The sequence below is a fragment of the Oncorhynchus tshawytscha genome, linkage group LG08 (genome assembly GCF_018296145.1).
Source record: "Oncorhynchus tshawytscha isolate Ot180627B linkage group LG08, Otsh_v2.0, whole genome shotgun sequence".
NCBI lineage: Eukaryota > Metazoa > Chordata > Actinopteri > Salmoniformes > Salmonidae > Oncorhynchus > Oncorhynchus tshawytscha.
In genome coordinates, this window is record NC_056436.1 from 15,978,451 (window position 1) to 16,050,539 (window position 72,089).

Genomic DNA, 72,089 nt, shown 5'->3' on the forward strand with positions numbered 1-72,089 from the left:
CTCTCTAAATGTGATCAAGACGAAGGACATGATTGTGTACTACAGGAAAAAGAGGACTGTGCACACCCACATGCTCATCGGCAGGGCTGCAGTGGAGAAGGTTGAGAGCTTCAAGTTCCTTGGTGTCCACATCACCAACAAACTAACATTGTCCAAGCACACCAAGACAGTGATGAAGAGGGCACAACAAAACCTTTTCCCCTCAGGAGACTTCAAAGATTTGGCATCGGTCCTCAAATCCTCAAAAAGGTTCTTCAGCTGCACCAACGAGATTATCCTGACTAGTTGCATCACAGCCTGGTATGCCAACTGCTCCGCCTCTGACCGCAAGGCACTCCACAGAGTTGCGCGAACAGCCCAGTACATCACATTGGCCAAGCTTCCTGCCATCCAGGACCTCTATACCAGGCGTTGTCAGAGGAAGGCCCTCAAAATTGTCAAAGACTCCAGCCACCCTAGTCATAGACTGTTCTCTCTACTACCGCATGGCAAGCGGTACCGGAGCGCCAAGTCTTGGTCCAAGAGGCTTCTAAACAGCTTCTATCCCCAAGCCATAAGACTCCAAAACATCTTGTCAAATGGTTACCCATACTATTTGCAGTGCCCCCCCTCACCTCCTCTTTACACCACTGCAACTCTCTGTTATTATCTATGCATAGTTACTTTAATAACTCTACCTACATGTACATATTACCTCAATTACCTCGACACCGGTACATTGACTCTGTACCGGTAGCCCCTGTATATATTGCCCCGAAATTGTTATTTACTGCTTCTCTTGAATTATTTGTTATTCCTATCTCATACTTTTTGGGGGGATATTTTCTTAGAACTGCATTGTTGGTTAAGGGCTTGTAAGTAAGCATTTCACTGGAAGGTAACATTTGATTTGATTTGGTGGCAACAGAAGAACTTAGACCCTAAATCTTAGCCCTATTGTGTTGTGCATTTGCTGAGCACCTATACTGACAATGCAATATATATTGTTGAAACAGAAAAGGCATATTTATGAGAACATTGAGGAGACAAATTCAATTGTAGGCTTCTGTGTTGCAAAAAACAGGATGTTTAGTCTCTTACCAATTGTCCTTCTAGCTAAGAAGACATATTGGCTCATACATGAAGGACACAGGTATACAGTAATAATTTATCATCAGGTATTACAGGTGCTGAAATAATCAACTCCAAGAGACAAGATGTCTTTCAATAACCTTTGGATGATAGATTTCACCAAGCTTGGGACTTGAGGCTCAGAGCTATCACGTATAGCTCACCACTGTGTGTGTGTGTGTGTGTGTGTGTGTGTGTGTGTGTGTGTGTGTGTGTGTGTGTGTGTGTGTGTGTGTGTGTGTGTGTGTGTGTGTGTGTGTGTGTGTGTGTGTGTGTGTGTATGTGTGTCAGTGTGTCTGTGTGTGTGTGCATGGTTTATCAAGTACAGCTCATCACTCTGCGTCTCCATAGCGCCAGGGACACAGTCGTCACACCTACCATGGAGTTATTTCCCATAACCCGTACCACCCTGAGGGAATAGACTATCAGCCGACAACACACTGCCTGCCACCTCCCACGGGCCCTGTCACACACAATCCTACACACACCCCTCATCCGCTATCAGATACTGTCATTCCTTCAATCAGCTAGCCCAAATGCTACTGAAGCTACTTATGCCAGAGGAGGCTTGTGAAGGGAGCACGGCTCACAATAATGGCTGAAATGGATTTAATGGAATGGTTTCATTCCGAGCCTGTCCTCCGACTTAAACTGCCACCAGTCACCACTGGAAGTTTAGTTACCTGTATACAGGCAAAACAAAGCAGAGCTGTATCTTGTCTGAGAACCATACAATGGTATTCCCTGAATATCACACTCTATTCTTCAGCAGTCGATATCGAAGCTACTGTATGCTGGCCAAACAATGCAGTTCCAGACACTACTCAGTCACAATGGTATTCCTCTGCTGTTTATGAGACCCTACATGAATTCACTGGTATTCCCCACAGTATAGCGAGATGGCAGTGGAAGGGAGCAGTAGTTGTACACATCAGGGTTTCAACATCTGGTTGAATGCAACAGACCATGTCGTGAGCACTGTGACTGATTTGCTGCCCTCATAGATGACTTAGGAAGTAAAGAATAAACAATGTGACTCACAGAAAGGACTGCACATCATCTGAGAAAGATTAATAATATGTATCATTTTGATCTACAACACAAAACACTGTAAAATCTAATAAAATTGTAATTGTCACATGCTTTGTAAAGAACAGGTGTGGACTATCAGTGAAATGCTTTATGGGCCTTTCCCAACAATGCAGAGAGAAAGAACATGTTTAAATATAAAAAAAAAAAACTAAAACACCTAATAATAAAAGTAATAATAGATACAGTACATAGTGAGTAATGATAACTTGGCTATATACAGTACAAAGGCGTACCAGTACCGAGTCAAATCGATGTGCAGGGGTATGAGTAAATTGAGGTAGATACAGTGCCTTCAGAAAGTATTCACACCCGTGTTAAATTTGAGCCAGATCCTGTACCTCTCAGTGTCAGTTCTCATTCTAATTCTAATTAAAGCGATCAAAGTTTATTCGAGTTGCCTCTTCTTTAATTCTCTTTTTATGATCTCTCTCCCTTTCTCTGCTCTGATAGAAATGAGCCTGCAACTCTCATCTCTCCAGCATTACACTTCATAATTTATTTCCTTATAGAGCCAGCCACGCAAAGGGTTCTGGAGGAGCTGCAGCACGCCTGATGATTTGAAATACATTTTCCAAAGTTATAGAGACTATCAGCCTGTTCATAAAGACATGAAATAATTCAGAATAGCCTACTGCACCATGAGAAAGACAAAACTTTGCCACAGAGTACAAAGAGCTTTTTTTTAAAATAGCCTCGCTGTGGAGTGTAAGCCAATAACAAGGCATAGCCTACAGTCGGGAACACAAGGCAAACCTGTCAGTGAAGAAACAGCATGCAGACAAAACTGGCCTTCCACAATATTTCAAAAAGTCTACAATCGCGGGAAAACACAGGTTGGAAAGCAAATGGCTCCTACTGAAAAGAGAAGACTCTAATCTGTCAGCTGTAGGATACCAAAATACTTGATCAACTTGTCTTCCAAATATTGTTTTACAAAGTGAAACAAGAGAGAGAGAGAGGCTTTTGGCACTGGCGCATATGGCATCACTAGCAAGTGAGCTGCGTATCTTTGGGTGAGTCAGTGAAACTGGAAAGCTTTTTTATATTATAGCATACAATATGTCTCCACACACCTAGGCATAGTCTATTGATGGATTCAAGACAAGGTCGTTTTCATTGATCTCAGATTCTCAGTTTGTCAGTGTCAAAGTAGCCTGTCATTTCGGTCATTTGTGTGGTATTATGGTGTTTTCAAGACTGGGGATTTAGAAGAAAAAAAAATAGGTTGAATCATGACGTTGTGGTCTTCAGGTCGGAAAGTCAGAGCTCTTGAAAGAGGCCAGAGTTTCCCATTTGGAATTCCGAGTTGAATGACTTTTTAAAACTAATTTTCCTAGCTCGTTTTTTTCCGACTTCCCAGTTGTCTTGAACACACTGAAGTCGGAAGTATTTTTTCCAGAACCCTAGGCCACAATATTGTTTCCCATATGTGCAACTTCTGTAAGTGCCTTTACTCTACTGCTCTAAGCCACTATGTAAATGTGATGATATGCATGCAATGATTTATTATAAAAGTGTTTATTTATTTATTTATGTAAATGTGATGATATGCATGCAATGATTTATTATAAAAGTGATTTTTTTAATTCCAATGTATTTTCTCCCCAGGTCACCCTCTAATGCTCACTTTTTCTTCCAGCACATCCCGAATTACAAATTAAGCACTGATTCACACCCCTTGTAACAGCCTGAATTTAACATTGATTAAATTGAGATGTTTTGTCACCTGGTCTACACACAATACCCCATAATGTCAAATTGGAATTATGTTTTGATTATTTTTTACTAATTAATTAAAAAAATTGAAGCTGAAATGTTTTGAGTCAGTAAGTATTCAACCCCTTTGTTATAGCAAGCCTAAATAAGTTCAGGTGTAAACATTTGCTTAACAAGTAACAATAAGTTGCATGGACTCACTCTGTGTGCAATAATAGTGTTTTTATGATTATGTCCTCTTTGTACCCCAAACATCTGTAAGGTCCATCAGTCGAGCAGTCAATTTCAACCACAGATTTAACCACAAAGACCAGGGAGGTTCTGCAATGCCATGCAAGGAAGGGCATCTATTGGTAAATGGGTAAAAATAATGAAAAAAGCAGACAATGAATATCCCTTTGAGCATGGTGATGTAATTAATTACACTTTGGATGATGTATAAATGCAAACAGTCACTACAAAGATACAGGTGTCCATCCTAACTCAATTGCCGGAGAGGATGGAAACCACTCAGGGATTTCACCATGAGGTCAATGGTGACTTTAAAACAGTTACAGAGTTTAATGGCTGTGATAGGAGAAAACTGAAGATGGATCTACAACATTGTTCCACAATACTAACCTAATTGACAGAGTGAAAAGAAGGAAGCCTGTACAGAATACAAATATTCAGTCTGCTTTCCTTAAACACAAGGCCAAATATACACTGGAGTTGCTTACCAAGAAGACAGGAACATTCACTGAGTTGGGAAGTTACAGTTTTGATTACGGTTTTGAATTAAATCTATGGCAATGTTGAAAATGTTTAATCCATTTTGAAAATGTTTAATCCATTTTGAATTCAGCCTGTAACACAACAAAATGTGGTCAAGGAGTATGAATATTTTCTGAAGGCACTGTATGTACTAGGAATAAAGTGACAGATCGTAAACAGTAGCAGCAGCGTATGACAATGAGTAAAACATTTTTAGCAAAAAGGGTCAATGCAGTAGTTGAATAGTTAACCAGATAGCTACCCAAACAAACTATTTAGCAGTCTTATGGCTTGGGGGTAGAAGCTGTTCAGGATCCTGATGGTTCCAGATTTGTTGCATCGGTACCACTTGCCTTGCAGTAGCAGAGAAACAGTCTATGACTTGGGTGACTGGTATAGAGATCCTAGATGACAGGGAGCTCGGCCCAGGTGATATACTGGGCCGTCCGCACTACCCTCTGTAGCACTTTGCGGTCGAATGACAAGCAGTTGCCATACTAAACAGTGATGAAGCCAGTCAAGATGCTCTAAATAGTGCAGCTGTATAACTTTTTGAGGATCTGAGGGCCCATGCCGAATCTTTTCAGCCTCCTGAGGGGGAAGAGAGGTTGTCGTGCCCTCTTCACGGCTGTGTTGGTGTGTTTGGACCATGATAGACACTTAGTGATGTGGACAACAAGGAACTTGGAGCTCTCAACCAGCCCCGCCAAAGCGCCGTTGATGTGAATGTGAGCGTGCTTGGCCCTTTGTTTCCTGTAGTCTTGCTGACGTTGAGGGAGAGGTTGTTGTCCTGGCACCGCACTGAAAGGTCTCTGATCTCCTCCAAATAGTCTGTCTGATCGTGGCCGGTGATCAGGCCTACCACTGTCGTGCCGCTGGCATACTTAATGATGGTGTTGGAGTAGTGAGCGGCCACACAGTTGTGGATGAACATTGAGAACAGGAGGGACTAAGCATGCACCCCTGAGGGGCCCCTATGTTGAGGGAAAGCGTGGCAGGCGTGTTCTTACCTACCCTTACCACCTGGGGGCGGCCTGTCAGGAAGTTCAGGATCCAGTTACAGAGGGAGGTCTTTCATCCCAGGGTCCTTAGCTTAGTGATGAGTTTGGAGGGCACTATGGTGTTGAACGCTGAGCTGTAGTCAATGAACAGCATTCTCACGTAGGTTGTCTTTTGTCCAAGTGGGAAAGGAAAGTGTGGAGTGTAATAGAGATTGTGTCATCTATGGATCTGTTGGGGCTGTTGACCTGCCTTTCAATGCATTTCATAGCTACAGATGTGAGTGCTACAGACCAGTCATTTAGACAGGTTACCTTGGCGTTCTTGGGCACTATGGTGGTCTGCTTGAAACAAGTAGATATTACAGACTGGGTAAGGGACAGGTTGAAAATGTCAGTGGAGACACTTGCCAGCTGGTTAACGTAGCTGTTGACCTGTTTAAAGGGCTTACTCAAATCTGCTACGGAGAGCATGATCACACAGTTGTCTGGAACAGCTGGTGCTCTCATGCGTAGTTCAGTGTCACTGGCCTCGAATTGAGCATATAAGGCATTCAGCTTGTCTAGTAGGCTCGCATCACTAGGCAACTTTCGGCTGGGTTTCCCTTTGTAATCTGTGAGCCCTGCAAGCCCTGCCACATCTGACGAGCATCAGAACAGTTGTAATAGGATTCGATCTTAGTCCTGTATTGACTTTGCCTGCTTGATGGATCGTCAGAAGGATTCCTTATAAGCATCCGGGTTAGTGTCCCGTTCCTTGAAAGTGTCAGCTCTAACCTTTAGCTCAATGTGGATGTTGTCTGTAATCCCTGGCTTCTGACTGGGAAATACAGTGCATCCGGAAAGCATTCAGACCCCTTCAATTTTTTCACATTTAGTTACGTTACGGCCGTATTCTAAAATTGATTAAATTGTTGTTTTCCCTTATCAATCTACACACAATAGCCCATAATGTCAAAGCCAACACATGTCAAAATACAAATAAAATCAAAAAACGGAAATATCACATTTACATAAGTATTCAGACCCTTTACTCAGTACTTTGTTGAAGCACCTTTTGTCAGCGATTACAGCCTTGAGTCTTCTTGGGTATGACGCTACAAGCTTGACACACCTGTATTTGGGGAGTTTCTCCCATTCTTCTCTGCTAATCCTCTCAAGCTCTGTCAGGTTAGATGGGGAGTGTCGCTAAACAGCTTTTTTCAGGTCCCTCCAGAGATGTTAGACCGGGTTCAATTCCAGGATCTGGCTGGGCCACTCAAGGACATTCAGAGACTTGTCCTGAAGCCACTCCTACGTTGTCTTGGCTGCGTGCTTAGGGTCATTGTCCTGTTTGGAGGTGAACCTTCACCCCAGTCTGAGGTCCTGAGTGCTCTGGGGCAGGTTTTCATTAAGGATCTCTCTGTAATTTGCTCTGTTCATCTTTGCCTCGATCCTGACTAGTCTCCCAGTCCCTGCCACCGAAAAACATCCCCACAGCATGATGCTGCCACCACCATGCTTCAACGTAGGGATGGTGCCAGGTTTCCTCCAGACGTGAAGCTTGGTATTCAGGCCAAAGAGTTCAATCTTGGTTTCATCAGACCAGAGAATCTTGTTTCACATGGTCTGAGAGTCCTTTAGATGCCTTTTCGCAAACTCCAAGCGGGCTGTCATGTGCATTTTACTGAGGAATGGCTTCTGTCTGGCCACTCTACCATAAAGTCCTGATTGGTAGAGTGCTGCAGAGATGGTTGTCCTTCTGGAAGGTTCTCTCATCTCCACAGAGGAACTCTGGTGCTCTGTCAGAGTGACCATCAGGTTCTTGGTCACCTCCCTGACCAAGGCCCTTCTCTCCCGATTGCTCAGTTTGGCAGGGCGGCCAGCTCTAGGAAGAGTCTTGGTGGTTCTAAACTTCTTACTTTTAATGGAGTCCACTGTGTTCTTGGGGACCTTCAATGCTGCAGAAAGGTTTTTGTACCCTTCCCCAGATCTGTGCCTTGACACAATCCTGTCTTGGAGCTCTACGGACAAATCCTTCGAACTCATGGCTTGGTTTTTGCTCTGACATGCACTGTCAAATGTGGGACCTTATATAGATAGGTGTGTGCCTTTCCAAATCATGTCCAATCAATTGAATTTACCACAGGTGGACTCCAGTCAAGTTGTAGAAACATCTCAAGGATTATCAATGGAAACAGGATGCGCCTGAGCTCAATTTTGAGTCTCATAGCAAACAGTCTGTACATTTATGTAAATTAGCTATTTCTGTTTTTAAATGTGCAAAAAATTATGAAAACTTGTTTTCACTTTGTCATTATGGGGTATTGTGTGTAGATTGATGAGGAAATTGTTTTATTTAATCAATTTTATAATAAGGCTGTAAAGTAACAACATTTGAAAAAAGTCAAGGGGTCTGAATACCTTCCGAATGCGTTGTATACATATGGTCACCATGGAGATGACATCATCGATGCACTTATTAATGAAGCCGGTGACTTCATAATGAGTCCAGGAACATATTCCAGTCTGTGCTAGCGAATCTGTCCTGTAGCGTAGCATCCGCTTCATTGCACCACTTCTGTATTGAGCGCGTCACTGGTACTTCCAGTTGGACTTTTTGCTTGTAAGCTGGAATCAGGAGGATATGGTCAGATTTTCCAAATGGAGGGCGAGGGAGAGCTTTGTATGCTTGTCTGTGTGTGTAGTAAAGGACAGGGCGAGGGAGAGCTTTGTATGCTTGTCTGTGTGTGTAGTAAAGGACAGGGCGAGTGAGAGCTTTGTGTAGTAAAGGTGATCTAGCATTTTATTTCTGCCTCTAGTTGCACAGGTGATACGCCGGTAGAAATGAGGTAAGACACTTTTCAGTTTTCCTGCATTAAAATCACTGGTCACTAGGAAAAGGGTTCATCCTTGGCAGAGTCTTCCATAAGACTGAGTGAAGTGTTCATATTTATACTTCAAATGTTCCTATTTCCCCTCCAGCACCTCACCATCTTGTTTGGTCTTGGGAGGGAGGACGCGAGGAGTCAGGGAAATGTAATTGACAATCTACCTTGGCCTCTGTTGGTTTTCTTTGAAATTTCTTTCTGTTATGAAAAGTGCTATAGAAGTTAAATAAATAATTATTAATTATTATAAATCTCCTGTGAGATAAGATGAAGGTATTTCCCTAAGATGATTTCATATAGATTGGAGGGAAATAAATATTTGATGCACCACAACACTGGAGAAAACATACGGTACATGATACCATTACTGTGGAATATCTTTTGATGCCTATGAATCTGGTATCACAACTCCCTTACCAATCTTGAATTAATGACACATACCTGCCTACTATTCATGATGTGTTGGTTGTTGTGCAGTTACAGTATATAAATAGCACATGTGCACCCAACATTGTGACACTGAGGTGTGAAAATACAGAAAAATTGAAGTAATCAAATCCCTTCCCTTTTGGCTGTCTAAAGTATGTAATATACAGCATATATCTGACAGTTGTATACAAACACTGCAAACTTCTACTTGATCATTTGCCTCTTTCTATACCTGCCATTTAGAAAATGTCACAGTATGCAAATGTTTCACAAATGATTTAGCTCACTGGTGTTAAACCTTTCCGGCTGCATTTAAAGAGGTTGCTTGTGTATATGACGAGGAGGCTTGTATAGTTCAATTCATTCTAACTTTACAACATAGCATGCAGTTTTTAAGCTACGTTCTTACAAGCAGCGTAATTTGAATTCTGGTCGTGCTCTTGGCAGTCCAATAGAGGACAGTTTAAATCTAAATCTTCTGTCTGGCAGCTTCCCTAATAAGTGACAGGCAATGGAGCAAAGCGCCGCCCAAATTAAATTCCTTTTAAGTGGCTGCCACTTTGTGATTGGGCTTAATATGCACATTTAAAAAGTAAATAGTTCCACAATCAAAGCCTCTGAAATTAATTTTGTCCCCAGATAGTAGGTGTAAGAACATTAGGCACCCCAAGTATAAGAACAAAAATATATATATTTTTTGTGTTTCAGATGATAAAATAGAAAGTGATACAATTTGAAAAGATAATCCTTATTAATAACACTGGGTATGTTGACAAGCATTGAACTTAACCCTGAAAATATTACTGTAGGTTCTACTTGAAGTGTGTGTGTGTGTGCGTGCGTGTGTGTGAGTGTGTGTGGGTGTGTGCATGCGTGAATCCAACTTGTGCTAAATTAAAATGTATCCATAGTAGCCAAGAGGATGACACTGATGAGAGAATCAAGGCACAAAACAACAATTCAAGTTTTGTATTATCATTGGACAACACTGACATCAAGTGACAGCTTGCTACCATTGCATAAGACTGACTGACAACAAGACTGTAATGCAGAAAGACGTGAGTCAAGTTAACATGTTTAGTGGGTAGATAATATGGTAAAGATACAGGTCATACATCCGGGTATTGATATTGACCAAAATAGTATAACCCTTTACAGGACAGCAACCTCTTATACGGGGAAGTAGTGGGATGTCTTGCATCCTATTTACACACACATACCATGCTCGGTTGCTGTTTCCTCAAACAACTCTAAGCAACCAATCATACTTGTCACCAGAGCTATCCCACTGGGTAGACACTGGTTGAGATAACGTTGTTTCTATGTCATTTCAATGAAATTGAGTTGAACCAACGTGAAATAGACATAGTTGAATTGACTGGGACGGGATGGAGCACGTGTTGTTACCACTATCATATAATTAAGCAATAATGCACGAGGGGGTGTGGTATAACCACCCAGTTTATAATCCTTTTTATAAATTGGGTGGTCGAGCCCTGAATGCTGATTGGCTGACAGCCGTGGTATATCAGACCGTATACAACTGGTATGATACAACATGTCTTTTTACCGCTCTAATTACTTTGGTAACCAGTTTATAATGGTAATAAGGCACCTCAGAGGTTTGTGGTATATGGCCAATATGCCCCGGCTAAGGGCTGTTCGCCCCGGCTAAAGGCTGTGTCCAGGCACTCCTCTTTTCGTTGTGCGTAAGAACAGCTCTTAGCCGTGGTATATTGGCCATAAACCACACCCCCTTGGGCCTTATTGCTTAATTGTTCTTTACAGTTCAACTCTGAGTGCAGTAAATATGTGGGTATGATGTTCCCTTCTGAGGGGGATCAAAACAATAGCGATGTTGTCACGCCCTGACATTAGAGAGACTTTTTATTCTCTATTTTGGTTAGGTTGGGGTGTGACTGGGGCGGGTGTTCCTATCTAAGTGTTTTATTTCTATGTTGGCCTGGTATGGTTCCCAATCAGAGGCAGCTGTTTATTGTGGTCTCTGATTGGGGATATATATTTAGGCATCCATTTCCCCACTGTGTTTTGTGGGATCTTGTTTTGAGTTAGTGCATGTGGCACCTCTGATGTCACGGTTCGTTGTTTGTTTATTTTTGTTTTGAAGTATCGCGTAAATAAATATGTGGAACTTTAATCACGCTGTGCCTTGGTCCGTCTCTCCACAAAACCATGACACAAGATCCCACCACAACAGGACCAAGCAGCATGCCCCGGAGGAGAAGGTATCCCGGACTTGGGAGGAAATCATGTCAGGACACGAAAGCCTTCCTTGGATGACGTTGGCCACAGAGAAAGCCCAAAAGACAGCCCAAAAACAAATCAGGAGGGGGCACACTGGGTGGGCGCCGGAGCTAGTGGTCGAGCAGCGGAGAGGGCCAGAGCCTGTGTGGGAGTCGATAGAGGAAGGTAATGAGAGATGCCGGAGAGAGGTTTTGGCAAGGAGAATGCTGCAGCGCAGGTGCGCTGAAGAGCGCCTTCTCAGCACGGCACCATCTGTGCCAGCTCTACACACCAAGACTCCAGTATGCCTTCACAGCCCAGTATATCGTGTGCCAGCTCCCCGCACTCGCCGTGCGAAGTGTGTCATGGTTCCGGTACAATTTGTGCCGGCTCTATGCACCAGGTCTCCAGTGCGCCTCCACAGTCCAGTACATCCTGCGCCAGCTCCCTGCACTCGCCGTGCGAATTGTGTCACCGTTCCGGTACAATTTGTGCCGGCTCTACGCATCAGGCCTCCAGTGCGCCTCCCCAGTCCGGTACGTCCTGTGCCTGTTCCCCGCACTCGCCCTGAAGTGCGTGTCACCAGTCCGGTGCCACCTGTGCCAGCTCCACGCACCAGGCTTCCAGTGTGCTTCTCCAGTTCGGTACATCCTGTGCCTGCTCTTCGCACTCGCCCTGACGTGCGTGTTACCATTCCGGTGCCACCTGTGCCCGTGCCACGCTCTAGGCCTCCAGTGCGCCTTCCCAGTCCGGTGCATCCTGTGCCTGTTCCTCGCACTCGCCCTGTGCCGGCTCCACGCACCAGGCTTCCGGCGACGGTCCCCAGTCCAGAGCTTCCGGCAACGGTCCCCGGTCCGGAACCTCTGGCAACGGTCCCCGGTCCGGAACCTCCGGCGACGGTCCCTGGTCCGGAACCTCCTGCGACGATTCAAGGTCCGGAATCTCCTACGACGGTCCACGGTCCGGAACCTCCTGCGACGGTCAGCGTTCCGGAACCTCCTGCGACAGTCAACGTTCCGGAACCTCCAGCGAGGGTCAGTAGTCCTGAGCTTCCAGGCAAGGCGTCCAGTCCCGCTCCATGGCAGGAGCCTTCCTCTGCACCGGTGCCTAGTCCAGGCACGGCGTCCAGTCCCGCTCCAAGGCCGGAGCCTTCCTCTGTGCCGATGCCCAGTCCAGGCACGGTGGCCAACTCAGCTCCATGGCCGGGGCCCTCCTCTGACACGATGCCCAGTCCGGGCACGGCATCCAACCCGGCTCCATGGCCCGACTCATGGTCTGTACAGGGGGCAAAGACCCTCACCGGAGCTGCCACTGACACTAGTCACCCCCCCTACCTACCCTCCCCAGCTGGTTTCAGGTTTTGCGGCCGGAGTCCGCACCTTTGGGGGGGTGTACTGTCACACCCTGATCATAGAGAGCATTTTTATTGTCTATTTTGGTTAGGTCGGGGTGTGACTAGGGGAGGTGTTCCTATCTTTATTTCTATGTTGGCCTGGTATGGTTCCCAATCAGAGGCAGTGTCACAAATCCCGTGGAAGATGGTGCCTCCTCCTGTTCGTCGCCGGCGTACTAGCTGCCACCAATTCCCTTTTCTGTTTCATTTAGTGTTGTCTGATTAGTTGCACCTGTTTCTTGTTTAGGTTTTGGTTTTGGTCTAGGCCCGCCGGCTTTTGTGCAGGCTTGTTTTTCTGTTATTGGTGTGTGTGATATTTGTGGATTTTATTTCCCGAACCGTTTCGTCCTGTTTGTTTTGGACTGGGTCTTTTAGCGCCTGTGTGTGTGGCATTGACCGATACTCTGTTGCTTTGGTAATAAATATATCCACGTATCTAACTACCCTGCTCAATGCGCCTGACTCCTCCACCCACTACTTCTAGAAGTCCTGACAGAAGCCCGCACCATACCATGGAGTCAGCAAGAGCAGCGACCACCCCTCTTCCATCGATGGAGGAGCTCGTCCTCCACTACCACTACCGGTGAAGCCTCTGGGAGGACGTCCGCAGGGAGCTAGCTTGTCGGGACACCACACTCTCCCTCGACGAACTCATAGACTTGTCGATCCGGCTGGACAACCTGCTAGCTGTCCGCGGGCGTTCAGAGGGGGTCCTGTCAGTTCCCCCTCCCAGCCCTCCCGTTCCAACTCTGATGGAGTTGGGAGGAGCTGCATCAAGGAGGATAGGAGGAGGAGGCTCCTCCTGCACCTACTGCGGGCGGAGAGGACACACTTCGGTCCGGTGCTGGAGGAGTCCGTCTGGAAGTCGAGATGGCAGGCGGAACACTTTTCGCCCACCCCAGGTGAGTAGGCACCAAACTCACCCAGAGCACCCTGTTGGTCACATGTTTTTTTGTTTTTTTCCTGCGTTTTTTCCCTCTCTCCAGCATAAGGCGCTAGTAGATTCAGGCGCAGCTGGGAGTTTTATGGAACCCACCCTTCCCCGTGCACTCCTTAGATAGCCGACTGTTAGGGTCAGGGCTGGTCAGGGAGGCCACGGTTCCGCTGGACGCAGGGGGATCATAGGGAGCAGACCAGTTTCTACCTTATCGATTCACCTGCATTTCCAGTGGTGTTGGGGATTCCCTGGCTGGCTATTCACAATCCCCTCATTTCCTGGAGACAGGGGGCTCTTCAGGGGTGGTCAGAGGAGTGTTCAGGTAGGTGTATAGGAGTTTCCATCGGTGCCACATCGGTGGAGAGTCCAGACCAGGTTTCCACTGTGCTCATTCCCCCAGAATATGCCGATTTGGCTATCGCTTTTTATTATAAAAAAGGCGACCAAATTACCACCCCATCGACGGGGGGATTGCGTGATAAACCTCCAGGAGAACGCTGCACTTCCCAGGAGTCACATGTACCCATTGTCACAGGAGGAGACGTTGGCTATGGAGACATATGTCACGGTTTCTCTGAGACAGGGGTACATTCGGCCCTCCATGTCACCCGTCTCCTCAAGTTTCTTTTTTGTGAAAAAAAGGAGGGAGGACTACCTCTCATCACTATGGCGGTGGAATCATTCCAAGGAGCGCGTTTTTTCACGAAACTGGACCTCAGGTACGTGTATAATCTGGTGCGTATTCGGGATGGAGACGAGTGGAAAACCGTGTTTAGAACCACATCAGGCCACTATGAGTACCTTGTCATGCCGTATGGGTTAAAGAATGCTCCAAAGAATGCTCCAATCTTTCAATCCTTTGTAGATGAGATTCTCAGGGACCTGCACGGGCAGGGTGTGGTGGTATACATTGATGACATCTTGATCTATTCTGCCACACGCGCTGCGCATGTCTCCCTGGTGTGCAAGGTAATTGGGCGACTGCTGGAGCATGACCTATACGTCAAGGCTGAGAAATGTGTGTTATCGCATTTCCACCTCCGGGGTGGTGATGGAGTGTGACCGCGTTAACACCATGCGTAATTGTCCGACTCCGACCACGGTAAAGGAGGTGCAGCGTTTTTTAGGGTTTGCCAATTACTACCGTAGGATTATCCTGGGTTTTGGCCAAGTGGCAACTCCTATTACCTCACTGCTGAAGGGGGGTCCGGTGCATTTATGGTGGTCGGCCGAGGCGGACGGAGCTTTCAACCGGTTGAAGGCGCTGTTACTGACGCGCCCGTGTTGGCGCATCCGGACCTCTCGTTAGTGTTCATAGTGGAGGTGGATGCGTCCGAGGCTGGGGTTGGAGCCGTGCTGTCACAACGCTCGGGCACGCCACCGAAGCTCCGCCCCTGCGCTTTCTTTTCGAAGAAGCTGGGTCCGGCAGAGCGGAACTATGATGTTGGGGACCAGGAGTTGTTAGCTATGGTAAAAGCCCTGAAGGTGTGGATACACTGGCTTGAGGGGGCTAAGCACCCTTTCTTCATCTGGACTGACCACTGCAATCTGGAGTATATCTGCGCGGCGAGGAAACTGAATCCTCGTCAGGCTAGGTGGGCCATATTCTTTACCCGATTTAGATTTACGATCTCTTATAGACCAGCTTCCCTCAACATGAAGACCGACACGCTGTCCCATCTCTATGACACTGAGGACCGGTCCAACGATCCTACTCCCATCCTTCCAGCTTCTAGGCTGCTGGTGCCGGTGGTATGGGAGGTGGACGCGGACATCGAGCGGTCATTGTGGTTGGAACCTGCGCCTTCACAGTGTCCTACCGGTCTCAGGCAAGTGCCGCTTGGTGTCCGTGATCAATTGATTTGGTGGGCTCACACACTACCTTCTTCAGGTCATTCGGTGATTGCGAGGACAGTGCGGGGTCTTAGGGGTAAATACTGGTGGCCCACCCTAGCCAAGGACGTGAGGCTCTATGTCTCCTCCTGTTCGGTGTGCGCCCAGAGTAAGGCTCCTAGGCACCTGCCTAGAGGGAAACTACAGCCCCTCCCGGTTCCACAACGGCCATGGTCTCATCTGTCGGTGGACTTTCTTACTGATCTTCCCCCGTTTCAGGGGAACACTACCATTCTGGTTGTTGTGGATCGGTTCTCTAAGTCCTGCCATCTCCTCCCATTGCCTGGTCTCCTTACGGCCCTACAGACTGCGGAGGCTCTATTTACCCACATCTTCCAGCACTACGGGGTGCCGGAGGACATCGTATCTGATCGAGGTCCACAGTTCATGTCCCGTGTTTGGAGGGCGTTTATGGAATGTCTGGGGGGTCTCGGTCAGCCTGACCTCTGGTTATCACCCGGAGAGTAATGGGCAGGTGGAGAGAGTGAACCAGGAAGTGGGTAGGTTTCTGCGGTTGTATTGCCAGGACCGGCCAGGAGAATGGGCGAGGTACGTCCCATGGGCGGAGTTGGCCCAGAACTCACTCCTTCACTCCTCCACGAACATGTCGCCATTCCAATGCGTGCTGGGCTACCAGCCGGTCCTGGCTCCGTGGCATCAGAGTCAGACCGAAGATCCTGCGGTGGAGGAGTGGGTACAGCGCTCTAGGGAGACCTGGAGGGCAGTCCAGGACCGCCACCGCAGTGAGCTCCCTGTGTTCGCACCAGGGGACACGGTCTGGCTCTCAACCCCGAAACCTGCCCCTCCGCCTGCCATGCCGAAAGCTGGGGCTGCAGTGTGTGGGGCCATTTAAAGTCCTGAGGAGGATAAACAAGGTGTGTTATAGATTACAACTTCCCTCTTACTATCGCATTAACCCCTCGTTTCATGTGACTCTCCTCAGGCCGGTGGTAGCTGGTCCCCTAAAAGAAGGTGAGGTGCCGGAGGTCCCTCCAACCCCCTCTGGACATCGAGGGGTCCCCGGCGTACACGGTACGAGCTATTCTGGACTCGAGACGCCGGGTGAGGGGCCTGCAGTACCTCGTGGACTGGGAGGGGTACGGTCCGGAGGAGGGGTGCTGGGTACCGGTGGGGGACATTTTGGATCTTTCCCTCCTGAAGGACTTCCACCGCCTCCACCTGGATTGCCCTGCGCCTCGCCCTCCGGGTCGCCCTCGAGGCCGGGGTCGGCGCACTGTGGGAGCCGCGCGTCAGGGAGAGGGGGCTACTGTCACGAATCGCATCGAAGATGGTGCCTCTTCCTGTTCAGGCGGCGCTCGGTGGTCGTCGTCGCCGACCTACTAGCTGCCACCAATCCCCTTTTCTGTTTAATTTAGTGTTGTCTGATTAGTTGCACCTGTTTCTTGTTTAGGTTTGGTTTTGGGCTATTTAAACCCGGTAGGCCCGCCGGCTTTTGTGCGGGCTTGTTTTTCTGTTATTGGTGTGTGTGATTTTTGTGGAATTTATTTCCCGAACCGTTTCGTCCTGTTTGTTTTGGACTGGGTCTTTTAGCGCCGTGTGTGTGGCATTGACCGATACTCTGTTGCTTTGGGAATAAATATATCCACGAATCTAACTACCCTGCTCTCTGCGCCTGACTCCTCCATCCACTATTTCTAGAAGTCCTGACAGGCAGCTGTTTATCGTTGTCTCTGATTGGGGATCATATTCAAGCAGCCATTTCCCCACTGTGTTTTGTGGGATCTTGTTTTGAGTTAGTGCATGTGGTACCTCTGGTGTCACGGTTCGTTGTTTGTTTCTTTTTGTTTGGAAGTATCGCGTAAATAAATATGTGGAACTTTAATCACGCTGCGCCTTGGTCCGTCTCTACACACAACCATGACAGATGTTGACAAGAACACGTTCCCGATGAACCAGAAATATCACATGGAGTACTGCAACAGCTTAAGGTGATCATGAACTAATGAATTAATTAGATATAACTGAGAGATGATTGATTGTTTACAAATGTACAGACATCTATAGAAAATCTGATTTAAAATGTAGGGCTCTATTTCAACAACCTAACTCAATGGTAAATCTTAGAGCTGGCGATAGTGTTATAGGTTCAGGGGTGTGTCAGAAATATTTTTGCTATTTTCACAACCATAATTATGGGCACAATACTGTAGCTGGTGGTGGCTTGTGGGTGTGTCGACGCTTGGCCCCTCACTGGACAATCAGAACGTGCTCCCTGGTTAAACATGTGGTTGCTTGTCTATTTACAGTCTTTTTAAGTATTGCGTTTGTAGCCTAGTTCGTTAATAAACCTGCCCTCATATTTGCTAAATATGTTGAACATTTTCAGTCCACTTTGTTCTAATTGCATTTCTTCAATATGGAAATAGATTGTTAAACATAGGCTATAGCCTTCACACTGATATAGGGGCTGGGCCTAATGGAAATTGTCATCTGGACATGCCAAACATAGTCAATAAGCAAGATTAAATTCACTAGGCTATTGATGAGAACTAAAAGATAGTGTATAATTCTAATCAAATTCTAAATAAAACGAAACAACAATAGGAGGGAGGTTCCTAAATACAGTTAACGGCACCATAATTGCTCCATGTGGGCATATAATAAAGCCAGTTTAGACCATGAAAGTTTTACACACATCCAAACTTTTCACAGGAGCTGGATAAATATCCAATATAAAGATAAATGGGGAATGTTCACTCGCTGTTATATTGCTTGCAAATGTAATATTGTAAGATCATATTTGCACTTCTCCAAAAATAGGCCTAGCAGATGAAATTGCATTCGAGACATGTACATGTAACAGTACTCTTCTTGCGTTGTGTACAATCAATCATCGACACAAACTCCAACGTGTAGCTCCAGTCCTGGAGATTTATTCTGATAGAAACAGCACAAAATTGCACGTCATGCAATGCACGGCTCACCATCCAATTCTGCACTCACGCACTGTACAAAATATACGAACCCCCCCACCAGACACAGTAAGTTGCTAGCTAGTATTAGCTAGAATTCTCTACAACAAAATGCGTAACAAATATGCACCAAAAACGGCTAAATCTTATGTGTGGTGTTCTAATAACATTTGCAAACAAATTAATATAAATTGTACATTTAAATCATCACTTGGGAGTATAAAATCACCTTTGACATACAGTGCTTTGCAACCAACATCTTACCGCTGGTTTGGCGCTTGTTCACTGGGACGATTCTAACTGAAACATCCTCCCTTGTAAGCAAGCTACGCAAACCAGCCAATAAGATGCCATGTTGAGTAGGTGAAGGCAAGACAAAACTAAAACCAAAAACGCATTGGCTTAACAATAAAGTGGCAAGTGGAATCACCAATATAACCCTGTTACATACATTCTCACCATAAACCCATGAACAGTGAATCGTTCTAATAATTGTATTTTAATTTAATTTAAATTATTTTTTTAACCAGGCAAGTCAGTTAAGAACAAATTCTTATTTTCAAAGACGGCCTAGGAACGGTGGGTTAACTGCCTGTTCAGGGGCAGAACGACAGATTTGTACCTTGTCAGCTTGTACCTTGTCCGGTTACTGGTCCAACGCTCTAACCACTAGGTTACCCTGCCGCCCCGGTTTAAAATTTTTAAACATTTTTTTAAACACACAATTAGATTTCTAAAAATGATTGGGTCAGAAGCATGATATCATTAATCACTTCTCTCACTCCACGGCACTTTGTGCACAGGTATAAATGTTTTAATGCATAACATTCACACATCTAAAAAAATACTAGGCTCCTGTCAATTGTATCATTGCCTATGTGTGAGGCATATTCTCCAAAAATATTATTTCTAAATAGACAAATCACTGGCACAAAAGGCACATCTCTCTTCCATGGGCACTGGGTGTAATGAATGGGTAGGCTGCGCTTCTGCTCTCAAAATCCATGCCTTTATCAACTGCGTTACCGTTAAGACCTGCTTTTTGTGGGTCTTAACTTCCCATTAGCACTGTATGAAATTGTCACTTTTGCGCTTGTTTTTAAGAACACACCTCAAATATTGCCACCCCTCCCCCTCAGCAGAAGCTAGCTGATAGACAGGTAAATTGCCGAATATATGCCAGTGCGACAGTTTTAACATGACCAAACTAACATGCGTTTCACACTTGCCACTCCTTAGAGCCAGCTGAAATAGAGCCCTTAGTGTGTAACAGTCATATACAGTACACATGATAATGGGTATTCACATTTTTTTTTTTTTTTAAAGTTTGTTTTGTGTCATTAGCAGGATCTCTTGAAAACAAAAGTGCTAGTTAATTGATGACAGTGTAGAGTTTGGAGTGAAACGTGTGGTCGGCTTTCTGTCAGGCTCTAAAATCTATAATACGTGTATTTTATTTGCCTTTTGATCATTACAACCATAATGGATAGGGTGATGGAGATACCAAACCCAATGGCCCCATTTTTCACCCCAAGCAATGCCCATACCACAACCCCCACCAGGCATAGCATAATAAAAAGAACCATCACCAACAAGCCCCACACCAGCAGTTTTGAGGTAGCCCTGAGTTCTCGCTCTCTTATTGGTTGTTGTCCTTGTTCACTGTCACCTGAATAACCTAGGTCTTTTTGAGAGTGAACGGCTCCATGTTTCCTGACATTGTTTCTCGTCTAGCTAAAGGCTCTATGATCTGATTGTTGTTTGCCATGGCATTGCTCCTGAACACATATATCCCACCGTTACATTTCTGAACAAGCGGAGGCAGGATTGTGTCTTGTTGAATGAACTCATCTATTAATGTTTTTAGTCTCTCCCTCCTTGTGAAGAGAACAACAGTGTACTCATTGACCTCGTCAGATGTAGTCTCCATCACTCTCTGTTCTTGCGGTGTGAATTTTCTCAGCTGAAGGACCAGAAGGAAGGGATGAGGTCCAGGGGCAGAGACAAGGAATTTTCCATCTGAGCCTCTTCAGAGGGCTCACTGTTGAACAAGCATGGAGTCTCAACCACTGTTACTCCTCTCCCACACACTGCCTCTGCTTTCCAAAAGTCATTGGTCAGGGAGGAAAGACCAACGCAGTCCATATTCAAAATGCCTCTTTGCCTAGGACGGTGTTAACCACAGTGCTCTTCCCCACTCCACACTGGCCAATCAACATCAGTCTCAGACACGAGTCATCCGACCGTGCAAAGAAATAAAACACTATTGTCCGGTTTCCTGGACACAGATTAAGCCTAGTCCTGGACTAAAAATCATTCTCAATGGAAATTCTCCTTTGAAAGCGCTGAGAGATTATGTCGGTGTCTACATGAAAATAAACTAGAGATGCTCCTGATCGTTGATGGGCTTCTTGTACCTCTGGACATGTGGCTAGAACACCCAGACCAGTAAACATAGGCCTACAGTACACTTAACTTCAATTCTGAAAACATGACTCACACATGTCTTATCTAAAGCTATAAGTGATTGCCATCATAAATAATTTGGTAACACTTTACTTTACTTTACTGGTCTATGATGAGGGCTTAATTGAATCATCTGTAAGCGGTTGTGTAAAGAAATCAAGCACACCCGATTCCAAGCTTGTGTCATTCATATTTTGTAGATGTGTGCAGTAAATTCATAAAAGCTTCTGCACTCCCCTTGTAAAAAAACTCAAAATAATCCTTCTATTCTATGAACACAGAGCACATCAGTGTGGCTCAGTTGGTAAAGCATGGCACTTGCAACGCCAGGGTTGTGAGTTTGATTCCCATGGGGGAACAGTATGAAAATGTATGCACTCACTACTGTAAATTTATCTGGATAAGAGTGTATGTAAGAAAAGATCATTGAGACCACATTTTGTGAAGAGGCAACATACACAACGTTACTTTTCACACATGAAAACAGACTCAAGGGACAACCAATTGAGGAATTTGTGGCGAAGATTCCAGACCCTCAAAAACAAATTCAGAAATGCCAAGGGCAATATCATGTATTTAACAATTAAGTTCAGAGTCCCTCAAAGACCATTGAGCTTCTTGACAAAATTGTCATTGAGCATTCACATCAAAACACATTGTATTTATCACATGTGCCGAATACAACTGGTGTGGACTTGGAAGTGAAATGCTTGCTTATGAACCTTTCCCAATGATGCAGAGTAAAAATTATATGATCATTTAAAAAAAATAGTGAGATGAATAAAATAAAATACACAAGAATGGAGATGTAAACAGATAGTCTCTGTACCAAATCAATGTGCAGATGCACGAGGTATTTGAGGGATTTGAGGTAGATATGTACATGAAGGCAGGATAAAGTGACTAGGCAAATGGATAGACAATAATAAGAGTAAAATGAAGAACAGAATAGCAGCAGCAAACGATCAAATCAAATGTTATTTGTCACATGCGCCAAATACAACAGACCTTACAGTGAAATGCAAACTTACAAGCACTTAACCAACTGGCCAGTTTTAAGAAGGAAAAAAAGTGTTAAAGAAAGTATTGACTGAAATAAACTGAAGTAATAAAATGAATACATGAAAAATAAGAAAATAACAGAGGCGAGGCTATATACAGGGTGTACCGGTACAGAGTCAATGTGCGGGGGCACCGACTAGTCGAGGTAATTGAGGTAATATGTAGGTGGAGGTAAAGTGACTATGCATGGATAATAAACTGAGTAGAAGCAGCATAAAAAAGGGGGTGAGGGGACAATGCAAATAGTCCGGGTAGCCATTTGTTATGGCTTGGGGGTAGAAGCTGTTTAGAAGCCTTTTGGACCTAGACGGCGCTCCAGTACCGCTTGCTGTGTGGTTGCAGAGAGAACAGTCTATGACTAGGGTGGCTGGAGTCTTTAGCAATTTTTTGGGCATTCCTTTGACTCCGCCTGGTAAAGAGGTCCTGGATGGCAGGATGCTTGACCCCAGTGATGTACTGGGCCATACGCACTACCATCAGTAGTGCCTTGCAGTCGGAGGCCAAGCAGTTGCCATACCAGGCTGTGATGCAACCAGTCGGGACGCTTTCAAAGGTGCAGCTGTAGAACCTTTTGAGGATCTGAGGACACATGCTAAATCTTTTCAGTCTCCTGAGGGGGAATAGGCATTGTTATGCCCTTTTCATGACTGTCTTGGTATTTTTGGACCGTGATAGTTTGTTGGTGCTGTGGACACCAAGGAACATGAAGCTCTCAACCTGCTCCACTACAGCCCTGTCGATGAGAATGGGGGACGTGTATGGTCATCCTTTTCCTGTAGTTCACAATCATCTCCTTTGTCTTGATCATTTTGAGGGAGAGTTTGTTATCCTGGAACCACACTGCCAGGTCTTTGACCTCCCTATAGGCTCATCGTTCTCTGTGATCAGGCCTACCGCTCTTGTGTCATCGGAAAACTTAATGATGGTGTTGGAGTCGTGCTTGGCCATGCAGTCACGGGTGAACAGGGAGTACAGGAGCGGACTGAGCACACACCCATTAGGGGCCCCCGTGTTGAGGATCAGCGTGGCAGATGTGTTGTTACCTACCCTTACCACCTGGGGACGGCCCATCAGGAAGTCCAGGATCCAGGTACAGAGGGAGGTCTTTCGTCCCAGGTTCCTTAGCTAAGTGTTGAGCTTTGAGGGCACTATGGTGTTGAACACTGAGCTGTAGTCAATGAATAGCATTCTCACGTAAACTACCGGTCACTTTGAAATGTCCTTGTTATTGAAAGAAAAGCTAATTTTATGTCCATTAAAATAACATAAAATTGATCAGAAATACAGTGTAGACATTGTTAATGTTGTAAATGACTATTGTAGCTGGAAATGGCAGATTTTTAATGGAATATCTACATAGGTGTACAGAGGCTCATTATCAGCAACCATCACTCCTGTGTTCCAATGGAACGTTGTGTTAGCTAATCCAAGTTTATCATTTTAAATAGTACCTGCAAAACACCAGTCTCAACGTCAACAGTGAAGTGGCAACACAGGGATGCTGGCCTTCTTGGCAGAGTTCCTCTGTCCAGGGTCTGTGTTCTTTTGTCCATCTTAATCTTTTATTTTTATTGGCCAGTCTGAGATATGGCTTTTTCTTTGCATCCCGGAGTCACCTCTTCACTGTTGATGTTGAGACTGGTGTTTTGCGTGTACTATTTAAAGAAGCTGCAAGTTGAGGACTTGTGAGGCGTCTGTTTCTCAAACTAGACACTCTAATGTACTTGTCCACTTGCTCAGTTGTGCACCGGGGCCTCCCACTCCTCTATCTATTCCGGTTAAAGCCAGTTTGCACTGTTCTGGGTAGGATGTAGTACAAACCTTTGTACAAGAGCTTCCATTTCTTGGCAATTTCTCGTATGGCCTTTAATTCTCAAAACAATAATAGACTGACGAGTTTCAGAAGAAAGTTATTTGTTTCTGTCCATTTTGAGCCTGTTATCGAACCCACAAATGCTGATGCTCCAGATACTCAGAGAGTCTAAAGAGGGCCAGTTTTATTGCTTCTTTAATCAGAACAACAGTTTTCAGCTGTGCTAACATAATTGCAAAATGGTTTTCTAATGATCAATTCGCCTTTTAAAATGATAAACTTGGATTAGCTAACACAACGTGCCATTGGAACACAAGAGTGATGGTTGCTGATAATGGGACTCTGTATGCATACGTAGAGATTCCATAAAAAAATCTGCCTTTTCCAGCTACAATAGTCATTTACAACATTGACAATGTCTACACTGTATTTCTGATCAATTTAATGCTATTTTAATGGACATAAAATGTGCCTTTCTTTCAAAAACAAGGACATTTCGAAGTGACCCCAAACTTTTGAACAGTAGTGTTCCTTTTGTCCAGGTGGGAAAGGGCAGTGTAGAGTGCAATAGAGATTGCATCATCTGTGGATCTATGGAAATTGGAGTGGGTCTAGGGTTCCTGGGATAATGGTGTTGATGTGAGCCATGACCAACCTTTCAAAGCACTTCATGGCTACAGACGTGAGTGCTACGGGCCGGTAGTCATTTAGATAGTCCCTGTGCCCAAGAACACCAAGATAACCTATGGTGGTCTGCTTGAAACATGTTGGTATTAGAGACTCGGTCAGGGACAGGTTAAAATATCAGTGAAGATTCTTGCCAGTTGTACTCCGAGAATACGCTGACCATGTCCTGGTAATCCGTCTGGCCCTGCGGCCTTGTGAATGTTGACCTGTTTAATGGTCTTACTCACATTGGCTACGGAGAGCGTGATCACACAGTCGTCTGGAACAACTGACGCTCTTAAGTGTGCTTCAGTGTTACTTGCCTCGAAGAGAGCATAGAAGTTATTTAGCTAGTCTGGTAGGCTCGTGTCACTAGGCAGCTTGTGGCTGTGCTTCCCTTTGTAGTCCATAATAGTTTGCAAGCCCTGTCACATCTGACGATCATTGGAGCCGGTACAGTACGATTCAATCTTAGTCCTGTATTGACACTTTTGATGGTTCGTTTGGGGGCATAGCAGGATTTCTTATAAGTATCCGGGTAAGAGTCCCGCTCCTTGAAAGTGTCAGCTCTACCCTTTAGTTCAGTGCGGATGTTGCCTGTAATCCATGGCTTCTGGTTGGGTATGTACATACGGTCACTGTGGGGACGACGTAATCGATGCTGTTGTGGTGACTGATGTGGTGTACTCCTCAATGCCATCGGAAGAATCCCGGAACATATACCAGTATGTGCTAACAAAACAATCCTGTAGCTTAGAATCTGCTTCATCTGGCCAGGAACCTTCCCTAGCATTCTTCTCGCCAATGTCCAGTCTCTTGACAACAAGGTTGATGAAGTCCGAGCAAGGGTAGCATTCCAGAGGGACATCAGAGACTGTAACGTTCTTTGCTTCACGGAAACATGGCTCACTGGAGAGACGCTATCGGAGTCGGTGCAGCCAACTGGTTTCTCCACGCATTGCGCAGACAGAAACAAACATCTTTCTGGTAAGAAGAGGGGCGGGGGCATATGCTTCATGGTTAACGTGGCGTGGTGTGATCATAACAACATACAGGTACTCAAGTCCTTCTGTTCACCTGATTTAGAATTCCTCACAATCAAATGTCGACCGCATTATCTACCAAGGGAATTCTCTTCGATTATAATCACAGCCGTATATATTCCCCCCTAAGCAGACACATCGATGGCTCTGAACGGACTTTATTTGACTCTTTGCAAACTGGAATCCATTTATCCGGAGGCTGCATTCATTGTGGCTAGGGATTTTAACAAGGCTAATCTGAAAACAAGACTCCCTAAATTTGATCAGCATATCGATTGCGCAACCAGGGCTGGAAAAACCTTGGATCACTGCTATTCTAACTTCCGCGACGCATATAAGGCCCTGCCCCGCCCTCCTTTCGGAAAAGCTGACCACGACTCCATTTTGTTGATCCCTGCCTACAGACAGAAACTAAAACAAGAAGCTCCCGTGCTGAGGTCTGTTCAACGCTGGTCCGACCAATCTGATTCCACACTCCAAAACTGCTTCCACCACGTGGACTGGGATATGTTTCGTATTGCGTCAGACAACAACATTGACGAATACGCTGATTCGGTGAGCGAGTTCATTAGAACGTGCGTTGAAGATGTCGTTCCCATAGCAACGATTAAAACATTCCCAAACCAGAAACCGTGGATTGATGGCAGCATTCGCGTGAAACTGAAAGCCGAACCACTGCTTTTAATCAGGGCAAGGTGACCGGAAACATGACCGAATACAAACAGTGTAACTATTCCCTCCGCAAGGCAATCAAACAAGCTAAGCGTCAGTATAGAGACAAAGTAGAATCTCAATTCAACGGCTCAGACACAAGAGGTATGTGGCAGGGTCTACAGTCAATCACGGATTACAAAAAGAAAACCTGCCCAGTCACGAACCAGGATGTCTTGCTCCGAGGCAGACTAAATAACTTTTTTGCTCGCTTTGAGGACAATACAGTGCCACTGACACGGCCCGCAACTAAAACATGCGGACTCTCCTTCACTGCAGCCGACGTGAGGAAAACATTTAAACGTGTCAACCCTCGCAGGGTTGCAGGCCCAGACGGCATCCCCAGCCGCGCCCTCAGAGCATGCGCAGACCAGCTGGCTGGTGTGTTTACGGACATATTCAATCAATCCCTATCCCAGTCTGTTGTTCCCACATGCTTCAAGAGGGCCACCATTGTTCCTGTTCCCAAGAAAGCTAAGGTAACTGAGCTAAACGACTACCGCCCCGTAGCACTCACTTCCGTCATCATGAAGTGCTTTGAGAGACTAGTCAAGGACCATATCACCTCCACCCTACCTGACACCCTGGACCCACTCCAATTTGCTTACCGCCCAAATAGGTCCACAGACGATGCAATCTCAACCACACTGCACACTGCCCTAACCCATCTGGACAAGAGGAATACCTATGTGAGAATGCTGTTTATTGACTACAGCTCGGCATTTAACACCATAGTGCCCTCCAAGCTCGTCATCAAGCTCGAGACCCTGGGTCTCGACCCCGCCCTGTGCAACTGGGTACTGGACTTCCTGACGGGCCGCCCCCAGGTGGTGAGGGTAGGCAACAACATTTCCACCCCGCTGATCCTCAACACTGGGGCCCCACAAGGGTGCGTTCTGAGCCCTCTCCTGTACTCCCTGTTCACCCACGACTAAGTGGCCACGCACGCCTCCAACTCAATCATCAAGTTTGGGGACGACACAACAGTGGTAGGCTTGATTACCAACAACGACGAGACGGCCTACAGGGAGGAGGTGAGGGTCCTCGGAGTGTGGTGTCAAGAAAATAACCTCACACTCAACGTCAACAAAACTAAGGAGATGATTGTGGACTTCAGGAAACAGCAGAGGGAACACCCCCCTATCCACATTGATGGAACAGTAGTGGAGAGGGTAGTAAGTTTTAAGTTCCTCGGCGTACACATCACAGACAAACTGAATTGGTCCACCCACACAGACAGCATCGTGAAGAAGGCGCAGCAGCGCCTCTTCAACCTCTGGAGGCTGAAGAAATTCGGCTTGTCCCCAAAAGCACTCACAAATTTCTACAGATGCACAATCGAGAGCATCCTGTCGGGCTGTATCCCCGCCTGGTACGGCAACTGCTCCGCCCACAACCGTAAGGCTCTCCAGAGGGTAGTGAGGTCTGCACAACGCATCACCGGGGGCAAACTACCTGCCCTCCAGGACACCTACACCACCCGATGTCACAGGAAGGCCATAAAGATCATCAAGGACAACAACCACACGAGCCACTGCCTGTTCACCCCGCTATCATCCAGAAGGCGAGGTCAGTACAGGTGCATCAAAGCTGGGACCGAGAGACTGAAAAACAGCTTCTATCTCAAGGCCATCAGACTGTTAAACAGCCACCACTAACATTGAGTGGCTGCTGCCAACACACTGACTCAACTCCAGCCACTTTAATAATGGGAATTGATGGGAAATGATGTAAAATATATCACTAGCCACTTTAAACAATGCTACCTAATATAATGTTTACATACCCTACATTAGTCGTCTCATATGTATATACTGTACTCTATATCATCTACTGCATCTTTACGTAATACATGTATCACTAGCCACTTTAACTATTCCACTTTGTTTACATACTCATCTCATATGTATATTCCTGTACTCAATACCATCTACTGTATCTTGCCTATGCCGTTCTGTACCATCACTCACTCATATCTTTATGCACATATTCTTTATCCCCTTACACTTGTGTCTATAAGGTAGTAGTTTTGGAATTGTTAGCTAGATTACTTGTTGGTTATTACTGCATTGTCGGAACTAGAAGCACAAGCATTTCGCTACACTCACATTAACATCTGCTAACCATGTGTATGTGACAAATGAAATGTGATTTGATTTTTTTTTTGAGCGAGTCACTGCTACTTCCTGCTTTAGTTTTTGCAAAACCTTGAGACTTCCTTAATATTAGATTTCATGCACCAGCTGTTATTTACAAATAGACACAGGCCGCCACCACTTGTCTTACCGGAGGCAGCTGTCATATCTTGCTGATGGAACGAAAACACAGCCAGCTGTATGTTATCCATGTCATCGTTCAGCCATGACTCGGTGTGTGTGTGTGTGTGTGTGTGTGTGTGTGTGTGTGTGTGTGTGTGTGTGTGTGTGTGTGTGTGTGTGTGTGTGTGTGTGTGTGTATGTAGTGTTGTGTGGGAGTGTAGTGTCTGTGAGTGAGTGTGTACATCAAGTTTATAGTTTCAAGTTTTTAATGTCACATGTACAGTAAATGCTTTTCTTGCAATCTCAACATTGTCTAGTAAGTGTGCGCACACTCTGAGAAAAAAAGGTGCTATCTGGAACCTAAAAGGGTTCTTCGGCTGTCCCCATGGGGGAGCCCTTTGAAAAATGCCTTTTGGTTCCAGGTAAATGCTTTTGGTTCCAGGTATAGCAATTATGGGTTCCATTTACAACGTTTTGCACAGAGGGTTCCACCTGGAACCAAAAATAAATACAACTTTAACATGCTGTTGTATGGAACACACTGACCATATGGGTAGTCCTATAAGCTACTTAATTTAGGCAAGATTTGTTTTTGAAATGTAAGCCTAGATCTTTCACATGATTATTCCTTCAGTCTTCATTTTCTTTACCTGCTTGCCTCTCTCCCACCTGGAATTTTGTTAACAGGCATAGAAAGCAATCATTGCTGTGTCTACTCCATGTCTAGATGTTTAGATTTGTGTTTTGTTGGTGTGTATTGTTATACTGCTCAAAATATCTTAAAATATAAATATTCCAAAAAGAAAAGGGGATGCAATTTACCAAGAATAACTGAACGTCACTTCATCAAGTAAGCAGTCCAGGTCCTAGGAATATTTTCCAGTGTGTGTGTTTCTTTGTCTGGCGGGCGCCACAGAGTCTGGCTATCACCCATGCTCACCTTTTCTCCCCCTCACTTGAGAGAATGCTATTACCTCAACTTCGTGGCTTCAGCCAATCAGATTCTCCCCATGCACCCCACACTCTGCCCATGCAATGATCACGCATTCTCTGATTGGTCAGATGCTCCTAGCCAGCCCTGCGCTGGTCAGACATGTCCGTTGCACATTTCTGCAAGGGTAGAAATATTTCCCTGGCCCTGACGGTGTTATCATGTGTAGAGTTTTGTGCATGGAATTCGTGAACACAAATACCTTTACAGGACCATCCTCATGGACTTGCGTATTTGTGTGTTTAAATAAAGTTCCCTGAGTGTTAACTCTTGGGCTGCCTTATTCCCCTCTAACCGGAGGCAGCCACAAACCAGTAGAATACGTAGAGCCGGGTTGCTCTCTTTCATTATTCATTGTTACTGTATGTTTTTTTAATCATGTACAACTGAGCCATATATTTAGAGTTCTGACAACTTTTAGAATGGACTCCATTAGTGCCTTTGAGCATTGCATGAGAGATAAACAAGCTCCTTGTTATGAGGTTGTGGAAGCACAGAAGCTGCAGTTGGATATATCCAGTGCTTAACTTGGACTGAAATAGGTGCCGGTACCGTTTATATTTATGTGCGGGAACTCTGCAATACTTTTGAGCTAGGGGAGGTGGATTAACTCACTCTGTTCTGGTGTGCTCCTGCCCAAGCCAAGTGCTGGATATATTTGGTATGATTTCACAGATAAGACTTGTAGCTAGTGTGTCAAATTTTGCATAGGCTGTTAGATAAGCGTCAGCTGTGGTCTTTCTCTAACAATGGTCTCTGTTAATGTTACCTCTTGTACCTGTAGGCTTGCCGTGGGCCTTCCCAGGTTGGGTTGGGCAAGGGAAGAACTGGCCATATGACTTACCTGACATAACTGCATCCTACGTGGTGTCCTGGATCTTAGGAACCAAGCAGTACCATGACCTGGATATTGATTATGTTGGGGTGTGTATTCTATTTGTTTTTGTGGGTTGTATATTGAGAATATTGTAATTTATTTAACCAGGAAGGGCTCATTGAGATTTTAAATCTCTTTCTCAAGGGTGTCCTGTCCAAGATAGGCAGCACCAATTCATTACACAATTACAGACAACATGAAAAACTACAAGTAATCTAGTAAAAATCACAGGAGTATTATGAAATCATAGAACAGCACATTTAAAAACATTGACAGGTCAAGGAATCAGCCTCAAAATCTGTCAGCAATTATTTAAAAACACCAACAAGTTCTTCCAGTTTCAAAACTATTTTGTATGGATTTTCTAACAGTTGGCAGGATAAAGTCATGAGAATGAAGAGTGTACCCACCACGTTTTTGAAGAATAAAAATGCCCAAATAAAATGGCAGTAAACCAAAAATGGCTTTGTAAATAAAAGTATACCAGTGGCTGAGCATTCGAGTAACTAGAGAAGTCCAGCCAACCAGTGGTGGAAAAAGTACTAAATTGTCATACTTGAGTAAAAGTTAAGATACCTTGATATAAAATGTGAAAGTCAGCAAGTAAAATACTATTTGAGTAAAAGTAAAAAAGTATTTGTTTTTAAATATACTTACAGTTTCTTGCGAAAGTATTCGGCCCCCTTGAACTTTGCGACCTTTTGCCACATTTCAGGCTTCAAACATAAAGATATAAAACTGTATTTTTTTGTGAAGAATCAACAACAATTGGGACACAATCATGAAGTGGAACGACATTTATTGGATATTTCAAACTTTTTTAACAAATCAAAAACTGAAAAATTGGGCGTGCAAAATTATTCAGCCCCCTTAAGTTAATACTTTGTAGCGCCACCTTTTGCTGCGATTACAGCTGTAAGTCGCTTGGGGTATGTCTCTATCAGTTTTGCACATCGAGAGACTGAAATTTTTTCCCATTCCTCCTTGCAAAACAGCTCGAGCTCAGTGAGGTTGGATGGAGAGCATTTGTGAACAGCAGTTTTCAGTTCTTTCCACAGATTCTCGATTGGATTCAGGTCTGGACTTTGACTTGGCCATTCTAACACCTGGATATGTTTATTTTTGAACCATTCCATTGTAGATTTTGCTTTATGTTTTGGATCATTGTCTTGTTGGAAGACAAATCTCCGTCCCAGTCTCAGGTCTTTTGCAGACTCCATCAGGTTTTCTTCCAGAATGGTCCTGTATTTGGCCCCATCCATCTTCCCATCAATTTTAACCATCTTCCCTGTCCCTGCTGAAGAAAAGCAGGCCCTAACCATGATGCTGCCACCACCATGTTTGACAGTGGGGATGGTGTGTTCAGGGTGATGAGCTGTGTTGCTTTTACGCCAAACATAACGTTTTGCATTGTTGCCAAAAAGTTCAATTTTGGTTTCTTCTGACCAGAGCACCTTCTTCCACATGTTTGGTGTGTCTCCCAGGTGGCTTGTGGCAAACTTTAAACAACACTTTTATGGATATCTTTAAGAAATGGCTTTCTTCTTGCCACTCTTCCATAAAGGCCAGATTTGTGCAATATACAACTGATTTTTGTCCTATGGACAGAGTCTCCCACCTCAGCTGTAGATCTCTGCAGTTCATCCAGAGTGATCATGGGCCTCTTGGCTGCATCTCTGATCAGTCTTCTCCTTGTATGAGCTGAAAGTTTAGAGGGACGGCCAGGTCTTGGTAGATTTGCAGTGGTCTGATACTCCTTCCATTTCAATATTATCACTTGCACAGTGCTCCTTGGGATGTTTAAAGCTTGGGAAATCTTTTTGTATCCAAATCCGGCTTTAAACTTCTTCACAGCAGTATCTCGGACCTGCCTGGTGTGTTCCTTGTTCTTCATGATGCTCTCTGCACTTTTAACGGACCTCTGAGACTATCACAGTGCAGGTGCATTTATACGGAGACTTGATTACACACAGGTGGATTGTATTTATCATCATTAGTCATTTAGGTCAACATTGGATCATTCAGACATCCTCACTGAACTTCTGGAGAGAGTTTGCTGCACTGAAAGTAAAGGGGCTGAATAATTTTGCACGCCCAATTTTTCAGTTTTTGATTTGTTAAAAAAGTTTGAAATATCCAATAAATGTCGTTCCACTTCATGATTGTGTCCCACTTGTTGTTGATTCTTCACAAAAAAATACAGTTTTATATCTTTATGTTTGAAGCCTGAAATGTGGCAAAAGGTCGCAAAGTTCAAGGGGGCCGAATACTTTCGCAAGGCACTGTAATTATCAAAGTAAATGGAATTAAAAGTAAAAGTATAAATAATTTCAAGTTCCTTATATTAAGCAAACCAGACGGCACAATTTTCTTGTCTTTTTGTTGTTGACGGATAGCAGACGCACACTCCAACACTCAGACATAATTTACAACTAAGCATTTGTGTTTAGTGAGTCTGCCAGATCAGAGGCAGAGATGCCCAGGGATGTTCTCTTGATAAGTGTGTGAATTGGACCATTTTCCTGTCAAAATGTAACAAGTACTTTTGGGTGTCAGGGAAAATGTAAAAAGTACATACTTTTCTTTAGGAATATAGTGAAGTAAAAGTTGTGAAAAATATAAATAGTAAAGTACAGATACCCCAAAAATCTACATAAGTAGTACTTTAAAATAGTTTTACTTAAGTACTTTACACCAATGCAGCCAACCCTGGTTTACAATGTCCAGTGTTGCTTAAGAGTTTTTCAGTTTAAAATAAATCTTAATGCTCCATGGTAAAGGGTGTCAATTGTTCTCACACACTGAGCAGAAGCATTCATATATAAAATATCACCATAGTCTAGGCACAAATGTAGCTGATAGACTCTTTCTGACTTCAAAAGAAAAGCAGGCCTCACCTGGTAAAATAAGGGTAAAAAAAAGCAGGCCTTATCAAATCAAATGTATTTATATCGCCCTTCTTACATCAGCTGATATCTCAAAGTGCTGTACAGAAACCCAGCCTAAAACCCCAAACAGCAAGTAATGCAGGTGTAGAAGCACGGTGGCTAGGAAAAACTCCCTAGAAAGGCCAAAACCTAGGAAGAAACCTAGAGAGGAACCTGGCTATGAGGGGTGGCAAGTCCTCTTCTGGCTGTGCCGGGTGGAGATTATAACAGAACATGACCAAGATGTTCAAATGTTCATAAATGACCAGCATGGTCAAATAATAATAATCACAGTAGTTGTCGAGGGTGCAACAGGTCAGCACCTCAGGAGTAAATGTCAGTTGGCTTTTCATAGCCGATCATTAAGAGTATCTTTACCGTTCCTGCTGTCTCTAGAGAGTTGAAAACCACAGGTCTGGGACAGGTAGCACATCCGGTGAACAGGTCAGGGTTCCATAGCCGCAGGCAGAACAGTTGAAACTGGAGCATCAGCACGGCCAGGTGGCCTGGGGACAGCAAGGAGGAGTCATGCCAGGTAGTCCTGAGGCACGGTCCTAGGGCTCAGGTCCTCCTCCGAAAGAAAGAATTAGAGAGCATACTTAAATTCACACAGGACACAGCATAAGACAGGAGAAGTACTCCAGATATAACAGACGGACCCTAGCCCCCCGACACATAAACTACTGCAGCATATATACTGGAGGTTGAGACAGGAGGGGTCAGGAGACACTGTGGCCCCATCTGATAATACCCCCAGACAGGGCCAAACAGGCAGGATATAACCCTAACCACTTTGCCAAAGCACTGCCCCCACACCACTAGAAGGATATCTTCAACCATCAACTTACCATCCTGAGACAAGGCCGAGTATATCCCACAAAGATCTCCGCCACGGCACAACCCAAGGGGAGGGGGCGCCAACCCAGACAGGAAGATCACGTCAGTGACTCAACCCACTCAAGTGACGCACCCCTCCTAGGGACGGCATGGTAGAGCACCAGTAAGCCAGTGACTCCTAAGTTAGTTAACTTAACTTCAGCTAATTGGATACAAACACGATCTACATACTGTATGTGTTCCTTCAATCTACCCACCTGTTTAAACATATGCTGTTGATGTTTTCTAACTATATAGATCTGGAATGAAAAGAACTTTGACAGCAAGTACATCAAGGTTTGTATTTGTAAGGTTTTCTCTCCCTATTTTAGCAGCCATTAGCATTTTACACAATGTGAACTGTCTTAGAAGAAAACAACAGCCACTAACATTTGGTTTTACTATTGCAGCCATTTTGTTAATTTAGGTCTATATGCAATTGGCAGAGAGAGATGCAGAGGTATACAATTGTTCATAAATACATCAAAATCCTATCAAGATAGATCAGCTGTTTGCATCTGAGAGCATATAATTTGTGACCAAGGTGCTCTGAGACAGGTTGGATAAAGTTGGCCGGTGTGGGTATCATCGCAGCTGACGGTGACTGGGACATTTCCAATGCTATGGTTGTAGACCCGTACCTCAACAACGCTGTCGAGGTGGTAGGTTAAGAAGTGTACAACTTGGACCACAACTTGCTCTGAAGTGACACAAAACAGCCCCTGCTATTCCTACTCACTCCGTCTCACTCGGTTTCTTCCATGGCATGGTATTTCTCACGGGAAGCTAAGTAATTTCACAGGTATTTCTCTCTGTAGATGTGGTGTAGGCAATAGTGTTCTGTAGGTCTATAAATGCACTGCTCCATACCAAACAATCATACTCTCAGATGCATTTTCACCAAAGTAAAGTGTTAAATAACATTGCATCATTAAACCCAGATGCCAGTTAAGGTGATTGAGGAACTAAACGGTCTTTCAGTTCGCTTTTGTCACAAGTTAGTTATTCCAGTCCACCCTTCTAGAACACTTGGCAGGCAAGCGATAAGGAAGTCTGCGTGATGCCATCCCGTTTCATAACTGTGATTGCTCTGTTGTGTTCAGACTAGCCAATAAGCTGAATGTTGGTGGCTGTTTTTACTTCAGATGCCTGAGCAGTCAGGAGATGTAGATGCCTAACGCAATTACAGTCAACTCCTTGTAATCCAAACTTTGTTTTAGGTGCATTTCAGTGCACCAGTACAAATTCGAATACATTCTTCATAATTCATCTGGATAATCTTATTTAGTGCATATATTCATGGAAGTCCCAAGACATTGATTTTACCAGGAGTTGATTATCTACTAATAGAGAATGTGTCCCCTCTAGTATCTAAGATGCATCTATTGCATGGCGCTGGCATATGTTAAAGTAAAAGGTGAATAAAATAATGTAATCCATGGTCCTGAATGGTTCTTCAATATCTCATCACCTTCTCACTCACCTTTTTCTCTCTGTCACTGGGTAGCTGCGGCGGCACACTCTGGATAAGGGGGGTTTGGAGAAGGTCAGAATCATAGCCAGTGATAACCTATGGCAGCCCATAACCTACTCAGTGCTTGTCGATGGAGAGCTGGCCGAAGCACTTGATGTGATAGGGTAGGAGAGTGTTTCTGTGAATTATGCTGCGTCATCTCTGAAGCATTTCTTCCATCCTTTCAGAAAGTATTCCTGCATTCACAGTGCTTTTTTTTCCTTCATGATTCTGTATGTGTTGTTTCATAGTTTTGATGTCTTCATTATTATTCTACAATGTAGAAAGTAGTCAAAATAAAGAACTTTTGAATGAGTGTGTCCAAACTTTTAATTGGTACTGTATGTCTGTATACGTATGTGTGTGAACATGTGTTTGTATGTGCGCGCGTGTATGTTCATCACCTTCATACCATTCCATGTGTGTGGCCTGACAGGGCCCACTACCCAGGCACCACCTCAGTGATGGAGGCCCGGAAGACACAGAAGAAGCTGTGGTCGTCTGAAGACTATAGCACTTTCAATGACGAGGTGGGGGGAGGCTGCTGGGCCTGCATTCTCAACCAGAACTATGTCAACGGACTCATGACTGCGTACGTTTTATTTCTTTATTTGTACACAAAATCAGCCTAAGTACGGCAACAGTGAGAAGGTTGTTCTTGACATTAAGGGTTGCCCTATTGGGCAAGTGAACTTAGCAGTTAGACAAGTTGAGCCTGCTTAGATCATTTATTGTCAATTGTCACAGAGATGCTGAAATGTGTAATTTTTTCTTTTGGTACTCCGTCTGCGATTGAAATAGTTGACTTTTGTTGTTAGACTAAATAGAGTTAGTTGTCAATTAAGGCCCTGGCTGAGAATACGGAGTTTTCGCCCCCAGCCTTACAGAAATCTTTCTCAATCTCTTTATCAAAGCTAAGGATCCGGATGTTATTTTACTCACACTACGTAGCTATGGCTCACACTCTCATTTATGTTGCCCTCTTTCCTCACCCTCTTCTGAACCTTGATGAAGAAGCCTACACTGAGTGTACATTAGGGACATGACATAGACTGACCAGGTAAATCCAGATGAAGGCTATGATCCCTAGTTGATGTCACCTGTTAAATCCACTTCAATCAGTGTAGATGAAGGAGAGGAGACAGGTTAAAGAAAGATTTTTAAGTCTCGAGACAATTGAGGCATGGATTGTGTATGTGTGCCATTCAGAGGGTGATAAAATATTTAAGTGCCTTTGAATGGGATATGGCAGTAGGTGCCAGGCACACAGGTTAGAGTGTGTCAAGCACAGCTACATTGTTGGGTTTTTCACGCTTAACAGTTGCCTGTGCGTATCAAGAATGGTCCACCACCCAAACGACATCTAGCCAACTTGATACAAGTGTGGAAAACATTAGTCAACATGGGCCAGAATCCCTGTGGAAAATGTTCGACACCTTGTAAAGTCCATGCCCCGACTAATTGAGGCTGTTCTGAGAGCAAAAGGTGAAGCAACTCAATATTAGGACAGGGTTCTTAATGTTTTGTACACTCAGTGTTTGTGTGCCTCATATTTAAGAACAGCTAAAATAAAAACCTGTGGCGATTTGAACAAACATTCCCAAAATGAAATATATGTTTGTTCAGCACCATATCCTGGAACCTGGTAGCCAGTTACTATGAGGATCTTCCCTTTGGGCGAGATGGCTTGATGTCAGCAGAGGAGCCCTGGACTGTGAACTATGTGGTGGAATCACCCATCTGGACAACTGGTAACCCTCTGCACTTAAAGGAATGGATGGTTCACCCTCAAATTGTTGTTTTTCATATATTTTGTTATGAGTTACACTTGTTAACACTTGCAAAGTAGGTACAGATTAGCACAATGATGTTTGATGACCTTACAGTTTCGCTGTTATATGAAGCTTCCCCAAAAGCAGCTCTCAGCATCTCACATCTCGTCTTGAAGCAAGTGACAACTGCTAATGTAGAAAAATAATTTGAACATTTGATTTACATTTGACAATATTGTCTCCTAGCACACACCACCCAGTTTAGACAGCCTGGGTGGACCTACCTGCAGACCGTTGGGCATCTGGCAAACGGGGGAAGCTATGTCACACTGACTGACAGCAAGGAAAACCTCACCGTCGTCATAGAAACCATGGTTGGTGTTTATCTTCCTGTATATTATGTCTGTTAAACTGAATATTTATTCTGAGTAATGCTATCTAATGTTAGTAGAAGGCTTCATTATTTTGTTGATTGTACACTGTGCTTTGAACCATTTCCTAATTTGAATAGTCCATTCTAGTAAAGCTCTTGTTAGATCTCTGAAGCTTAACTTTTAAGGCTGGTTTTGGAGAAAGTCAACAATTTCCTCAGGCTCTCTCTTTCATACTAAGCTGTGCTTTCCCAGGAGCCTCCGATCTAAGCTTTAGCTAGTAGAAGGAAGTCCGGTGAGTTATCAGCTTGCTTCCGCTGTCTGTTGATGCAAGGACTGTGTTGTGACCATAGTTTGTTTGTAGATTAAATTGTCTGTGACACAATGTGACTGTGAAATGTGATATTTTTTTCTCTATCTTTCAGACTCATGATCATTCTGTGTGCGTAAGGCCTCCACTGCTGCCCTTCAATGTCACACCCCAGAATGTAACATTCCAACTCAATGGATCTTTTGTGAGTATTGTTACAGTTATCGCATGCCTGTTAATGATTAAAAGGCTACTTTGTCTTAGTAAACGTGTCTCTTTCATAGGCCTCGATCAGGGAATTACAGGTATGGCAGTCGAGGTTGGACTTCAAGACTAAAAAGCCATTCTTCTTCAAGAAACTGAGCCCCTTAAAGGTAAACTTACTCCTCTGACAACTGTGATCTTTTTATTTACATATATACAGTTGAAGTCGGAAAGTTACGTAAACTTAAGTTGGTGTCATTAAAACTCGTTTTTCAACCACTCCACAAATTCCTTGTTAACAAACTATAGTTTTGGCAAGTCAGTTAGGACATCTACTTTGTGCAGGACAATACATTTTTCCAACAATTGTATACAGACATTATTTCACTTATAACTCACTGTACTCACAATTCCAGTGGGTCAGAAGTTTACGTACACTGAAAAAAATCCAGAAAATTATGTCATGGCTTTAGAAGATTCTGATAGGCTAATTTATATCAATTGGAGGTGTACCTGTTGATGTATTTCAAGGCCTACCTTCAAACTCAGTGCCTCTTTGCTTGACATCATGGGAAAATCAAAAGAAATCAGCCAAGACCTTAGAAAAAGAATTGTAGACTTCCGCAAGTCTGGTTCATCCTTGGGAGCAATTTCCAAACACCTGAAGGTACAACGTTCATCTGTACAAACAATAGTACGGAAGTATAAACGCCATGGGACCACACAGCCGTCATACCGCTCAGAAAGGAGACGTGTTCTGTCTTCTAGAGATTAACGTACTTTGCTGCGAAAATCAATCCCAGAACAACAGCAAAGGACCTTGTGAAGATGCTGGAGGAAACAGGTACAAAAGTATCTACATCCACAGTAAAACAGGTCCTATATCGACATAACCTGAAAGGCCGCTCAGCAAGGAAGAAGTCACTGCTTCCAAACTTCCATAAAAAAGCCAGACTACGGTTTGCAACTGCTCATGGGGACAAAGAGCTTACTTTTGGAGAAATGTCCTCTAGTCTGATGAAACAAAAATAGAACTGTTTGGCCATAATGACCATCGTTATGTTTGGAGGAAAAGGGGGACCCTGGCCGTCATGTCTTCACCCTGCGCCAGGTGGTCACACAGATGCCTGTTACCTGGGCAGCAGATGCCGAACAGACCATTAGCGTCATCGGAGACTATACATGGTGAGGAATCAGGGCAGGGGAAGTGGGGGGCGAGGTATAGGGGGAAGTTGCCCCTAGTTGTTTATCTAGGGTTAGTTTTGTATTTCCCCCACTAATGGTTAAGGTTATGATTTGGGCAGGGGAAGCTGATCCTAGATCTGTACCAAGGGGAAACTTCTTAGACTCCTGCTCAAGTCATGATAATAACATTAATTAGAAAGAGCTTTTATTACTTTTATCTGCCTTGATGTGCTACAAATGTCTTATGAAACTGGTGTGTGTAATTATTGGACAGGAAAATGGGTCAAGAAAGAGTGCATTTTATGGTGTAGAATTGTTATGGTGTATACTGTATGTTTTCCAGGCAGAACCTGACAGTGAGCTGTGATGTCTTCATGGATACGGTGAAGACTGGAGGAGTGTTCATCGCAGCCAGAGTGGACAAAGGAGGCGGGTCGGTCCGCAGCGCCAAAGGGAGTCTTCTTCTGGGTGTTTGCAGATGGCTCCCACAAAGTCACCAATGACCTTGGTCAGTATTTTACTCAAAATAAATGTAAATGGATGGACATTTTTCCAGACACAGGTTAAGCCTAGTCTAGGACCCTGGTTGTCGATTATCCATTGAAAGAGATTTTACATTTTAGTCATTTAGCAGACAGTCTTATACAGGGGTGAAAGTATATTTAAGTTCTTCCTGGTACGGGACCTCCTGTGTGTGCACGCTTGTGCACCCAAAACATTTATCAAATCAAATCAAATCAAATTTATTTATATAGCCCTTCGTACATCAGCTGATATCTCAAAGTGCTGTACAGAAACCCAGCCTAAAACCCCAAACAGCAAGCAATGCAGGTGTAGAAGCACGGTGGCTAGGAAAAACTCCCTAGAAAGGCCAAAACCTAGGAAGAAACCTAGAGAGGAACCAGGCTATGTGGGGTGGCCAGTCCTCTTCTGGCTGTGCCGGGTGGAGATTATAACAGAACATGGCCAAGATGTTCAAATGTTCATAAATGACCAGCATGGTCGAATAATAATAAGGCAGAACAGTTGAAACTGGAGCAGCAGCACAGTCAGGTGGAAGTTGAAACTGGAGCAGCAGCATGGCCAGGTGGACTGGGGACAGCATGGAGTCATCATGTCAGGTAGTCCTGGGGCATGGTCCTAGGGCTCAGGTCAGTTGAAACTGGAACAGCAGCATGGCCAGGTGGACTGGGGACAGCAAGGAGTCATCATGTCAGGTAGTCCTGGAGCTCAGGTCCTAGGGCTCGGGTCCTCCGAGAGAGAGAAAGAAAGAGAGAAGGAGAGAATTAGAGAACGCACACTTAGATTCACACAGGACACCGAATAGGACAGGAGAAGTACTCCAGATATAACAAACTGACCCCAGCCCCCGACACATAAACTACTGCAGCATAAATACTGGAGGCTGAGACAGGAGGGGTCAGGAGACACTGTGGCCCCATCCGAGGTCACCCCGGACAGGGCCAAACAGGAAGGATATAACCCCACCCACTTTGCCAAAGAACAGCCCCCACACCACTAGAGGGATATCTTCAACCACCAACTTACCATCCTGAGACAAGGCTGAGTATAGCCCACAAAGATCTCCGCCACGGCACAACCCAGACAGGATGACCACAACAGTGAATCAACCCACTCAGGTGACGCACCCCCTCCAGGGACGGCATGAGAGAGCCCCAGTAAGCCAGTGACCCAGCCCTGTAATAGGGTTAGAGGCAGAGAATCCCAGTGGAAAGAGGGGAACCGGCCAGGCAGAGACAGCAAGGGCGGTTCGTTGCTCCAGAGCCTTTCCGTTCACCTTCCCACTCCTGGGCCAGACTACACTCAATCATATGACCCACTGAAGAGATGAGTCTTCAGTAAAGACTTAAAGGTTGAGACCGAGTTTGCGTCTCTGACATGGGTAGGCAGACCGTTCCATAAAAATGGAGCTCTATAGGAGAAAGCCCTGCCTCCAGCTGTTTGCTTAGAAATTCTAGGGACAATTAGGAGGCCTGCGTCTTGTGACCGTAGCGTACGTGTAGGTATGTACGGCAGGACCAAATCAGAGAGATAGGTAGGAGCAAGCCCATGTAATGCTTTGTAGGTTAGCAGTAAAACCTTGAAATCAGCCCTTGCTTTGACAGGAAGCCAGTGTAGAGAGGCTAGCACTGGAGTAATATGATCAAATTTTTGGGTTCTAGTCAGGATTCTAGCAGCCGTATTTAGCACTAACTGAAGTTTATTTAGTGCTTTATCCGGGTAGCCGGAAAATAGAGCATTGCAGTAGTCTAACCTAGAAGTGACAAAAGCATGGATTAATTTTTCTGCATCATTTTTGGACAGAAAGTTTCTGATTTTTGCAATGTTACGTAGATGGAAAAAAGATGTCCTTGAAATGGTCTTGATATGTTCTTCAAAAGAGAGATCAGGGTCCAGAGTAACGCCAAGGTCCTTCACAGTTTTATTTGAGACGACTGTACAACCATTAAGATTAATTGTCAGATTCAACAGAATATCTCTTTGTTTCTTGGGACCTAGAACAAGCATCTCTGTTTTGTCCGAGTTTAATAGTAGAAAGTTTGCAGCCATCCACTTCCTTATGTCTGAAACACATGCTTCTAGCGAGGGCAATTTTGGGGCTTCACCATGTTTCATTGAAATGTACAGCTGTGTGTCATCCGCATAGCAGTGAAAGTTTACATTATGTTTTCGAATAACATCCCCAAGAGGTAAAATATATAGTGAGAACAATAGTGGTCCTAAAACGGAACCTTGAGGAACACCGAAATTTACAGTTGATTTGTCAGAGGACAAACCATTCACAGAGACAAACTGATATCTTTCCGACAGATAAGATCTAAACCAGGCCAGAACTTGTCCGTGTAGACCAATTTGGGTTTCCAATCTCTCCAAAAGAATGTGGTGATCGATGGTATCAAAAGCGGCACTAAGGTCTAGGAGCACGAGGACAGATGCAGAGCCTCGGTCCGATGCCATTAAAATGTAATTTACCACCTTCACAAGTGCCGTCTCAGTGCTATGATGGGGTCTAAAACCAGACTGAAGCATTTCGTATACATTGTTTGTCTTCAGGAAGGCAGTGAGTTGCTGAGCAACAGCCTTCTCTAAAATTTTTGAGAGGAATGGAAGATTCGATATAGGCCGATAGTTTTTATATTTTCTGGGTCAAGGTTTGGCTTTTTCAAGAGAGGCTTTATTACTGCCACTTTTAGTGAGTTTGGTACACATCCAGTGGATAGAGAGCCGTTTATTATGTTCAACATAGGAGGGCCAAGCACAGGAAGCAGCTCTTTCAGTAGTTTAGTTGGAATAGGGTCCAGTATGCAGCTTGAAGGTTTAGAGGCCATGATTATTTTCATCATTGTGTCAAGAGATATAGTACTAAAACACTTGAGCGTCTCTCTTGATCCTAGGTCCTGGCAGAGTTGTGCAGACTCAGGACAACTGAGGTTTGGAGGAATACGCAGGTTTAAAGAAGAGTCCGTAATTTGCTTTCTAATAATCATAATCTTTTCCTCAAAGAAGTTCATGAATTTATCACTGCTAAAGTGAAAGTCATCCTCTCTTGGGGAATGCTGCTTTTTAGTTAGCTTTGCGACAGTATCAAAAAGGAATTTCGGATTGTTCTTATTTTCCTCAATTAAGTTAGAAAAATAGGATGATCGAGCAGCAGTAAGGGCTCTTCGGTACTGCACGGTACTGTCTTTCCAAGCTAGTCGGAACACTTCCAGTTTGGTGTGGCGCCATTTCCGTTCCAATTTTCTGGAAGCTTGCTTCAGAGCTCGGGTATTTTCTGTGTACCAGGGAGCTAGTTTCTTATGAGAATTTTTTTAGTTTTTAGGGGTGCAACTGCATCTAGGGTATTGCGCAAGGTTAAATTGAGATCCTCAGTTAGGTGGTTAACTGATTTTTGTCCTCTGGCGTCCTTGGGTAGGCAGAGGGAGTCTGGAAGGGCATCAAGGAATCTTTGTGTTGTCTGTGAATTTATAGCACAACTTTTGATGTTCCTTGGTTGGGGTCTGAGCAGATTATTTGTTGCAATTGCAAACGTAATAAAATGGTGATCTGATAGTCCAGGATTATGAGGAAAAACATTAAGATCCACCACGTTTATTCCATGGGACAAAACTAGGTCCAGCGTATGACTGTGACAGTGAGTGGGTCCAGAGACATGTTGGACAAAACCCACTGAGTCGATGATGGCTCCGAAAGCCTTTTGGAGTGGGTCTGTGGACTTTTCCATGTGAATATTAAAGTCACCAAAGATTAGAATATTATCTGCTATGACTACAAGGTCCGATAGGAATTCAGGGAACTCAGTGAGAAACGCTGTATATGGCCCAGGAGGCCTGTAAACAGTATGAGGAGGAGGCCCAGGAGGCCCAGGAGGCCTGTAAACACTTATGAGTGGCCCTTTACATTCTGCCGCCCTGTACGTTCTGCCGCCCTAGGCTAGACAAAACATTACCACCCCCAACCTATCCCCTCTAAACTAGAATAGAATTCAGGAGGGGTCGGCAATAGGTTTGGACTTGGGACCATTTTTTTCTCAGCTAATAGTCGGCAGAACAGAACATAATGGCAGCCCAATTCATAGACATGCTACAAATTAAACCCAATTTAACATATCTGATTAGTAGGATATATAAATCAGTTCAATGTCAATAATATATCCTAATATTTTCAATCTGAGTACTGTGATTAAATCACCAAGATCCCTCTTAAATTAGTTTTTTTAATGTTTCTTTGTGCGTTGATTGGGGGAAAACATCTTGCATTCAACAGAAAATGTAGCTCTGAAAGTCTCAAAAGAAAGGTGGATCATGAAAATAGAAGTTTCAGGGAAGACTGGATAGAGAAATATGCATTCTTACCATATTTGTCCAATGTCAAACCAGAGTGTCTTGTTTACAAAGAAACGGTTTCTGTTTGCAAATAATATAATATTCGAGTATGAATCTAACCAGGCACTTTAAAAAGTTACCTGTCCAACCACACAGGCGGCTCAACCCCAATTATTTTTTTTTAAATGGAAACTTCAACTGCTTGCTACTTGTCAGTCGCTTAGCCCAACAACAGAAGTGTTTCCCTAAATGCTGCCTGGGACTGTTGTGCACTTGAGTGAGGACCCAAAAGCGGTTTAACAAAAACAGAGTCCTGTAATGTAAAAACACAGGGAAGACATAGATCCTCTTCAGATGTAGAAAATGGCAAAATAGACAACCCTCAGAGAGGGCGACAAATGAAACAGAAAGTCCTTCTGATATTTACAAAAGAGTCCCCTTCTTAGCAGCAGAGGAGAATAGCTGGGTTGCGGCGACAGACTGCTGGTCTCTCTGGGTAGGCGCGGGTCGTAGCGGACAGAGGTACCTGATCACACGTAGCATCAGAAGAACAGGCAGATTCCGACAGGATGGGACAAGGGTGAAGCAAACGAGAAGATAGTTTGGTTCTGGCATGAGAAACTCAAACGAGAATCTGACAAAGAAAGAAGCAGGAACAGAGAGAGAAATAGAGACCTAATCAGAGGGAAAAAGGGAACAGGTGGGAAAAGGGGGAACGAGGTAGTTAGAGAAGATGAGGAACAGCTGGGGGAAGGAGAGGAAGAGAAGGTAACCTAATACGACCAGCAGAGGGAAACGGAGTGAAGAGAAAGAACAGGAACAAGACATAATATGACAATACATGACCACGCCTCCTGGCGCACTCGAGGAGGAAACCTGGCGGCAACGGAGGAAATCATTGATCAGCGAACGGTCCAGCACGTCCCGAGAGGGAACCCAACTCCTTTCCTCAGGACCGTACCCCTCCCAATCTACTAGGTACTGATGACCACGGCCCCGAGGACGCATGTCCAAAATCTTACGGACCCTGTAGATAGGTGCGCCCTCGACAAGGATGGGGGAAAGACGAGCGGGGCGCGAAGAACGGGCTTAACACAGGAGACATGGAAGACCGGGTGGACGCGACGAAGATATCGCGGGAGAAGAAGTCGCACTGCGACAGGATTAATGATCTGAGAAATACGGAAACGGACCAATGAACCGCGGGGTCAACTTGCGAGAAGCTGTCTTAAGGGGAAGGTTTTGAGTGGAGAGCCATACTCTCTGACCGCGACAATATCTAGGACTCTTAGTTCTACGCTTATTAGCGGCTCTCACAGTCTGCGCCCTATAACGGCAAAGTGCAGACCTGACCCTCTTCCAGGTGCGCTCACAACGTTGGACAAAAGCCTGAGCGGAGGGGACGCAGGACTCGGCGAGCTGAGACGAGAACAGCGGAGGCTGGTACCGAGGCTACTCTGAAAAGGAGATAGACCGGTCGCAGACGAAGGAAGCGAGTTGTGGGCGTATTCTGCCCAGGGGAGCTGTTCTGACCAAGACGCAGGGTTACGAAAAGAAAGACTGCGTAAGATATGACCAATAGTCTGATTGGCCCGTTCTGCTTGACCGTTAGACTGAGGGTGAAAGCCGGAAGAGAGACTGACGGAAGCTCCAATCAAACGGCAAAACTCCCTCCAAAATTGAGACGTGAATTGCGGACCCCTGTCCGAAACGACGTCTGACGGAAGGCCATGAATTCTGAAAACATTCTCGATGATGATTTGTGCCGTTTCTTTAGCAGAAGGGAGCTTAGCGAGGGGAATAAAATGAGCCGCCTTAGAGAACCTATCGACAACCGTAAGAATAACAGTCTTCCCCGCTGACGAAGGCAGTCCGGTGATAAAATCTAAGGCGATGTGAGACCACGGTCGAGAGGGAATGGGAAGCGGTCTGAGACGGCCGGCAGGAGGGGAGTTACCGGACTTAGTCTGCGCGCAGACCGAACAAGCAGCCACGAAACGACGCGTGTCACGCTCCCGAGTGGGCCACCAAAAACGCTGGCGAATGGAAGCAAGCGTACCCCGAACGCCGGGGTGGCCGGCTAACTTGGCAGAGTGAGCCCACTGAAGAACGGCCAGACGAGTAGGAACGGGAACGAAAAGAAGGTTCCTAGGACAAGCGCGCGGCGACGGAGTGTGAGTGAGTGCTTGCTTTACCTGCCTCTCAATTCCCCAGACAGTCAACCCGACAACACGCCCCTCAGGGAGAATCCCCTCGGGGTCGGTGGAGACTACTGAAGAACTGAAGAGATGAGATAAAGCATCAGGCTTGGTGTTCTTAGAGCCCGGACGATAAGAAATTACGAACTCGAAACGAGCGAAAAACAGCGCCCAACGAGCCTGACGCGCATTAAGTCGTTTGGCAGAACGGATGTACTCAAGGTTCCTATGGTCAGTCCAAACGACAAAAGGAACGGTCGCCCCCTCCAACCACTGTCGCCATTCGCCTAGGGCTAAGCGGATGGCGAGCAGTTCGCGGTTTCCCACATCATAGTTACGTTCCGACGGCGACAGGCGATGAGAAAAATACGCGCAAGGGTGGACCTTGTCGTCAGAGAGGGAGCGCTGAGAAAGAATGGCTCCCACGCCCACCTCTGACGCGTCAACCTCGACAACGAACTGTCTAGAGACGTCAGGTGTAACAAGGATAGGTGCGGATGTAAAACGATTCTTGAGAAGATCAAAAGCTCCCTGGGCGGAATCGGACCACTTAAAGCACGTCTTGACAGAAGTAAGGGCTGTGAGGGGAGCTGCCACCTGACCGAAATTACGGATGAAACGAAGATAGAAATTCGCGAAGCCGAGAAAGCGCTGCAGCTCGACGCGTGACTTAGGAACGGGCCAATCAATGACAGCTTGGACCTTAGCGGGATCCATCTTAATGCCTTCAGCGGAAATAACAGAACCGAGAAATGTGACGGAGGAGGCATGAAAAGTGCACTTCTCAGCCTTCACATAAAGACAATTCTCTAAAAGGCGCTCGAGGACACGTCGAACGTGCTGAACATGAATCTGGAGTGACGGTGTGAAAAAATCAGGATATCGTCAAGGTAAACGAAAACAAAGATGTTCAGCATGTCTCTCAGGACGTCATTTACTAATGCCTGAAAGACAGCTGGAGCGTTTGCGAGGCCGAAAGGAAGAACCCGGTATTCAAAGTGCCCTAACGGAGTGTTAAACGCCGTTTTCCACTCGTCCCCCTCCCTGACGCGCATGAGATGGTAAGCGTTACGAAGGTCCAACTTAGTGAAAAACCTGGCTCCCTGCAGGATCTCGAAGGCTGAAGACATAAGAGGAAGCGGATAACGATTCTTAACTGTTATGTCATTCAGCCCTCGATAATCTATGCAGGGGCGCAGGGACCCGTCCTTCTTCTTAACAAAAAAAAAACCCCGCTCCGGCGGGAGAGGAGGAGGGGACTATGGTACCGGCGTCGAGAGCTACAGACAAATAATCTTCGAGAGCCTTACGTTCGGGAGCCGACAGAGAGTATAGTCTACCCCGGGGGGGGGTGGTTCCTGGAAGGAGATCAATACTACAATCATACGACCGGTGCGGAGGAAGAGAGGTGGCCCTGGACCGACTGAACACCGTGCGCAGATCGTGATATTCCTCCGGCACCCTCGTCAAATCACCAGGCTCCTCCTGTGAAGAAGAGACAGAGGAAACAGGAGGGATAGCAGACATTAAACATTTCACATGACAAGAGACATTCCAGGAGAGGATAGAATTACTAGACCAATTAATAGAAGGATTATGACAAACTAGCCAGGGATGACCCAAAACAACAGGTGTAAAAGGTGAACGAAAAATTTAAAAAGAAATGGTTTCGCTATGATTACCAGAGACAGTGAGGGTTAAAGGTAGCGTTTCACGCTGAATCCTGGGGAGAGAACTCCCATCCAGAGCGAACAAGGCCGTGGGCTCCTTTAACTGTCTGAGAGGAATGTCATGTTCCCGAGCCCAGGTCTCGTCCATAAAACAGCCCTCCGCCCCAGAGTCTATCAAGGCGCTGCAGGAAGCTGACGAACCGGTCCAGCGTAGATGGGCCGACAAGGTAGTGCAGGATCTTGAAGGAGAGACCAGAGTAGTAGCGCTCACCAGTAGCCCTCTTCTTACTGATGAGCTCTGGCTTTTACTGGACATGAAGTGACAAAATGACCAGCGGAACCGCAATAGAGACAGAGGCGGTTGGTGATTCTCCATTCCCTCTCCTTAGTCGAGATGCGGATACCCCCCAGCTGCATAGGCTCAGCACCCGAGCCGGCGGAGGAAGATGGTAGTGATGCGGAGAGGGGGGCAACGGAGAACGCGAGCTCCTTTCCCCGAGCTCGGTGACGAAGATCAACCCGTCGCTCTATGCGAATAGCGAGTTCAATCAAGGAATCCACGCTGGAGGGAACCTCCCGGGAGAGAATCTCATCCTTTACCTCCACGCGGAGACCCTCCAGAAAACGAGCGAGCAAAGCCGGCTCGTTCCAGTCACTGGAGGCAGCAAGAGTGCGAAACTCAATAGAGTAATCTGTTATGGATCGATTACCTTGACATAGGGAAGACAGGACCCTGGAAGCTTCCTCCCCAAAAACAGAACGATCAAAAACCCGTATCATCTCCTCCTTAAAGTCCTGATACTGGTTAGTACACTCAGCCCTCGCCTCCCAGATAGCCGTGCCCCACTCACGAGCCCGTCCAGTAAGGAGAGATATGACGTAGGCGATACGAGCTGTGCTCCTGAAGTGTTGGGCTGGAGAGAAAACACAATATCACACTGGGTGAGGAACGAGCGGCATTCAGTGGCCTCCCCAGAGTAACACGGCGGGTTATTGATTCTGGGCTCCGGAGATTCGGAAGCCCTGGAAGTGGCCGGTGGATCGAGGCGGAGATGGTGAACCTGTCTTGTGAGGTCGGAGACTTGGGCGGTCAGGGTCTCAACGGCATGTCGAGCAACAGACAATTCCTGCTCGTGTCTGCCTAGCATCGCTCCCTGGATCTCGACGGCTGAGTGGAAAGGATCCGAAATCGCTGGGTCCATTCTTGGTCAGATTCTTCTGTTGTGCAGAGATTTATGGATATTAATGGCATATTATTGAAAAAAAAAAATGTACTGTGTAACATGTAATATTCACTGTCATCTGATGAAGATTTTCAAAGGTTAGTGAATTATTTTATTTTTAATCCTACTTTTAAATTGAGATGGCCGCTATGCGTAAAACTTTTGTTTCTGGGTAAGATGAACAAGGGTCAAAATGCTGAGGACCCAAAAGCGGTTTAACAAAAACAGAGTCCTTTAATGTAAAAACACAGGGAAGACATAGATCCTCTTCAGATGTAGAAAATGGCAAAATAGACAACCCTCAGAGAGGGCGACAAATGAAACAGAAAGTCCTTCTGATATTTACAAAAGAGTCCCCTTCTTAGCAGCAGAGGAGAATAGCTGGGTTGCGGCGACAGACTGCTGGTCTCTCTGGGTAGGCGCGGGTCGTAGCGGACAGAGGTACCTGATCACACGTAGCATCAGAAGAACAGGCAGATTCCGACAGGATGGGACAAGGGTGAAGCAAACGAGACGATAGTTTGGTTCTGGCATGAGAAACTCAAATGAGAATCTGACAAAGAAAGAAGCAGGAACAGAGAGAGAAATAGAGACCTAATCAGAGGGAAAAAGGGAACAGGTGGGAAAAGGGGGAACGAGGTAGTTAGAGAAGATGAGGAACAGCTGGGGGAAGGAGAGGAAGAGAAGGTAACCTAACACGACCAGCAGAGGGAAACGGAGTGAAGAGAAAGAACAGGAACAAGACATAATACGACAATACATGACAGGGACAGAGTAGCTATACATTCCGCAGCTCAGCTTCAGAATGTCATAGAGACGAATCGATATATCCCATATGCATCCGTCATGTCTTTTGTGGGCATTTTAAAGCTTGTTTGTAGCGTAAGGCACCACAGAGTTAAACATTGTTATAGAACACTTTGCATTATCTGGAGGCTTTTATTTAGTTCAAAATATAAAGCTAATGTGTATCCTTTTTGCATTTTACTTAAACTAACAGTATGGCATACCCTCAATGAATTTAAGCCCTGGTTTTACTGATACACACCAAGCCGTTCCCAGACTTTGAGGTATTTAAATGAAATCAAATTAAAAATGAAGACAATTGTTGAAATGAATTACTTTCAGCACCATTTCCTGTCTGTCTGTTTGACTATGCCACTCTAAAGCTGATGTCTGCCCGCTTGCCGTTTTTCTCTCCTGCATTCACTCTCTCCTCATTAATAAGTTAAGGATTTTAAAGTGTCTGTTTCATGACATTGTAATACATTTGGTCTCCAGTCTGGGGCTACAGAAAAGGCTACTCCACAGGCTACTCTTTCTACTGTAGGCTACACAGGCCTAATTTATGTTCAATTGATTTGATGGAGCACTGCAGTGCTGCATCTCTCCCACAGCACCCTGCAGAGGCACGCTGGACATGGATAAGATAAATATTCTTGGCATATCTTATCATGAGGCAGCATCAGCACTCACTTAAGTAGCCCTCATGCCACTGAGTGAGAGAAGTTCTCATTGTTTTGGGGCAGAATAATGTGAGGTGTTATGTGTTGTTGGAGGTGCGTCTTGGTCAAACTGCTGATCATAGATGTATCTTTAGAATCCCTATTCATTCAATAGCTTCTGTAGGCCTATATATGACCTTTTATTGTGGCAGGAACACAATAATCACTTCAAAGGGCTCCTTTAGTAGGTTTCCTGTTTATCGACTGGCAACAGTGAATGGAAAGAGACTACTTCTGTTGCACTAAACACCACAGTGTCATGCTATTTAGTGACAGAATTAATGGCTCCACTAAACACCACAGTGTCATGCTATTTAGTGACAGAATTAATGGCTCCACTAAACACCACAGTGTCATGCTATTTGGTGACAGAATTAATGGCTCCACTAAACACCACAAAGTGTCATGCTATTTGGTGACAGAATTAATGGCTCCACTGCTGTGTTTTCCTCGAACCACATGGCATTTTGGAACATAGTCTATACCACCCGCTTTCAAGTTGATTCACTCAACAGAGATGGCCGCCTCGCTTCGCGTTCCTAGGAAACTATGCAGTGTTGTTTTTTTACGTGTTATTTCTTACATTGGTACCACAGGTAATCTTAGGTTTTATTACATACAATCGGGAGGAACTACCGGAGATAAGAGCAACGTCAACTCACCATTACGATCAAGAATACGACTTTACCGAAGCGGATCCTCTGTTTTGCCCACCACCCAGGACAATGAATCGGATCCCAGCCGGCGAACCAAAACAACGATGCCGTAAAAGGGGCAGACGAAGCGGTCTTCTGGTCAGGCTCCGGAGATGGGCACATCGCGCACCACTCCCCAGCATACTACTCACCAATGTCTAGTCTCTTGACAACAAGGTTGATGAAATCCGAACAAGGGTAGCATTCCAGAGAGACATAAGAGACCGGAACGTTCTTTACTTCATGGAAACATGGCCCACTCGAGACACTCTATCGGAGTCAGTAAAGCCAGCTGGTTTCTTCACACATCGCGCCGACAGAAACAAGCATCCTTCTGGTAAGAAGAGAGGTGGGGGGGGGTATGCCTTATAATTAACGAGACGTGGTGTGATCATAACAACATACAGGAACTCAAGTCCTTCTGTTCACCTGATTTAGAATTCCTCACAATCAAATGTCGACCGCATTATCTACCAACAGAATTCGATTTATAATCACAGCCACATATATTCCCCCCCCAAGCAGACACATCGATGGCCCTGAACAAACTTTATTTGACTCTATGTAAACTGGAAACCACATATGCTGAGGCTGCATTCATTGTAGCTGGGGATTTTAACGAGGCTAATCTGAAAACAAGACTCCCTAAATTCTATCAGCCTATTGATTGTGCTACCAGGGCTGGTAAAACCCTGGATCATTGTTATTCTAATTTCCGCGATGCATATAAGGCCTTTCCCCGCCCTCCTTTCGGAAAAGCTGACTCCATTTTGTTGCTCCCTGCCTATAGACAGAGACTAAAACAGGAAGCCCCTGCGCTCTGGTCTTTTCAACGCTGTTCTGACCAATCTGATTCCACGCTTCAAGATTGCTTCGATCACGTGGATTGGGATATATACGCATTGCGTCAAACAACAACATTGATGAATACGCTGATTCGGTGAGCGAGTTTATTAGCAAGTGCATCGGTGATGTCGTACCCACAGCAACTATTAAAACATTCCCAAACCAGAAACCGTGGATTGATGGCAGCATTCGTGCCAAACTGAAAGCACGAACACTGCTTTTAACCAGGGCAAGGTGACCGGAGACATGAACAATACAAACAGTGTAGCTATTCCCTCCGCAAGGCAATCAAACAAGCTAAGCGTCAGTATAGAGACAAAGTAGAGTCGCAATTCAATGCCTCAGACACAAGGTATGTGGCAGGGTCTACAGTCAATCACAGATTACAAAAAGAAAACCAGTCCCGTCGCGGACCAGGATGTCTTGCTCCCAGACAGACTAAACAACTTCTTTGCTCGCTTTGAGGACAGTACAGTGCCACTGACATGGCCCGCTACCAAAACCTGTGGACTCTCCTTCACTGCAGACGACTTGAGTAAAACATTTAAACGTGTTAACCCTCGCAAGGCTGCAGGCCCAGACGGCATTCCCAGCCGCGTCCTCAGAGCATGCGCAGACCAGCTGGCTGGTGTGTTTACGAACATATTCAATCAATTCTTATCCCAGTCTGCTGTTCCCACATGCTTCAAGAAGGCCACCATTGTTCCTGTTCCCAAGAAAGCTAAGGTAACTGAGCTAAACTACTACCGCCCCTAAGCATTCACTTCCGTCATCATGAAGTGCTTTGAGACTAGTCAAGGACCATATCACCTCCACCCTACCTGACACCCTAGACCCACTCCAATTTGCTTACCGCCCCAATAGGTCCACACACGACGCAATCGCAAATACACTACCCTAACCCATCTGGACAAGAGGAATACCTATGTGAGAATGCTGTTCATTGACAACAGCTCAGCATTTAACACCATAATACTCTCCAAACTCGTCATCAAGCTCGAGACCCTGGGTCTCGACCCCGCCCTGTGCAACTGGGTACTGGACTTCCTGATGGGCCGCCCCCAGGTGGTGAGGGTAGGTAACAACATCTCCACCCCGCTGATCCTCAACACTGGGGCCCCACAATGGTGCGTTCTGAGCCCTCTCCTGTACTCCCTGTTCACCCATGACTGCGTGGCCATGCACGCCTCCAACTCAATCATCAAGTTTGCAGACGACACTACAGTGCTAGGCTTGATTACCAACAACAACGAGATGGCCTACAGGGAGGAGGTGAGGGCCCTCGGAGTGTGGTGTCAGGAAAATAACCTCTCACTCAACGTCAACAAAACAAAGGAGATGATCGTGGACTTCAGGAAACAGCAGAGGGAGCACCCCCGTATCCACATCGATGGGACAGTAGTGGAGAGGGTAGTAAGTTTTAAGTTCCTCGGCGTACACATCATGGACAAACTGAATTGGTCCATCCACACAGACAGCGTGGTGAAGAAGGCGCAGCAGCAGCTCCTCTTCAACCTCAGGAGGCAGAAGAAATTTGGCTTGTCACCAAAAGCACTCGCAAACTTTTACAGATGCACAATCGGGAGCATCTCTTCGGGCTGTATCACCGCCTGGTACGGCAACTGCTCCGCCCACAACCGTAAGGCTCTCCAGATTGCAGTGAGGTCTGCACAACGCATCACTGGGGGGCAAACTACCTGCCCTCCGGGACACCTACACCACCCGATGTCACAGGAAGGCCATAAAGATCATCAAGGACAACAACCACCCGAGCCACTGCCTATTCAACCCGCTATCATCCACAAGGCAAGGTCAGTACAGGTGCATCAAAGCAGGGAACGAGAGACTGAAAAACAGCTTCTATCTCAAGGCCATCAGACTGTTAAACAGCCACCACTAACATTGAGTGGCTGCTGCCAACATACTGACTCAACTGCAGCCACTTTAATAATATAAAAATGTATGTAAAAATGTATCACTAGCCACTTTAAACAATGCCACTTACAGTTTTTTTCGATTGCTAAACGACAGTGGGCACAACTGGAGTCACATGTGCAAAACTCTAACTACAGTCTGCACTACCAACAGTCACCTGAGCTAAACAGTTCACATCACCTGCAAAACTCATTCCAAGCAATACAACTCTTAACACATGGCTCAAAACACGCTCAGTGCAGCCAAACACTATGCACAACCCTCACTGAGATAACACACACTGTCACTCAGAACACACTGAGAGTAAAAACACTAGCATCAAACACCAATACAGAAAATACAAACTTTTCATCTTTACAGTTTGAACAATTTCAGTGACTTCATACAAAGTAATGTTTTCTTCAAAGAAAAGAGTGACATTCTTTCACATGATTTATAATTTTTTTTAGAACATAACAATTCTTTAAGGTAAATGAAAATTAGCAGTTTGCTTCAATAGTCTGTAGTAATTTACGGAATTACAGTAATGAGAAAAAAAGGTAGAAACTAAAAGTACATACTGTAATTCAAACAAATAATTGAGGGGCTAATCCTGCCTCTCTCTAGCATCAGGCCACAGGTTTTCTTCAACATCACATCTAATGTTTCTCTTGCCATGCACCTGGGGAAAAACCTTCTGGAGTGCCTTATCCATCCCTGGCAGTCCTCTGGACTCGTGTCCTCACATCCGGCACGCATGGCTTCCAAAAGAGACATTTGGTCATGTGGGTGGTGACCAAACACTTTCCACCTCCAGGCAGAGAAAAACTCCTCTATTGGGTTGAGGAAGGGTGAATATGCAGGCAGGTACAAAACCATACATCTGTGATGTGCTGCAAACCAATCTGTGACAGCTGCAGAGTGGTGAAAAGCAACATTATCGCAAACTATGACAAAAACTTGGGGGTTTCTTACTGGCTCCCCCTGTTCTGCTGGCACTAGCTGAGCATAGAGCTGTTCTAGGAAAGCTATAAGCCTTTCTGTGTTGTATGGGCCAATGAGTGGTGTGTTGAGAAGCAAACCATCATTGGCCATTGCAGCACACATGGTGATATTTCCCCCCCTTTGGCCTGGAACCTCCACAGTGGCCCTTTGACCTATAACATTCCTTCCTCTGCGCCATGTTTTGGCAAGGTTAAATCCAGCTTCATCGATAAATACAAATGAACGTGGTCTTTCCAGTGCTTCCACCTCCATTACTCTCTGAAAAACAGTAAGTGCACAGTTTTACTGTAGAAATGCTAGTGGTTTTTTTACTGTAAATATTTTGTATAGCTGTGTACGTAACCTCAGACGTCTTACCTGGACATATTGGTATCTTTGCTCTTTTACCCATTCACTGTTTCTCTCGAACAGTACAGTGTATAACTGTTTCATTGTAACTTGGTGTTTCTTTAGGACTCGAGCAATAGTTGTTGTGCTGACAGAATTAACATTTTCAAATATGTCATTATCAGCCAGCACTCTATCTGGAATCTCCCGCAGTTTTATTCCATTGTTGACAACAACCATGTCAACAATAGCATTTTCCTGCGCATCTGAAAATATTTTTCCTCTTCCCCCTGTTGGGGGCAGCCTTTGGGTCCTGTTGTAAAAATATATTTTACAGTCAAACTTACTGTAATATATATCTGTGTAAATATTCTATAATTGCAATACAACATAGATTCCTGTAATGTTTTCATTTACTGTAAGGATGTAACTCTCACCTGTTTGCATGATGGAAAATTCGCATTACAGATGCCACTGTGGATCTTTGCAGATTGGGATGCACCCTCAACCCTGCCTCTCTCAATGAGAGACCATGGTTCACGACATGGTCTATAAGTGTAGCCCTTATTTCATCTGAAATAACAGCTCTTTGTCTTCTTTGTCTTCCTCCACGCATCCGCCCTCTCCCTGCCACCCTTCTCCCTCCACGAACCCATCTTCCTTGTTCCATTTCCAAAATGAGTCTTTCTGAGCTCTACCTATATATACTGTAATATGTGTGTGTGTTCACTAACAAGTCTAAAACAAGACACCTGCTTAGCCTTTCAGCTGAAATTGCAATCAGCAGTGTTTGAAAGGCACAAGGCTGAAATCTATTCCGTTTTGAATGTGTGGTTCACAGTTTTGACAGCAGTGTGTTAGCATTTGAACAAAGTGCTGTAAATGCACAGTGTTGTGCAGGTTGTGGTTAAAGTCATGGGATAAGTGTGTAGAGTTTTGAAAACTGTGTTCAAGCAATGAAAAACAAACTAGAGTTTGGTCCACATGAACTGCTGCTGTGCAGAATGTAGTTAGAGTTTTGCACATGTGACTCCAGTTGTGTCCACTGTCGTTTAGCAATCGAAAAAAACTGTAATGTTTACATACCCTACATTACTCATCTCATATGTATATACTGTACTTGATACCATCTACTGCATCTTGCCTATGCCGTTCTTTACCATCACTCATTCATATATATTTATGTACATATTCTTCATCCCTTTACACTTGTGTGTATAAGGTAGTTGTTGTGAATTGTTAGGTTAGATTACTCATTGGTTATTACTGCATTGTCGGAACTAGAAGCACAAGCATTTCGCTACACTCGCATTAACATCTGCTAACCATGTGTATGTGACAAATACAATTTGATTTGATGTTTCATGCCTCAGACGTGAGGTAATGATAAATAATGCTGTAATAGCCTACAGTTTTGACATGTTGTTTTCATTATTGTTATAGGATCATGTTTTACCAGTGTTGCCAATGTTTGTGAACAATGTAATCATAAACAAAAACTGTATAGACTCAAAACATGGTTAAATCTATCATTTTGATATGGTGGATAACAGTCCTTGAATCCATAGCTCTGTCTATGAGTCTGAGTGGTTACATTTCTCCAGCCCCATCCCTTCAACTTGTTTAGTGTTTGAACTGCAGATTACCCCTTTTAATTGTTTGAAGTGACACCTGCGTTTAACAAATTCATGCTTATCAGTTAATCTATTGTTCTGTAGTGCACAAGCCATTGATATATTAATGCCTATTGTTTACCAAGTCTTATTTGTTTCACAGTTGGAGAGACTGTGCTTGTGGAGGGTCATTCTGGAACGAGAGCGTACGGCTGGCACACGCTATCCCTCACAGTCGAGGTATGTTCACAACTTCAATCTCTGAAACAGTAGGAAAACTAGTTCCATGGAAACTTGATAATTATCATGAAAATGCATCTCTGTCAACTCTTCTTTTCATATAAATGACTTCAAGATCTTGGTAGAGTAAAATTGTGTTTGTCCCTACCAGACAACTTAAAAAATGGAAGTATTTGGTGGTTATTTTCTTCTCCCTGCCTTTTCCTTTACACAAATCGCCGTATACTGTATATTTATCTGTGTTATATGGACACATTAACTAATAGAAACCTGTCTATTTTCAGGGGGAATGTGCCACAGGGTTGCTGAATGTGTATCATCTATGGAAGAATACTGTGGTATTGGGACCAAAGAATGGCTGGGCTGCCATAGGAACACACTCATTTGAACTGGCACAGTTCGACAACTTTGCTGTGGAGGCAAAATCATAATTTGTCTGTGTTTGTTTGTGATAAAAATGTCTTGGTCATGAATTCACTTATTGAAACCATCATGCCTCTGTGGGCCCTTAAATGTGATTGTGTGTCAAATGAGAAAAGGCTGGCTTTTATTTACACGTGTTTTTTAAAAGGAACAGCTCATTTGATTGCATAGATATTTGATTAACAACTATACTGTATGTTTGCCATGTGTGTGTGTGTGTGTGTGTGTGTGTGTGTGTGTGTGTGTGTGTGTGTGTGTGTGTGTGTGTGTGTGTGTGTGTGTGTGTGTGTGCAAGCCTTGCTAGCTTTAAAAATTGGGAAATGCCTTGTATTTTCCAACAAATAATGGGAAATCAACTGTTTGGATCTGAGAATGACCTTTTCTATTAACATTTTGTTCTCTATGCACTGTTAAAAGAATCATTGCCTCGTGACTAAATACCGAAAGTATTATTTAATTTTTATTTTATGAATGTTTACAATGAAGAGAGAGCCTATTTTGAAATAACCTCTAGTATATTTTTTTCAACAAGTTTGCACCTGCACAAAAACGTGATGAAACGATACCCCTTGTTGCTAAATAACGGGAGAGACGCCCAGACAACATCTGAGTGCAGGAGAAGATTATTATTAGCACCTTGACTCCTATGTCTCAATGTATTTCAAAGGTTGTTCTTTTAGATTTTGATATACAGGTACATGTCATATAAATAATAATTAACTGTTAACTGTACACCTCCGAGCTAAACAGAGAAATCTTATTTTATTCATTGCCCGCGAGCTAATGTTAGCTTACTCTTTGCTGTGCGCTTTTCAAAACCAGGAGAAATAGGCTGTGTGGCTGTTTAATACACCTTGGTAGGTAAGGATGATGATAATAATAGTTAGCTACAAAGTAAGACCAATCATTTATATATAGACTAGATGACCGATGGGGCACTCCCTCACCGTTATATTATATTTTGTAAGCTATAGAAATGCATTTGTCTACATTTGTTTTTGCCACATTTATTTTATTGAAGACTACTTAATGCATACTTTTAAACTGTATAATGTGAAATAAATATATAAAACATTTTCTTTAATGTATCCTTTTTGAGATGCTAATGTTACTGTCCCCACAACAACAAAAATACGTGAATACATGTAATTTGTTCCTTGAAACATTTAATTGAAATAGTGTAGAATTCCATTCATTCCTATGATGGACTGCTCCTACTAGGGAATGCCAATATGGCCGACCGGTGGTTTCAACGCTTCTCAAAGTTTATGTACACCATTGGGTAAGACTGCCGGCCTTAAAGGTCCCCCATCTGTGTGCAGTTCTTGTCTACCTATGTAGTTGGGGCGTCCTTGGTAGAGAGTGTTGAGCCAGAGGACATCCAAATGAAGCTGGACAAACAAAAAACATGTCTGAAGTTACCAATAATCCTACAAATCCAAGTGATGCTCATAGCATGGCTCCAACTCTGATATATTATTTATGTGTTTTGTATTTCAGTTTGAATATCTCTTCAAGATCATCCCCCAAGTGGAGTGAAGTAGGACTTGTCATCAGGATTTAACATCAGGTTAGTGCCCTCTGCAATTCAGAATTGTACTCGCATCATATTTAAAAGTGATTCAGTGAAAGCCTTTTCTCCCTTTGATTATATTTAGGGGAGTTCTTATATAAAGTTATGTTGTAGCATTTTTTATATTATTTGTCCAATAATGTGACCACAACACAATTGTAACAGTTGACGCATTTAAGCCATGATGTCCTACTAACAGTTAGTTTACCTCAAAAGTCCCATTTAAACACTTAGAAGATGTGAACTGAACAGGGAGGGCTCCCTTGAGTTTGAGTGCAGACAGTATTTCAGCCATTTCAAGTGGCCCCTCATTTCACTTAGACTTTGATTAGGTTGATTAGTAAATGTGTCGTTCCCTGCCCTGTTTTGTTAACACACAGCTTTCCTTGTGCTGTTTTTCTGTAGACCATTACTTAAAAGCCCTGAGAACGGGATGAAACCCTGACTGAAGCCAACAGTTAATTAACATGTTATTTGAAGCAATGAACTTGGGTGCGCTTGATAACTAAAAAGTAGTCCCAGTCTGATCATAATGACTTTGATTTGTCTTGTGATTTCAAAGGATACATGTAAATACATGCGTCACTCTCATGGTTCCACTTGCAGCTCTAAGCGTACGTAATTGGTTGCAGTGGAACACCACATTATTTCATCGTACATGCTTAATCAGCACGAGCCAACACAATTTCAAGTTGTTTTGATATTGTCCTTTTCCTGATATGTAGGCCTAAATCAAATTACAACTCTGACGTATAAAAACACATTTTACTTGGACTTAATCCCTTTTTTTAACCTCAAACAAAACCAGATTGATGTACTTGTATTTGGTGTTCAAACAGTCTGTTGAAAAGTAAGACAGATTCTTGATATGTACAGTTCCTTCTGTTAACGTGGCTTCCTCCATCTTTTTATTTTATTTCCTCTGAACTGACAGTAATGACAAACCATCAAACGTGAAAAAAAACACAATGTTTTGCATCTATTCCGATTGGTGCAGTTGGAAAAAGGGAGATGAAGAAATGAGAGAAAGCCACAAAAGACTGGAGATGCATCTCTCATGACATCATCCACCATGGGTCACTCTACTTATTTTGAATGTATTAGACCACTAGATGGCAGCCTTGCCTCAGCTATGGGCTCATTGGAGTTTTTCAGTCTTTATTTATATGTTTATACAGAGATATTTACAGCAGACATTGTCTATCATATGTTTAAACACATCATACTGTATGTGTTTAAACATACATTGATTAATTTACATCTTTACCATAAAGAAATGCAGCACATTACAGCACATTACTCAGTGTAAGAAGGTATAGCTTACTGTGTCACAGGGTCCATTCAATATGCTGAGCTGCAGGTGGATGGGATCCACTGTGAGTGATGCTGGTCACTGTTGCTCAAAGCCCCTTAAGCCATGGAGGGATGTATTTTTCACACACATACAGAGGACACACACACCATGAGCCGAGGCCTTAATTCGGTGGGGAAATTTCCCCCAGTAAACCTCAGCCTCATCGGCATTCAGAAAGAAAATGTGTTTTGTTGCTTAGGAACAGTTTGCCTTGCGTCTCTGCAGGTGGTCTCCTTGTGAATATCATTATGTGCCCCTCAATTCGGGAGGATGACACATTTTTCTTTTCTGCCAATATTTCTTGTCTGCTCCAGTCAATCTCAGGAGGCCTGGAAAATGCTTTCATTGATTAAAGAGGGAGCTAGACAGTCAAAGTCTGTGAGAGACATGTCACCTACCTGTATATTAATGTCTAATTTATCGACATTATATTTCTGGGGGGACAACTTCAAGCTTACAGTCAATATTGTTATGTTTGCTTTATGGGGACAACTGAAAAGACAGTGTCATTTAAGTGCCAAAACATCCCAAGTCATGTCCTCAGAGCATGTGCAGATCAGCTGGCTTGAGTGTTTACAAACATGTTCATTCTCGCTATATCCCAGTCTGTTGCCCACCATTGTTGCCCACCATTGTTCCTGTACCCAAGAACGCGAAGATAACTCAACTAAATGACCATCTCCCAGATGCACTTCTGTCATCATGAAGGGCTTTGAGAGGCTAGTTATGGACCACATCACCTCCACCTTACCTGACACCCTAGACCCACTTCAATTTGCATGTCGCCCCAACAGATCCACAGGCGACACAATCGCCATTGCACTGCACACTGTCCTATCCCACTTGGACAAGAGAAATATCTATGTAAGAATCCTGTTCATCGACAACAGCTCAGCCTTCGAACCCAATGTGCCCTCCAAGCTCATCACTAAGTTCAGGGCCCTGGGTCTGAATCCCTCCCTGTGCAACTAGATCCTGGAATTCCCACAAGGGCCGACCCCAAGTGGTGAAGGTAGGAAACAACACCACCGCCGATCCTCAACACAGGGGCCCACAGGGGTGCATGCACAGCCCACTCCTGTACTCCTTGTTCACCCATGATTGTATGGCCATGCACGTCTCAAAGTCAATCATCAAGTTTGCTGACGACACAACAGTGGTCTGATTACCATCAACCAGTGGCGATTTTAGTATGTAAATCGTGGTGGGGCAAACTCCCAAAAAGTTTTTTAGATGCATGCCAGCAAAGTCACTAAACAATACATTAATTGCACTATAACGATGACAAATGGTGCCCACAAACTGTTAGGGCCAACATAAATCTGTCCCAACAGCAGAGCTTTCTTTTCAGCACCATGGAGTGAATCCTTACCACCACAACACCTGGCTATCAGAGAAGCCTTGTCTGGCAGCGAAATAGTTCATTCAGCCTCATTTACTGCCTTTTAAAAAGACATAGCTGATATGGCTGACTTGCTTAAACAAATGTGGTTTCTACCATCAATTGAGATGTACAAACTATGGCATAAGGGATCAATGAGCAGATAATAAGCAATCCGTCATTTTGATTAAGACTTTAATAAGAGAGCTAAGACGGACGTAGTCAAAATAACTATTTGTTCAGCACTTTTGAAATGTACAGTGACAGAATTCAGAACATGGGCCGTTCTTACAGTATTCTCCCTGTACACCAATTCAGAACTTTATGATAAATACAGGGGGCATATAAAGCAGACATTGAAAGCTCTTACAATATTCAATGATGACATTTCTCTAAGACAAACTATAGGCTACATATGCACCACCAAGTCAGAATAGTAGGCTAAGATCTGAGGAGGAAAGGGACCAAATTATTAGGGTGAGGCACATGGGCTACTAACCACTTACTACAGAACATACACTTAGTATTACTTTCTTAGCTACAGTATACATATCTCCCTGGCATATTACATCGTTTATGCAGCAGCATACAATACATTTTTGGACTCACCTTGTTGTGATGTTCTCACTTGAACAGAAAGGTGTCGCGGCAGTCATTCTTGTGGGCAAATTTTGTCATCAAACTTTGTCATCAAAGTCTGGCATTCTTTGGTGCTTTGAAGACAATTGGGGACTCGGAAAAAAACAAGGTTGAATCATGACATCAGTGATCTTCAGGTCGGAGAACTAGAAAGATTCCACAGTTCCTGACTTGGAATTCCGAGTTGGATGACCGTTCAAAATGTTTTTTCCACAGCCAGAGATCATTGTTTTCCTCCTGGTTCAGAAAATCATGCTGGATTGACAGCATGGCCAATGTATTCATCCTTTTCTGGCCCCTGGTGTTGAATGTGAATGTTTATCCTTTTAAACGTAGAAAAAAGACCCTTAAACCCAGACTTGGACCACACACCATCTCCACTGAATAGCAGGCTTGTGGTTGCTTTGAAACGCTTGCAGTTAGCCACTGATTCCTTCCAAACCACTCATTGTTGAATTTGCGACCACAGAATACACTGAGCCAGGCTGAAACACCTGCATTTTGGAGCTGCCTTACTCAAGAAAGCAAAAAAGAGACCATGTTGGAACCATACACCCTCTCCACCATACACCCTCTCCACCCTCTCCACCATACACCCTCTCCACCATACACCCTCTCCACTTTACTCCCTCTCCACCATACACCCTCTCCACCACTACTAACAAAAAAAATGTATTACATTGTTTACAAACTGATATGTGACATGTATAAATTCAAAAATAACATGCGAAACAGGCAACCAAAATATATTTTTTACAAATTTAGCTAAGCAGGTGGGGCTCAAAACAGGTGTGGCTCTGCCTCACCTGCAATGAATGACTGGTCACCACTGCCAACAACAATGAAATAACCTACAGGGAGGAGGTGAGAGCCCTGGCGGAGTGGTGCCAGGAAAATAACCTCTCCCTCAACGTCAACAAAACGAAGGAGTTTATTGTGGACTTCAGGAAACAGCATAGAGAACACGCCCCATCCACATCGACGTGGCTGCAGTGGAGAGGGTCAAAAGCTCTCCACTGTGCACATCACTGAGGACCTGAAATGGTCCCTTCACACAGACAGCGTGGTGAGAAGGCTCAACAGCGCATCGTCAACCTCAGTAGTCTGAAGAAATTCAACTTGGCCCCTAAGACCCTTATGAACCTCTACAGACATTGAGAGCATCTTTTCGACTTGTATCACTGCCTGGTAATGCAATTGCATCTTCCGCAACCACAGGGCTCTCCAGAGGTTGGTGCACATCACCGGGGGCACACTGCCTGCCCTTCAGGACATCTACAGCACCCGGAGTCACAGGAATGCCAAGAAGATCATCAAGAACTTCACCTACCCGAGCCACACCCTGTTCCCCCAATACAGGTGCATCAAAGCTGGGACCCAACATATTCAGTTGGCCTTGCTGTTATGACTTTTGTTGTCCTTTTGTTTTTTTGCATTGTTGTTTTCTTTTGTCTTCTCTTTTTTTCTCTTTTGTTCATTTTGTTGGTTTTTGATACATTGGGGCTTTGGGGACAGGAACGGAATTATTATTATTTTCCTCGGTGGGGAGGTGTGGGCTCTGGGGTGTGTCTCGGATGGTTGAGGGGCAGCTCTCTGGGAACTGTGGGGGGGACCTTGGAGGGCGGGTGGCCTGGCGGATGGAAGCTTGGGCCGGTGGCTGATTGGTCGCTGGCTTAGATCCTTGTTTTTGACCTTGTGGGAGATATTGAGCAGGGAGTTGACCCTGGTTGCTTCTGTGGGTCGCTCTGGATGGGAGTCTGTTAGATTACTAATGTGATGTAGATGTTGAGCGGCTTCACTGCAAGTAGATTGTATGTTTTAAATATTCAATAAAAAAATCTGAGAAACAGCTTCTATCTCCAGGCCATCAGACTGTAAACAGTCACCACCAGCCTTAGTCACTGACTTAGCCAGCTACCACCCGGTACTCTACTCTGTACCTTAGAAACTGCTGCCCTATGGTAGTACAAAGTGTTTTCCACTAGTGCCGGCTATAAGCTATACAGCCAATTACAGAGTCCAATTTATCCGGGTACTTTTTCCAATTAAATTTAAAAGGCTACTTTTCAATTCGCTAAGTCAGAAAAAATATATATTTATAGAACAGGCACCCGTCAGTCACAAAGTGAGTGATGACAGGATAACACTGCTGGTTTAACAGTCTGCTGTCTGTCCCGCCTCTCGGTTGTGTGTGCTGTGGTTGCAGTCATATTTCTACACAGAGATCATCAATTTGCACGTGCCATAAAATATGAGTGAATTAGCATGTCCCATATGATGCGGTAACGATGAGTGAAATCCACTTAGCCTACTTTTTTTCTGGTATATTCATTTATTTTCTTTCACGTTCAAGGTGCGCCAATAACTTTTCAGCACATTTTTGCATTCCTGTTCTACATTTAGCTGCTCTGTTATAGTCTACCATTGAAAACCATCGAAGACCACATTCATAAATTCACACAGCACACGTGAGCTATCCAGAGCTAAAATAACTGTCCATCAGTCTACTCACTGAGCTTATTTATTTTAGGGAAGGTGATTTACCAAAGTAAACGTTCAGTAGTGGACATACCACCAATATGCTGGCTACTATTGATAGTCTGCAAAAACAAAGCTACAAAAACACACCTAGTATTCGTCTTGGCTAGCCGTACTGTAGCCATGTCGATATCTTTTGGAACATTTGTCTTAAATAGGTGGTGGGCCATAGAAGGCTCTCTGCTTTAGTTTTCAAGATGATCGATCTCTATATTGGGAGGAGCTGGTTTATACATATTGTGTATATTTATTTATTATGAATACAGTTTGTTTTCTCAAAATACTTACTTTCATGTTCACGAGCTGGACAGGCAAAAGCCGCTGAGTACTAAACTGTAAACCAATCAAAGCTTGTGTACTATCCATGGTACTATCGCTGCTGATCACTTCTGCTAATCGCATTATTCGTATCTAAGGTAGTAGACAGCTGGTGACATCTAGAGCAAGATCTCCGTCCGACAAGCTGCTATTAGGTCAAGTATTTTTATTTATTTGTAATCCATCAATTAAGTTATAGAAACGTGATGCCTTCAGTACTAGCTGTAAAATGACTCCCAATTTAGAACACAGAAACTTTTTTGCAGATAGATCGCGGCTTCCATTAATGGAATTGTCTGCATCATTTCCAATCCCCAATAATTTTGGGGGTAAATATATACAGTACCAATCAAAAGTTTGGACACACCTACTCATTCAAGGGTTTTTATTTATTTTTACTATTTTCTACATTGTAGATTAATAGTGAAGACATCAAAGCTATGATATGGCACATGTGGAATCATGTAGTTACCAAAGAAGTGGTAAACAAATCAAAATATATTTTAGATTTTATCTTCATTAAAGTAGCCACTCTTTGCCTTGATGATAGCTTTGCACACTCTTAGCATTCTCTCAACCATCTTCACCGGGAATGTTTTTCCAACAGTCTTGAAGGAGTTCCCACATATGCTGAGCACTTGTTGGCTGCTTTTCATTCACTCTGCGGTCTAACTCATCCCAAACCATGTCAATTAGGTTGAGGTCGGGTGATTGTGGAGGCCAGGTCATCTGATGCAGCACTCCATCACTCTCGTTCTTGGTCAAATAGCCCTTACACAGCCTGGAGGTGTTTTGGGTCATTGTCCTGTTGAAAAACAAATGATAGTAACACTAAGCGCAAACCAGATAAGATGGCGTATCACTGAAGAATGCTGTGGGAGCCATGCTGGTTAAGTGTGCCTTGAATTCTAAGCAAATCACAGACAGTGTCACCAGATAAGCACCCCCACACCGTCACACCTCCTCCTCCATACTTCATAGTGGGAACCACACACGCAGAGATCATCCTTTCACCTACTCTGCTTCTCAGAAAGACACAGTGGTTGGAGCCAAAAATCTCACATTTGGACTCATCAGACCAAAGGACAGATTTCCACCGGTCTAATGTCTATTGCTTGTGTTTCTTGGGCCAAGCACATCTCTTCTTCTTGCGTGCTGACCAGACCGCACGCGCACATGCGTCCGTGTGTGCCATCCCGTGCAAGTTGATTTCGTCCACCCACACCAGACGTGGTCACGACACGCAGGTTGAAATATTTAAAAAAAACTGTACCACATTAATTTGGGGACCGGTCGAAAAGCATTAAACATTCAGCTTGCTTGCTGTTGCTAGCTCATTTGTCCTGGGATATAAACATTGGGTTGTTATTTTACCTGAAATGCACAAAGTCCTCTACTCCGACAATTAATCCACAGATAAAACGGTAAACCGAATTAGTTTCTAGTCATCTCTTCTCCTTTCTTCAGGCTTCTTATTATTATTTTGGACTTTATATGGTGGTTGGCAACCAAATTCAGGTGCGTTACCACTACCAACTGGAGTGTGGACCTCAGTTCATCTTTCAATCACCCACGTGGATATATGCTCCTAAAAACCAATGAGGAGATGGGAGAAGCCGGACTTGCAGTGCGTTGAGCGTCACAAATGGAACCAAATCTATTTTAGCGCCTGGCCATGGAGACGCTCGCTGACATGCACAGGCTGTGTGGGTGCAATGATTGAATGACATGTATGTGTACATTTATTTTGCATATTCAGCATATTATTGGTGTTCTTTAGTAGTGGTTTCTTCACAGCAATTTGACTGTGAATGCCTGATTCACACTCCTCTGAACAGTTGATGTTGAGATGTGTCTGCTACTTGAACTCTGTAAAGTATTTATTGGGATGCAATTTCTGAGGCTGGTAACTCTAATGAACTTATTCTCTGCAGCAGAGGTAACTCTGGGTCTTCCTTTCATGTGGTGGTCCTCATGGGAGGCAGTTTCATCATAGCGCTTGATGGTTTTTGCGACTGCACTTGAAGAAACTTTCAAAGTTCTTGAAATTTTCCAGATTGACTGACCTTCATGTCTTAAAATAACGATGGACTGTTGTTTCTCTTTGCTTATTTGAGATGTTCTTGCCATAATATACACTTGGTCTTTTACCAAATAGGGCTATCTTCTGTATACCAACCCTACTTTGTCACAACACAACTGATTGGCTCTAACGCATTAAGAAGGAAAGAAATTCCACAGATGAACTTTTAACAAGGCACACTTGTTAATTAAAATGCATTCAAGTGACGACCTCATGAAGCTGGTTGAGAGAATGCCAAGAGTGTGCAAAGCTGTCATCAAGCAAAGAGTGGCTATTTTGATTTGTTTAACACTTTTTTTTGGTTATTTTTTTGGTTACTGTATGATTCCATATGTGTTATTTCATAGTTTTGATGTCTTCACTATTATTCTACAATGTAGAAAATAGTTTTAAAAAATAAAGAAAAACCCTGCAATGAGTAGGTGTGTCCAAACTTTTGACTTGTACTGTATAAAAATCTGCTCCTCCCTCAACGGGGATGGAACATCTGGGCTCTGCATTCCTCTCACTCTGGGCTCTGGTCCACCACCTAAAAGGGGCAGTGTCCTAAATTCAAATCTTCTCCAAATGACATACTTTAGAAACAAGAAATGAATGCAATTAATACAATGCAATTCTGAAGAATAGAGTAATGACTTGCATTGCTAGATTATATTCCACAGCTTTTTATACATATCGTAATAACAAAATGGAGCCTTTTTAATAGCTGAATATAGAGAGAAATCATTCCAACCTACAGGCCCTGCATGAACCCAATGCATTTAAGAACTACACCATCTCGGCCAGTAGACATTTTGGCGAAGTGGTAGCCTATAGTCTATTTACTGTGCTTTGATTGACTAAGAGCAAGCTTGACTAATTTATGAAAATGTATAAAAGGTGTCAAAGTGACTGAATAAAGTCACTGTATACATAGTCATTAAACACTGGTCACTTTAATAATGTTTACATGTTGTTTTACCCACTTTAGATGTATATACTGTATTCTAGTCATGGCTCATCCTAAATAACTACACACACTTTCTATTCAAATACACACCATTATATTTGTATATATTTATATTCCTGTCTCTGACATTGCTTGTTCTGATATTTCTTAATTTCTTTATTTTTCTCTATTATGTATATTTTATTGAATTGTATTTTCTTTGCTAGGTATTACTGCACTGAGGTAGAAACACACGCATTACACTGAACCTGCGATAACATCTGCAAATCTGTGAAGGCGACCAATAAACTTTGATTTGAACACAGCTATACTGTTTCACATTGTTTTCATTCTTAGCTTTGTCTGTTGTCATTTTGTCTTTTATGTGAGTTTATAAATGAACCTCCCTCTCCAAAGAATTGACACCTGAACATTTACAGCATTTCCTACCCTCAAATGCACACTCACTCACCATCCTGTGAAAACATGCTTGACTTTACATTTTCCTCAGGTGCTACAGTATATTTATCCACTTAAATGTAATGGCGAAATGTAGATTTCCACATAAATAGACATATGCAAAAGTAACTGCTATTCATATGTAATTACATGGTTCTGACATGCAAAAACATGGTATATTTGGAAAGACGACATCTGAGCGATTATGATGAAATGGAGTTACATAGTTCAGAATATACAAGATCAAGCACACACAAAAAAATATTTTTATTTTATTTTGAAAGTCATCTTTCATTGATAAGCTATAAATAAATGATTGATGACTAGAGCTGGAACACATCAGATGGCTTTCACAACATGCAAACAATATCAGAAATAAATGGGATGAGTGGACCTAACAACTAGAAATGGGCAGATGTTTTAGTAAGTGGTGTCAGGTGTGGTCATGGGACATTTCCAAGTGTCCCTAAAACTCCCCAAAGTGGCATATGTCTGTAAATTATATCATTCCAGTGCTATTACATATTTTAAATTCCTAAAAGCTAGTTGTTCAGTATAAAAACACAATTTCTACCATATCAACCTCACTCCATCATTGTGGTGGTGTTATGGGGTATCCAGGGTACATTCAAGTGTCCTTTCAACCTCTCCAAAGTGTCCGAATGGGATAATTGCACTGTTTTTGCACACTAGATGTGCCTCAAAGTTATAGTTCACTATAAAAAAAAATATTTCTACAACTCCAACCTCTCTCAAACATTGTGCTGGTGTTGGAGGACATACGGGTGATATGGATGCCTACAGTGCGTAAGCAGGCAACATCATATTCTTGATGCGCAAAGATATAGTCATTCGGTGGAATTGTGATGTTGCCATTAATTCATTCATCCTCAGATAACATTGGCGATAGGCTGGATTTGTTCCTACCAACATAAGGAGTCATCTGATACCCCCCATGTAGCTATACCTCAAACACAGTCCAAATTTAAGCTTACCTTGTAACATGTTTGCTGTTTGGTGAAAACGTTGTGTAAAATAAGCATTTTGACTTTCGGGCCAATAACGGTAGGTCACAGGCAGACAAATAAGATATCCTCATGATCTGAAGAGTCCCGTCTATCGGTGCGTATCAACATATTCTGTGTTTATTTAGTTTATACTTCACAACACTAACCGGAATGTAGGTAGCAGCCATCTTGAAATGAGGTCATCGGCTCAGCCTGCCCTTATAGATGTGTATGCCCATATATGGTAGTAAGTCATACCAAAGATTTGAAGGCACAGATCAATAGCCAAGATACTGAGTTTCCCACAGACACTCTGCTTTTGCAGATAAGGGCCACAGGTTTCATACTAGACTGAATTGAATGAAAAACATCTAATAGGGTCCCCAAATTTGGGGACTTTACATTTAAGAGGATTCATTAAATCCCAGGTGTGCAAACTCCCAACTTACATGATCAACACACACACAGACACACAGACACACACAGACACACATAGCTCTGCTGCTCCAAACATCCTCCTCTGGCAAAGCCAAAAAGCTGCTTTCTTTCATTAGTGTGTGTGAGGAGAGGAGAGCAGAGCCCAGAGTGAGAGGAGAGCAGAGCCCAGAGTGAGAGGAGTGCAGAGCCCAGAGTGAGAGGAGTGCAGAGCCCAGAGTGAGAGGAGTGCAGAGCCCAGAGTGAGAGGAGTGCAGAGCCCAGAGTGAGAGGAGTGCAGAGCCCAGAGTGAGAGGAGATCAGAGCCCAGAGTGAGAGGAGAGCAGAGCCCAGAGTGAGAGGAGAGCAGAGCCCAGAGTGAGAGGAGTGCAGAGCCCAGAGTGAGAGGAGATCAGAGCCCAGAGTGAGAGGAGTGCAGAGCCCAGAGTGAGAGGAGTGCAGAGCCCAGAGTGAGAGGAGTGCAGAGCCCAGAGTGAGAGGAGTGCAGAGCCCAGAGTGAGAGGAGATCAGAGCCCAGAGTGAGAGGAGTGCAGAGCCCAGAGTGAGAGGAGTGCACAGCCCAGAGTGAGAGGAGAGCAGAGCCCAGAGTGAGAGGAGATCAGAGCCCAGAGTGAGAGGAGAGCAGAGCCCAGAGTGAGAGGAGATCAGAGCCCAGAGTGAGAGGAGAGCAGAGCCCAGAGTGAGAGGAGATCAGAGCCCAAAGTGAGAGGAGATCAGAGCCCAGAGTGAGAGGAGATCAGAGCCCAGAGTGAGAGGAGATCAGAGCCCAGAGTGAGAGGAGATCAGAGCCCAAAGTGAGAGGAGAGCAGAGCCCAGAGTGAGAGGAGATCAGAGCCCAGAGTGAGAGGAGAGCAGAGCCCAGAGTGAGAGGAGAGCAGAGCCCAGAGTGAGAGGAGATCAGAGCCCAGAGTGAGAGGAGATCAGAGCCCAAAGTGAGAGGAGAGCAGAGCCCAGAGTGAGAGGAGATCAGAGCCCAGAGTGAGAGGAGTGCAGAGCCCAGAGTGAGAGGAGATCAGAGCCCAGAGTGAGAGGAGATCAGAGCCCAAAGTGAGAGGAGATCAGAGCCCAGAGTGAGAGGAGAGCAGAGCCCAGAGTGAGAGGAGAGCAGAGCCCAGAGTGAGAGGAGATCAGAGCCCAAAGTGAGAGGAGAGCAGAGCCCAGAGTGAGAGGAGATCAGAGCCCAAAGTGAGAGGAGATCAGAGCCCAGAGTGAGAGGAGATCAGAGCCCAGAGTGAGAGGAGATCAGAGCCCAAAGTGAGAGGAGATCAGAGCCCAGAGTGAGAGGAGATCAGAGCCCAGAGTGAGAGGAGATCAGAGCCCAGAGTGAGAGGAGATCAGAGCCCAAAGTGAGAGGAGATCAGAGCCCAGAGTGAGAGGAGATCAGAGCCCAGAGTGAGAGGAGATCAGAGCCCAAAGTGAGAGGAGATCAGAGCCCAGAGTGAGAGGAGATCAGAG

General features: G+C 44.3%; 1 pseudogene; it reads left to right on the forward strand.

The window, feature by feature from the left end:
* Nucleotides 1-15,198: 15,198 nt before the first annotated feature.
* LOC112255789 lies at nucleotides 15,199-58,092 on the forward strand (annotated as a pseudogene).
* The last annotated feature ends 13,997 nt before the right edge of the window (nucleotides 58,093-72,089 follow it).